The sequence below is a fragment of the Oncorhynchus kisutch genome, linkage group LG14 (assembly GCF_002021735.2).
Source record: "Oncorhynchus kisutch isolate 150728-3 linkage group LG14, Okis_V2, whole genome shotgun sequence".
In the NCBI taxonomy this organism is placed as follows: domain Eukaryota; kingdom Metazoa; phylum Chordata; class Actinopteri; order Salmoniformes; family Salmonidae; genus Oncorhynchus; species Oncorhynchus kisutch.
In genome coordinates, this window is record NC_034187.2 from 20,210,578 (window position 1) to 20,282,666 (window position 72,089).

A 72,089-nucleotide genomic window follows, 5' to 3' on the forward strand; every position below is an offset into this window, starting at 1 on the left:
AAGTGGGAGAGTAGGTGTTAGAGAAAGGAAAATATAAAAATATTGTGTCCTTGACGTCTGTACAGCTTGGCAGCACTGACAAACTGCGAGCTATTCTGACTAAATGTAATTCCATCCTTCTCGGTTGTGTCTTACTGGTTTACATTAGTAAGAGACAATACAAATGATAAAGACATAGCCACATTAGACTCACAGAGCTGTTGGCTGAAGTGCAGCCAGAAATCCTTTCCTAGACGCATCATTATTTTTGTAAACGTAACAATTATTAAACCGCACCCCTCCCTCATATACACACATACCGTACCTGCCCCCATTAATCCACATGGACACAGAACACTTCAATCCCACTGGAGATGAAATGCCAGCTTTACATTCGTCAATCAAACCAAACACAAGAGCTTTACAGACCATGGGTGCTCACTAACAATCGTTTTTTCCTTGAGCGACAGGAAAATATTTTCTGGATGTTTCACAGAGCCCTTGCTCATGTCAAGGGTATCAAACAGATAGTCCACACACAGTGGGGTATTTCTCTGGCTGCATGCCTGAAGGGATACTGGAGTTCCTAATAGCAAACTGGCTGGGGATAAGAGACTAAAGCCTCCATCTACATGGGGAAAAGAAGGCTAGGATGCAAGGGATTGGGATGGGATGGGGAAGCACAGCCTCAAGTGTTGTTGGGTCTTTAATGCTGCTGGCTACAAAAACATGCAATATCTAGCAGTTACAGAGGTATTTTAACATTTGTAAAAATTGTTTTAAATGTAATCTTTATTTAACTAAGCAAGTCAGTTGAGAACAAATGTTTATTTACAATGACGGCCTGCTCTGGCCAAACCCGGACGATGCTGGGCCAATTGTGCTCCGCCCAATGGGACTCCCAATTATGGCCAGATGGGAAACAGCCGGGATTCAAATCAGGGACTGTAGTGACGCCTCTTGTACTGAGATGCAGTGCCTTAGACCGCTGGACCACTCGGGAGCCCATATTTTATATCGTTACCTACTTATGTTGATCTTGACAACGCAGAGTTTAGCGGCAAACATCACACTGTGTTGACTGGCTGGCAGGGCAGAGAGTTAGAGCTAAGGAAGGAAATGAGTTAGCTTCTAGTGGTGTCACTGCCTTGAGTCTGAGTAATCCTTCAAACAAATAGAGGCCTACGGCACACACTGTGAGGAGTGTGAGAGATTTAACTGACAAGCCTGACACAGTGGCAAAGTCTTTTACTGCTGCTTTATTTGCATGTGGAGTAGAGAGATTACTGTCGCCATGCAGACAGAACCCCTTCCACCCACCTCTCAACACTACATATTTGCATATTTCTCATTCTTCTTTCCAACCTTCCAAAAAAACTCAATCCATTTCTGACCTGCAGGTTTAGCCAGCCAATCCCAGCATGCATTGCACCACAACGAGTTTAGTTTAGCCACCTGGGAGGTGCCTAAAAAAGTTCTGATGAATTATTTGAATGCTTTAAACTTTCTTCTTTTTCTTGCCTTCCATTTTAACCTCTTGTGCTCATGCTACCTACTTAGAGGAGGAGGAGCTGTAGTTCTTCAGAGTCAGTGTGTCCTCTGTGGTAGATGGACAGACAGACTGCCTTCTGGGGGAGACTAGAACTGTATTATACTGACTGGCTCTTCTTTTCGTCATCCCTTCATCATGCCAGAAGAAACAAGTGCTTTATTCAGTTCATTGTTTCCCTTCATACGATTTTTGGCTCTCAATTGATTGAGCGATTGCTTTAAACACATATAATGTGGTCAAGTGCAACATTCTTCTCCTGATAAAGAAAAGAAGACAGCTTAATTAATTACAGAGCCATGGCGAGGAGACTTCTGATTGGAGATAATACCGCACTGAATTATGGATAGACAAGACAGAATGTATTCTAGTAGTTCTGGAGCTATATAATGTAAGCTTGCGTGAGTACAGATGTAGGATCTTAATTTGAGCCAGTTTGCTACAGCAGGAAAAGAATCCTGCAGCAACAGGAAATGTGAATTATTATGTGGATTAAAATTAATGGACATTTTTGTCGTTTTTCAAGTCTGAAATGTCAAAGTGTAAATTACAATCTTCAGAAGCCTTTTTAAATCTCAAATGCACTACAAGTTTAAAATGTCCTGAATAGCAGGAAAGTGCTCTTGCCACGGGGTGATCAAATTAAGATCCTACATGTATAGGTGACAGAATACATTTATATTTCGCAGGTCATTATTGTGATGTATCTGTTGAATAAATAGCAAGTGAATGTTCATGCGTGTCAGTACAGAATAACAAAAATGTGTGTGTGTGCGCACAGGTGTGTGTGCATACATGCGTATCCCTTGCGCATACACACACGCACACGCACACACTTATTTATATTTCTTGTTTTTGTTCTACTGATATTGATTACAGCATTGTTGGGAAAGAGCTTGTAAGAAAGGCATTTCACTGTGCACATGACAATAAAACTTGAAACACACACACACACACACACGAGATCCAAGGGGAATGATGGGAGAAACATACAAAGGAACCAGACGTCCGGTACAATCATCCAATCAGATCATCTACTTTCCCCTCTTCTCCCTGAAGACATATATTTCACATCAGTGAAAAAACATCAGGAGCGTTGTTCCTCTTACTAATGAGCTACTGGGAGACACCAAACCACTGATCAGCCATACCCAGCACGCGCACACAGACATGGGCGCCTGACTTTGTCTGAAAGTAGGGGTGCAAAAGCTTGGCGCCGTTGTTTGAAGTGCTGTCACCATGATTTTTTTCTAAATGAACTTGTCTCATTATTGATGCAAAGAGAGTAGAAATGGCTTATTTGGTCGATATTACTTACTAAGCCAAGCAGCCAGACTCGACGCCAGGATAAAGTGACTAAGGCGGCAGTTGAAATCTGTGAGGGGCCACAATTTTGGGGTCGCTTGCATTGGAATTATATTGAATTCTGCTTACATTACGCTATACCACAATAAACATAAAGTTCAAATGCTGAGACTCTGAGACCATTAAGTGCTTTTGAAGTGACAGGTTGGTGTGAAATCTGTAGTCCATCTCCGCTGGACCGTATCAGCACAATGGACAGCACCCTACACACTAAAGCAAGGCCTATTTAGTTGAAAGATGGTGTCGAAGAATGGCTCACATTTTACATTCTCCCAACGACTTGTGCTATTTTGTTAGTTTTTTTGTGTTTTGTGTATAACTCATTTTTAAAAACGTATTATGTACATAATGTTGCTGCTACCGTCTCTTATGTTCGAAAATAATATAGTGCTAAGCGGGATTTTCCATACACCGGCAGAACAGAGACACTACCTCTGGTAAGACGAGGGGTGGGGGTTGAAAGGAGTTCACCTAGGGGTTATGATATGGGCTGTACCAAATGTTTGATGTATTATAATAATTGATTATGCTTATGTTGTATTAATAGAGGGGAGGGGTTATAAGACCCTGCCCTCCTTACATTTATAGGGTCCTAGACTGCAGATTCACAATATATATTCATTATAAAGGTTTAGTATTGTTCCACGGTTGTTTTCTGGTCTCTTTGCTCTTATAAAAGAGACCCCACTGAGAAATATGTGACTGTGAAGACAGAACTCTGCAGGTGACTGTAAGAGATAAGAGATTAGTCAGACATTCCACTATAAATCAACTTGGACATTTACTGCTAAGATTTTAGATAGCTATATAAACAAGAGTTTTAGTGTAGAGTAGGCATGGTTTTGGTCTCATGAGTAAAAGATAATGGCGTAGGCAGTGACATCACCAGGGCTGAACTTCGGTTGAATAAATAACCTCAGACTTTTTCTTTGAAGCAGAGCTTACTCGGAAACATGCGTTATGTTCCTGTTGTCAACATCTGTCTGCAATTGCATTAATAAAGGTTTTTGAAATATATTGAAATATTTAATTAAAGATAATTAAAGATATTATCATATTGCTAATTTCACCAATGAGCCAATGATTGACAAGGAACAAGGAAACAAACCCCAACAGGGTGTGTGTCTATTTGTCGATAACCGCTGGTGCGCGATATATAATATTAAAGAAGTCTCGAGGTATTGCTCGCTTGAGGTAGACTACCTTCTGATAAAATGTAGACCACACTGTCTACCAAGAGAGTGCTCATCTATATTATTTGTAGATGTCTATTTCCCACCACAGAAGGAAGCTGGCACGGAGACCGCTCTCAACCAACTCCAAGGCCATAAGCAAAGAGGAAAATGCTCACCCAGAAGCGGCACTCCTAGTGGCCGTGGGCTTTAACGCAGGCAAACAAATCATTTTTACCAATGTCACATGTGCAACCAGAGAAAAAAAAATCCTTGACCACCTTTACTCCACACACAGAGATGCACACAAAGCTCTCCCACGTCCCCCATTTGGTAAATCTGACCATAATTCTACCCTCCTGATTCCTGCTTACAAGCAAATACCAAAGCAGGAAGTACCAGTGACTCGCTCAATACAGAGGTGTTCAGATGATGCGGATGCTACACTACAGGACTGTTTTGCTAGCACAGACTGGAATATGTTCCGGGATTCATCCAATGATGAAGGTGGAGTAAACCACCTCAGTCATCGGCTTTATCAAATAGTGCATTGACGATGTCATCCCCACAGTGACTGTACGTACATATCCCAACCAGAAGTCATGGATTACAGGCAACATGCGCATTGAGCTAAAGGCTGGAGCTGCCACTTTCAAGGAGCAGGAGACTAATCAGGACGATTATAAGAAATCCAGCTCTGCCCTAAGACGAACTATCAAACAAGTAAACAAGCAAAGCGTCAAGACAGGGTCCAGGATAGACTGTTTTCTCTGCTACCGCACGGCAAGCGGTACAGCAGCGCCAAGTCTAGGACCAAAAGGCTCATTTTTTATTTTTTATTTATTTTACCTTTATTTAACCAGGTAGGCAAGTTGAGAACAAGTTCTCATTTACAATTGCGACCTGGCCAAGATAAAGCAAAGCAGTTCGACAGATAAAACGACACAGAGTTACACATGGAGTAAAAACAAACATACAGTCAATAATGCAGTATAAACAAGTCTATATACAATGTGAGCAAATGAGGTGAGAAGGGAGGTAAAGGCAAAAAAAGGCCATGATGGCAAAGTAAATACAATATAGCAAGTAAAATACTGGAATGGTAGTTTTGCAATGGAAGAATGTGCAAAGTAGAAATAAAAAAATAATGGGGTGCAAAGGAGCAAAATAAATAAATAAATAAAAATTAAATACAGTTGGGAAAGAGGTAGTTGTTTGGGCTAAATTTTAGGTGGGCTATGTACAGGTGCAGTAATCTGTGAGCTGCTCTGACAGTTGGTGCTTAAAGCTAGTGAGGGAGATAAGTGTTTCCAGTTTCAGAGATTTTTGTAGTTCGTTCCAGTCATTGGCAGCAGAGAACTGGAAGGAGAGGCGGCCAAAGAAAGAATTGGTCTTGGGGGTGACTAGAGAGATATACCTGCTGGAGCGTGTGCTACAGGTGGGAGATGCTATGGTGACCAGCGAGCTGAGATAAGGGGGGACTTTACCTAGCAGGGTCTTGTAGATGACATGGAGCCAGTGGGTTTGGCGACGAGTATGAAGCGAGGGCCAGCCAACGAGAGCGTACAGGTCGCAATGGTGGGTAGTATATGGGGCTTTGGTGATAAAACGGATTGCACTGTGATAGACTGCATCCAATTTGTTGAGTAGGGTATTGGAGGCTATTTTGTAAATGACATCGCCAAAGTCGAGGATTGGTAGGATGGTCAGTTTTACAAGGGTATGTTTGGCAGCATGAGTGAAGGATGCTTTGTTGCGAAATAGGAAGCCAATTCTAGATTTAACTTTGGATTGGAGATGTTTGATATGGGTCTGGAAGGAGAGTTTACAGTCTAACCAGACACCTAAGTATTTGTAGTTGTCCACGTATTCTAAGTCAGAGCCGTCCAGAGTAGTGATGTTGGACAGGCGGGTAGGTGCAGGTAGCGATCGGTTGAAGAGCATGCATTTAGTTTTACTTGTATTTAAGAGCAATTGGAGGCCACGGAAGGAGAGTTGTATGGCATTGAAGCTTGCCTGGAGGGTTGTTAACACAGTGTCCAAAGAAGGGCCGGAAGTATACAGAATGGTGTCGTCTGCGTAGAGGTGGATCAGGGACTCACCAGCAGCAAGAGCGACCTCATTGATGTATACAGAGAAGAGAGTCGGTCCAAGAATTGAACCCTGTGGCACCCCCATAGAGACTGCCAGAGGTCCGGACAGCAGACCCTCCGACTTGACACACTGAACTCTATCAGAGAAGTAGTTGGTGAACCAGGCGAGGCAATCATTTGAGAAACCAAGGCTGTCGAGTCTGCCGATGAGGATATGGTGATTGACAGAGTCGAAAGCCTTGGCCAGATCAATGAATACGGCTGCACAGTAATGTTTCTTATCGATGGCGGTTAAGATATCGTTTAGGACCTTGAGCGTGGCTGAGGTGCACCCATGACCAGCTCTGAAACCAGATTGCATAGCAGAGAAGGTATGGTGAGATTCGAAATGGTCGGTAATCTGTTTGTTGACTTGGCTTTCGAAGACCTTAGAAAGGCACGGTAGGATAGATATAGGTCTGTAGCAGTTTGGGTCAAGAGTGTCCCCCCCTTTGAAGAGGGGGATGACCGCAGCTGCTTTCCAATCTTTGGGAATCTCAGACGACACGAAAGAGAGGTTGAACAGGCTAGTAATAGGGGTGGCAACAATTTCGGCAGATAATTTTAGAAAGAAAGGGTCCAGATTGTCTAGCCCGGCTGATTTGTAGGGGTCCAGATTTTGCAGCTCTTTCAGAACATCAGCTGAATGGATTTGGGAGAAGGAGAAATGGGGAAGGCTTGGGCGAGTTGCTGTTGGGGGTGCAGTGCTGTTGTCCGGGGTAGGAGTAGCCAGGTGGAAAGCATGGCCAGCCGTAGAAAAATGCTTATTGAAATTCTCAATTATGGTGGATTTATCAGTGGTGACAGTGTTTCCTATCTTCAGTGCAGTGGGCAGCTGGGAGGAGGTGTTCTTATTCTCCATGGACTTTACAGTGTCCCAGAACTTTTTTGAGTTAGTGTTGCAGGAAGCAAATTTCTGCTTGAAAAAGCTAGCCTTGGCTTTTCTAACTGCCTGTGTATAATGATTTCTAGCTTCCCTGAACAGCTGCATATCACGGGGGCTGTTCGATGCTAATGCAGAACGCCATAGGATGTTTTTGTGTTGGTTAAGGGCAGTCAGGTCTGGGGAGAACCAAGGGCTATATCTGTTCCTGGTTCTAAATTTCTTGAATGGGGCATGTTTATTTAAGATGGTTAGGAAGGCATTTTTAAAAAATATCCAGGCATCCTCTACTGACGGGATGAGATCAATATCCTTCCAGGATACCCCGGCCAGGTCGATTAGAAAGGCCTGCTCGCAGAAGTGTTTCAGGGAGCGTTTTACAGTGATGAGTGGAGGTCGTTTGACCGCTGACCCATTACGGATGCAGGCAATGAGGCAGTGATCGCTGAGATCTTGGTTGAAGACAGCAGAGGTGTATTTAGAGGGGAAGTTGGTTAGGATGATATCTATGAGGGTGCCCGTGACAGCTTCTACCCCCAATCTATAAGACTGCTGAACAATATATAAAATCGCCACCGGACAATTTACATTGACACTTCCCCTTTGTACACTGCTGCTACTTGCTGTTTATTATCTATGCAAAGTCCCTTCACCCCCACCTACATGTACAAATTACCTCAACTAGCCTGTACCCCTGCACACGGACTTGGTACCGGTGTGCCCTGTATATAGCCTCGTTATTGTTATTCTTATTGTGCTACTTTTTATCATTACTTTTTATTTTAGTTTACTTGGGAAATATTTTCTTAACTCCTCTTGAACTGCACTGTTGGTTAAGGGTTTGTAAGTAAGCATTTCACTGTAAAGTCTACACTTGTTGTATTTGGATTTGATTTGATTTTATGTATTTGGCAATGAATATAGGCTACAAGATAGATAGGGTAATTCACCTATTACAAACAGCCTATGAATACAGACGTACACACATCTGTCTCACCAAAATAATGCATACAAAATGCTGAAAGTAGTAGCCTAGTTATTAAAAAATACTGAATAGCAGTTTGGCTTAGAACTGCGAATGTGAACTAATGCATTTGATTTAACTAGTTAGTTAAGAACAAATTCTTTACAATGACGGCCTACCCCGGCTAAACCTTTCTCTAACTTGGACGATGCTGGGTCAGTTGTGCGCCGCCCTATGGGACTCCCGATCATGGCCGGTTGTGATACAGCCCGGGATCAAACCTGGGTCTGTGGTGACGCTTCTAGCACTGCGATGCAATGCCTTAGACCGCTGCGCCACTCAGGATCCCACTATACTACTATAGGCCTATAAACAAAATATCAGATTGATAAAGGCATGACACAAACTATATTTAGGCTAGTTACATTAACAGCAAAAATAATGCAGTAAACAAAATGCGAATGAAAATAACCAAAACATGTCCCACAGCCTACTATAATCAGATGCAGCCAAGCACAGGTGTCTTGCCAAATAAATAGGCCTATAATCCTGCCTCAAACATGGAAAATCATGCAGCTCATGAGTTCAGCAACACATTGCGATATGGCACAATACACTTCTGTTGATCAAATTCAACCCACCCACTTAATCAATTAAGCAATGCCGGCCTACCATAAACACGTTTCCAATACTACAGTTCCATTTACAACGAGGAAAAGTAATAGGTTACCAAGACAACCATGGAAATAGAATGTAGGCTATCTATTTCTATGATGAAACATACCTACGTTTATGTAGCTATACCTAGGCATCATTTGGGTTCTAGCATTAGAATTATATTGAATTCTGCTTATAGCTCACTATACCACAATAAACATAAAAGATAAAATGCAGAGTTCATTGAAGGCTTTTGCCATTCCATACCCTAGGTTTTTTTCAGAAAAATTGCGTCACTGGCTATACCACCAAGGTTTTGATCAAAATCACCCAGCTAGATTGTTTTTGACCATTTCAGAAGAGCCTCCTTGATGCTTTGTTGAACTTCCTGAGTAATCGATCATTCCATTCCCTCCAAAATCTTCTTGTAAGATTCCCCTCAAATGTCAGTTGGATTAGTTGAGCTTTCCTTGGGTGTAATATTCTTAATCTGTGCTGACTGAACACACTTGTCAAAGTGTAAAATTAGTTCTTGCCAGCTGCCTATTATTAACATGCGTTGACACCTCAGTTCCCGTAGCACTTTGAACTTTTTCTTCTTTCCACAGAGCAGTGCATTTCCTCCTTGTCTTTGGTTCTATCAATTGACTGTGTACCTGATGTGAAATGGCTAGCTAGTTAGCGGTGGTGCGCGCTAATAGCGTTTCAATCGGTGACGTCACTCGCTTTGAGACCTTGAAGTAGTGGTTCCCCATGGCTATTGTGGAGCGATGGGTAACGATGCTTCGAGGGTGACTGTTGTCTGTGTGCAGAGGGTCCCTGGTTCGCGTGAGGGGACGGACTAAAGTAATACTGTTACACCTGCTTCCATTTAGAATACCCGCTTTGGGTGAAGGCTTTGTCTGCATTCGCATTGGACCCAATACTGAACATAGGAACAAAATCTGCAGTAACTGAGTATTCCAGCCACACTCTTCCTATTCCAGCCACACTTTTCCAATTCCAGTCATACTTTTCCTTGGGTACAATGCTAACACAGTATCATGACGTGGCCCTCTTTGGGTACAGCAGGCACCATCCCCCTCTCTCTCTCACCACCTCTCGCTCTTCCCCCTACACACAGGCCCTGTTAGACAGGTCATAAATTCCTAGAGGAGTTTCTCTCCTCATGGCCAGACAGTATAGGGAGAGTGAGTTTCACAGGAGAACAAAGGAACCTCTTCCACATCACAGAACTTGAGAACTGAACAATGTCCATGTTTTGGAGAATGTGTACACAGTCAGGGAAGAATCCAGCTACGACAGGTCCATTTCGTTTAATGTTTGTGAAACTCATGAGAGACAATACAGCCACATTGCCATAACTCTGTTTATACAAGAGTCTCAGTTGTGAGGCTTGCATCTAATTGTTGTATAAAACTAATGAGTAAAGATGAAACCATTTGTGAAATTATGTATGTGATTTTAAACTGTTTAATGAAGGAAACTCCAATTCCCTTTGGAGTTTAACTAAGTCATAGGCCCGCCCTATGAGCACAGACATTGATCTGGCATCATGGGACAGCCTTTCCTATGGTTCTGGATATAACCCCCACCTTGGGAATTTCCCTTGAGACCAGCTTACCTCGATTACCACGAGTGGGCTATGGGTTGAGTAGAGACCAGTACCTCATCACAGAGGGAGCTAAGGTTTGAGTAGATTGCTGAATCTTTTAACCATACCACGTGGTTAACCTCTGAGACTATCGATCCGACAGAATAAGAGCTACTCTTCGATACTAATTACTAGTCTGCAGCTAGAAATTATGTACCCGTGAATACAAGGACCGACAACCACCAAAACATCTATTCTATAAAAATATTTCTGAATGTTACTCTGAATGAACCATTCTAACCACAGACTCCAGAGAGAGGGGCGGATTAACTTCCAATAGAGATCACGACAACACACTGAGCGTAAAAATATCTATTGATTGCAATTATTCCCAAATAATTGAGCGTTCATGTGCAAAGGATTAGCATTTCAATGGTTACAATGATCAACTTTGTAGTGTCTAAAATCTTTCGCGCCCTTCTCAGTCCCTTTGTCTACCAAGCCGCGATCCCGGTTTAGCCCACAAAGGCACATCCCCTATCATTTCCCTGTAACCATTATAACTTTGTTTGTTTATGCATTTCTGTGATTATTTAGTTGGTTAATTAACTTCTTATGGGCAGGTGGGACGGTAGTGTCCCGCCTGGCCAACATCTGGTGAAATTGCAGAGCGCGAAATTCAAACTACAGAATTATTAATATTTAACTTTCATGAAATCACAAGTGTAATACATCAAAATAAAGCTTAACTTCTCGTTAATCGTGAGGTGAGGTAAAGAATAATTCATTAATTAGAAAACGAATTGTCTTAAAATATCTGAGAATTTATATTAGGAAAATTACAACTTTGTAATCTGAATATTTTCCTTGGTGCCCCGACTTCCTAGTTAATTACATTTACCTAATAATTACAGAGAATTGATTTGATAAACTAACAGTCTTTAGTTTAATGATGCCAAAGACACGACAGCAGGCAAGGCCTTCACCCAAGGCAGATATTCTAACTGGAAGCATGTAACTGATCAAATCAACGGCACTCAGCAAGCAAGGAGCACACTCTTCCTATGAACCAGTTGCTATTAAATGAACATTTTTGGACAGAAAACCTAACGTTATGGTAAGAATCTATGCTAATCTAGCTGGCTCCTCTGTTCCAAGATCATCAGGAACAGGACGGGGCTGTGGAGCCATTATCCTGGCGACACTTGTGGAAGGGGAGGTGAGCTCTTCACGTGTAGCCAGCTGGAGTTCGGCAGCATCATTGCTGCCTCTGTGATTTGATTTCTGATATCCATCATGGCAGTGGCATATTAGCTGGTTAGAGCTAAATAGGCTAACAACACTAATGCCTTTTACAGCTAGCTAAGAAGCTAACTAAACTCTGTAGTGGTGGGTCGTGAGACGGAGTTGAGTGAAGCAGTTTCATCCTTGCACATCAAAATAAAACATTACAGTCGGAGGCGTACCGTGTTATTCACATAGCCTATGTCACAGATGTGCTGCGTTTTTTCACGTTTTTTAATGGAAACTCAAAAGGAACTATACCTAACCGCCCAGTGGCTTTCCATAGCCCCCCTACACACTCCGCGGTGTGCTCTATCTATGGTGCTGATACAGCTCAGCGGAGATACAAATTTCACGCCAACCTGTCACTCAATCATTTGAACTTTTTGGCACAAGTTTCAACTGAGGTGGCTAAGCCCCCTTTTGCCCCCTCGTGGAACCGGGCCCAGTGTTTTATCTAGACACAAATAACCAAAACAGTGGGTGCAGGAGCAAAGCAACGCTTGAGAGTGGTCAAATTAATCATTAATCAAATTAACCATTAATCTTGAGGCAACAGGGAAGGGGGTGAATGCAATCTGTTAATTATAATATCATCTATAAAATGGACATATCCATTTTAATACAGACTAGCTCAAAACATTACTAATCATTAAAAATGACAAATTACCAAGTGGATCATAATTTTCTTGTAAAAAAGTTGGCGTGCATAAACATATGTTTGCAGGGTGAAGCTGCTTAGTTATCTCCATTTATTAGGCGCCTATTCACACAGACAAGCATGTGAATGTAAGCGTGTGTGTGAGCGTGTGAGTTACATGAGCAAACGTGTGTGTGTAGCATGATTGAGGATAATTTCTCACCTTGGCATAATGTACAGGGCACGCAGGGAGATTTTAATTTCATTTTCAGCCAGTGCTATTCCTCTCCTGATCCCGACTGACCAGTGGAGAATCCCCATAGGAGGAAGGGGTGTTTGTTTGGGTTATATTTACAATGGTGTCTGTTACTCTCTCTCGATCGGTCTCTCCATCTGCTCTCCTTCGCGTTCCCTGCTCTCTCCACTACTCTCTGCCTCTATTTCTTTTTCATGTCTTCTCTAAGCATCGTGATTCATGTCTCTATATTCACATGCTGTATAAGGTTATGAAGAAACTCAGTGTACCACCATAGAGCTCCATGCAGTTGCCAGAGTCTACTTAAGCTTCTTATTGGCTGATTAATCAAGTCTACGCTTGTCACGCCAGTGTGTGAGGATTTGCAGTGTTGTCATTTGTTGACTTTTAAATCTATTTAAATCGTACTGCATATAGACATGGTTTGCTTTCCAACTTGGATGTGGTTTTGTATCCTTTCGAGATGCTAAATACAGACAGAATTGAGAGACGCCATTTTGTTAGATGACTGTCTGAGTAATCTCAGTCCACATCACTGCGGGTGTTCATCTTCCTTCTCTAATAAGGGACTGACTTCAAACTGAAACTAGGTGAGTCAACTTTAAGTAACAGGGAGAATAAAAAATGTTTACCAGCAGTGCAGCAACAGTATAATATCAACTGACACTGTAAAGTCCATGTACAGAGCAGCAACAGTATAATATCAACTGACACTGTAAAGTTTGTGGCGAAATCTGCTCGGAGCCTTCACCGTGCGCTGCCACTTTAAGAGCGCATGAGCAGTAAGGAAGGAGGAGATAAAGAGAGCTCGTTCAGCTCTTTGGGGAGGGGCTCTTGGGTGGCGTGACAGTTTGATTGTGTGTGCTGTGCTGCAGAAGTTTTGTTTGTTTTCAGCGTGTGTAGTTTATAGAGTATATAACTCAATCATCGGTGTAATCGCTCTAGGTCGTGGTTGTTTTCGTTTGGGACCGCGCCCGTTATGGATCGAATGGATTAGTAGCAACATTGTTGCGAAGCTTTAACATACAAACCAACAAACCATCGGACAGTCAGACAGTACACCTGCACGCCTGAAGACCACAGCTAAGATCTCTCTTATCTTTTTCTCTTTCTCTTCCCTCTCATTCCAGTGCTTTACCCTGCAACAGACTCTCTATTTTTCAAATGCACTTCCCATTGAAGTTCATTAGAGCTGGACTATTATTTCCCTGCCAGAAGTGTTTGGAGGGACATTTTAGTAGGTTGCTTGCAAGTTGTATATTATGTGAACTGTATTGAGGTGGGGTGTACTAATGACATGTGGCCGTGAAGACTGTGGACATTTTTAAGGCCTTTGTTGTGTCGATGAACACCCCCCACATTCATACTCTCTGCACTCATCCACTAGAAAATAATACAGATTATTGCAAATCCTATGTTGATGACTGGGTTCGTTCTTGTATGAAGTTGCTGTTGAATTGCTCTGCCATTATTAGTATTAGTATTATTGTATGAGGTATTCTTGTTTGGGTTACCTCTGTGTTGTGATGTGGGTTTTATATGGTGTGTATTCTCTTTTCTCTCCACTGGCTATCTGGTAAACAGGCTACACTCTAGGCAGTCTCTTCTGCTGATGTGTGTGTGTCTGGTAGTGGTACTCTCTCTATTCTACTCTTTTCCTTTCGGCATGGTTAATACCTGCCTGGCGCCCGAACAAAATCTTTCTTTACCCTCTCTAATAAATACAGCTACAGAATTGGCGCCCGAACAGGGACTTGAAGAGAAACACCTATGACACCATCCACACAAGGTTGAATCATGTCTTTTGTTGGAACCCCATACTGTGTCAATGTGGACACACCTGATGGTAATCATATTCGGGATTCTTTCATTGTGCAAGGACTCGATGAACTAATGAAGTTGGATAGCACTGCCCCTAATCCCCAGGCTTCTGGCTCACCTATAACATCTCCACCATTAACCTCGCTTCAAACCCTTCCGGTTACCCTGTCCAGAGAGACTGGGAGAGGTGTCTCTGTGATCACTGGACAACTGGAACATCAATGGACACACACCAATCATAGTTTGACAATGCAGGAGAATGCAATTCGCAAACTCAGTGAATGTGTGGAGGCTCATCAGACAGATGTGCAGAGGAGGTTGGATTACCTTCCTTGTCAAATGGAGGAAAACCAACTACAAATGGTTCAGAGGCAAATATTTACAAGATTCTCTGAAGCAGGATATTCAAGGAAAACTGCACCGGTTCAAAACACAAATGGAAACTAACCATCATCAAGTCATAATCTTTCTTGAGGAGGAACAAAAACAGAGAGCAGAGGAGTCAGCCTCTGTTGTGAAGGGAGTGTGTTCTTATCTGAAGGAAGTTATGGAGGACATGAAGAACTCTCTCACAGGGGAACTACGATTTTTGATTGAACAGACTCAAAAGGACACCGTTATTGAGATGGAAAAAGCACAGAAGGCCACAGACCTTCAACTGGAAGGGCTGCACCAGGAGGTAATGCAGTGCTTTTCCCTTCTGGACAAATCTTCTGCACCTCCCTCAGGTTTTACCTCTGCCACTGGCTTGGCCAGTAATGGAATAGGAACAGGTAACACTACAAAAAACCCTCTGAAGATACTGTTAAACAACAGAACTCCCGCTGCCACTGTCATGTCTCCTCTAGAGCGCTCCCTCCCTATCAAACTACTTTTCCCCACTTTTGGCAGCCCAGAAGATGATGTTGATCCACTGTTTTTCTTATCTAAGTGTAATGATTTTCTTTCTATCCGGCCCCTTACTGACTTGGAGGTTCTTGCCACCCTCCGCAGTGTTCTCCATGGTACAGCAAGAGACTGGTGGGAGATAGCCCGTGAACATGTGTCAACCTGGGAGGAGTTAAAAAAAATATTCCTCTTAGCTTTCCTCTCAGAGGACTATGGGGATGAACTGGCGGAACGTGTTCGTAACAGAGTCCAGGGTGAAGCAGAGCCAATACGGGACTTTGCCTTCTCCTATCGAGTTCTATGTAGGAGATGGAAGGCTGACATTACTGAGCAGGAGATGGTTAAACTCCTTCTTAAGAACATGGTTCCCCGCCTTGCTAGTCAACTTCGAGAACGTGTGGAAAATGTGGATGATCTGGTGCGTCTTGGGACTCAGTTTGAGAAGGACTGGAAGCACCACCTCCAAACTAAAAACCCCGTTCCCTCATCCCAGTATACCCATAACTCTCTTAGGGCTAAACCGTCTCAGATATTTGTACCCAAGATCCAGGACAAATGTCCAGTTGTGTGTTGGAGGTGTAAAGTCCAACATCCTCCAGATTCTTGCCCGCTCTATGTCCAGCGTCAGGATTCAGGAAAAGGTCAGAAAGGACCGAAGACTGAAAGTCTAGACAGGCGTGGTGGCTTGCATACAATTGGGTCAGCCTTAATGCCCACCATGAAGCCTTTAGACCATGGGTGTCAAACTCTGGCCTGTGGGCCAAATTTGGCCCGCGGGGTAATTATATTTGGCCCGCGAGACAATACCAAATTACTACTAGAGCCTGCCCGCCGGTATTATACAGCGCATTCACCACTAATACTACGAATCCCATAATGCTCTGCTGTTTTCAAGTGCCAATCAGGACAGGACCCAGAAACGCTCTCTCCTCTGTGACAGTAGTCATAGCAACATAGACGCTACAACTGTCAGCGAGCTAACCCTTCCCAAAAATGGCGAAAAGAAAGGCAGAAAACAGGAGCTTTCTGGACAAGTGGGAGGCAGAATATCTGTTTACATATGTAAAAGACAAACCTGTTTGTCTTGTTTGTGGAGTCAACGTGGCTGTAAGTAAGGAGTACAACATTAGACGACACTATGAAACGAAACACCATGACAAATACAAGGACCTGGACATGACTCAAAGGAGCCAGAAAGTAGAGGAGATGAAAAGAAGTTTGGTTTCACAACAGAATATGTTTAAAAAAGCCACATCACAAAGCGAGGCTGCTGTAAAGGCTAGTTATATAGTGGCAGCAGAGATCGCAAAATCAGCCCGGCCCTTTAATGAGGGAGAGTTCATGAAAAAGTGCATGATGAAGGTTTGTGACCTCGTATGCCCAGAGAAAAAACAAGCATTTTCAAACGTGAGCCTGAGCAGGAACACAGTAGCTGATCGCACATGTGATCTTGCCACCAATCTGTATGACCAGCTGATGGAAAAGGGAAAAGATTTTGTTGCGTTCTCCCTCGCTGTGGATGAGAGCTGCGACGCATCTGATACTGCTCAGCTGTCAGTCTTCATCCGTGGAGTGGACTCAAATCTGTGTGTTACGGAGGAGCTATTAGGATTCAAATCAATGCATGGCACAACCACAGGAAAGGAAATCTTTGAGGAGGTTTCCAAATGTGTAACTGAAATAAAGCTGCCGTGGGATAAACTCGTTGGATTAACGACAGATGGTGCGCCAGCGATGTGCGGTAAAAAGAGTGGACTGGTGGGCATGGTTCGGGAGAAGATGCGGGAAGAGAACTGTGCAGGTGAGCTAACTGTTTACCACTGCATCATACATCAGCAAGCACTGTGTGCCAAAGCCCTAAAGATGGAACATGTTATGACCACAGTAACACAGGTAGTTAACTTTATAAGAGCCAAAGGTCTAAATCACCGCCAGTTTAAATCTTTTCTGGAGGAGTGTGGTTCGGAATACGCAGACGTGCCGTATCACACAGAGGTGAGATGGCTAAGCAGAGGAAAAGTACTGAACAGATGTTTCGAGCTTCATGAGGAAATATGTCAATTCCTGGAAACCAAAGGGAAGGATACAGCAGAGCTCCGGGAGCAAAAGTTCCTGTGTGAGCTGGCCTTTCTCTGTGACATCTCGAGCCATCTCGATGCGCTGAACCTGCAGCTTCAGGGGCGGGGGCGCATCATCACAGACATGTACGCTGCAGTGAGGGCCTTCAAAACTAAACTGTGCCTGTGGGAGAATCAGATGCTGCAAGGAAACCCTTGCCATTTTCCCTGCTGCCAATCCATAAAAGCGCAGATCTCTACCGCCGTGTTCCCATGCGCACAGTTTGCTGAAAAACTCAGTGTTCTCGCCGCTGAGTTTAGCCGGCGATTTGCCGACTTCGATGCCCAGAAATGCAAGTTTTTGAACTGCTTAGTAATCCCTTCGCAGTTGATGTGGAAAATGCACCAACCAACATCCAAATGGAGCTGATTGAACTCCAGTGCAACGACACGCTGAAGTCAAAGTATGATGCTGTGGGCGCCGCACAGTTTCCACGGTTCATCCCTGACACAATGCCTCAGCTCCACACCCAAGCTGCTCAGATGCTCTCCATGTTCGGCAGCACTTATCTATGCGAGCAACTTTTCTCCTCGATGAAGATGACCAAAACAACTCACAGGAGACGTCTGACTGAACATCTTCGCTCGATACTGAGGATTTCTTCAGCTCAGAGCTTGAGCCCAGACATTGATGAACTAGCATCCAAGAAGAGATGCCAGGTATCTGGCTTGGGCACATCAGATTAGACCAGTGTGCAATAATTAACGTTTTCTTTATGCACTTTTTCTTGCTACAAGGCATGGGCTTGAATGGTTGATTGATTTATTATCATTTACTTTGTAAAATTATTAGCCAGTGGAAAAAGTTTATTTTGGTATTTAAATCAGAAGGCTGCAAATAGAAAAGAGGCATACAATTTTTATTTAAATTTTATTTATTTAATAAATGAATGCCATTGATGTGTTTTTTCATTTGAAATTCGATTTTGCATGTCTCCACTATTAAATTATATATTGTATGGTAATAAGCGATGGTTGTTCCATATTCAATGTTAAAGCAAAACTTGTTTGGGTCCATATTAAAAGGTTAATTTGTTCAATGTTGGCCCGTGACTTTGTTCAGGTTTTACATTTTGGCCCACTGGGTATTTGAGTTTGACACCCCTGCTTTAGACAGTACAGCTAGCGGTCTTATTCCTATTCCGCAACAACTATTGGTTCCTCTGACTGTTAGAAACTGGAGAGGGAAGGCCATAATCGACACAGGGGCATCTTACACCCTGATGCAAGAGGCCCTGTGGCAGAACATGGTATTACCTCATGAGGAGCTACGAACATGGGAGGAAGGACCATTGTACTTGGCCAATGGAGAACCTACCACTCCCTTGGGCTGGATTAGTATAATAATAAAACTGCATGGTGAGACTATTAACCTTCCTGTGGCAATACTTGCAGACTCAAGCCTTGCATTTGCTGTAGTCCTTGGCCTAGACTTCCTGTTCTTCAGTGGACTGACCATCTCTATGTCCGAACCCTCCTATCGGCTACACTCTGACTATTCCCAGCCTCATCCATTTCAACCTGGTAATGCACTGATTTCAGGTTGGAGCCTGCTACATTATGCAGAGTCCGGACAAGGTCAAGTCAGAGACAGAGAAAATATAAAGAGACAAAGACAAAAACATGTTCCACCAGTGAAGTCTGAGAACCAAACTATCACCCTGATTACCGCCGTACCTCCCCTTCTATCCGAGAGCAAAAACAAACCTGATGCGGATTTCTACATCAAGCAAGCAGTGGAACAGGCATGTCTGTCGGATGATGAAAGGTGGCAGCTCTCCCAGATGTTGGACATGAACAGTGAGGTTTGTACTCTTACACTCGGCCGTACAACCGTCTTCAAACACAAAATCTATACCCGGCATGAGGTCCCCATTAAGCAGCGTCCCTACAGGCTGTCCCCCGCCAAACTGGCAATTCTCAATGAACAGCTCAAAAGCATGTTGGAGAATGGAATTGTGGAACCTTCTTTTTCTGGATGGGCTTCTCCGGTTGTCCTGATTCCTAAGAAAGATGGTGGATATCGATTCTGTGTGGACTACAGGAAGCCGAATGCCATAACAGAAAGCGATGCCTACCCTCTACCAAACATAAATGACATACTGGAATCTCTGGCAGGAGCATCCATCTTTAGTAATCTGGATCTGAACAGTGGCTATTGGCAGGTGTCAATGAATCCCGCTAGTCAGGACAAGACTGCTTTTGTCACCCCTGCTGGTTTGTACTCCTTCAAAGTCATGCCTTTTGGTTTGAAGAATGCTCCAGCAACCTTCCAACGGTTGATGGAGACTGTCCTGGGAGATCTGAGGGGTAGAAATTGTCTCGTGTATCTGGATGACATCATAATCTACTCCTCCTCTGTTGCGGATCATCTGCAAGACATTCAGTCCGTCTTCGACAGACTAAAGGCTGCAGGTTTGACCTTGAATTTGAAGAAGTGTCGTTTCTGTCTGCCAGAACTCAAGTTCCTTGGTCATGTGGTTAATGCTGAAGGTATCCATGCAGATCCAGCCAAAGTTGAAGCTGTGCAGAAATTCCCAATTCCCACATCCCTCAAGGCTGTTCAGCGGTTTCTGGGTATGGCTGGATGGTACCACAGGTTTGTGCCTGACTTTTCAAAGGTAGCCGAACCCCTCAACCACCTTAAGAAGAAAGGTGTGAAATTCCAATGGACCCCTGCATGCCAAGGTGCATTTGACACACTCAAAAACAGTCTAATTACTCCTCCAGTGCTTGGACAACCTAACCTGAATGCTCATTTCATTGTGTACACGGATGCCAGTCAAACAGGACTTGGAGCCGTCTTGGCTCAACAAACAGGAGTTCTTGCCTATGCAAGTCGCACCCTTAATTCAGCAGAGAGGAATTATTCAACGACTGAAAGGGAGTGCCTCGCTGTGGTCTGGGCTTTGGAGAAATGGAGCTACTACTTGGAGGCAAAGATCTTCACCGTTGTCACAGACCATGCTGCTCTGCAGTGGGTTCTGGCATCAGGCAAGACCAACAGCCGTCTTATTCGCTGGTCTATCAGACTGCAGAAGTTTGACTTCATCATTGAGTATCGCAAAGGAAAACTGAACGTTGTACCAGATGCCCTTTCTCGGATTACAGAGACTGCCAATGTTTGTCCTCCCTTGTGCAGTACTTATACTACCGCTAAATGTCTGGATGATTCCTTTCCTCTGGATGATGAGAGTGTATGGAGAGCACAGCAGAAGGATGCTGCCATCATGGCGATCCACAAGAGTCTGTCGGAAGAAGACTCCAAGAGTCGCTTCAATGATAAGTATAGCATAATTCAGGATAAATTGTATTGAAAAACTCCAAGAGGAGATGGAATACACAGCACCCATTATCGCGTCTTCATTCCCTCTACATTGTGTGACCAGATAATCCAAGCTTATCATGCCAATCCCATGAGTGGCCATCTTGGAGTTTTTAAAACTTATCGAAGACTACAAGAGGTGGTTTACTGGCCAGGCATGTGGGTTGATACCCGGCAGTTTGTACAGCAGTGTGAAGTCTGCCAGAAATACAAACCAGACATTGGCAGACCTGCTGGGAAAATGCAGCAGACCGTGGTGAACCATCCAAATGAAATGTTGGGAATTGACCTCATGGGACCTTTTCCTCCCAGCCGGGGGACACGGAATGAATTTTTATTGGTGGTAGTGGACTACTACACACACTGGGTGGAGTTGTTTCCCCTCCGCAAAGCTACTGCATCAGCCATTGCTCTAATTCTGCGAAGGGAGGTGTTTACCAGATTTGGAATTCCCGACCAAATCCTCTCTGACCGAGGTCCGCAGTTCATATCAGGAATATACAAAGAGCTCTGTACCTACTGGGGTGTAATTGCCAAGCTGACCACAGCCTACCATCCTCAGACCAACCTGACCGAGAGGGTAAACCGAACCCTGAAGGGGATGATTGCTTCATTCGTGGGGGATCAGCACACAAGGTGGGATCAGCATCTTCCAGAATTTCGCTTTGCACTGAACTCTGCCGTGCAGGAGACTTCTGGGGTCACTCCCGCCGAACTTCACCTGGGAAGACCACTAAAAGGTCCAATGGACAGGGTCTTGCAAAGTTTGAATGTTTCACCTGACTGCCCAGCGTTTGATGCCGTACAACACCACCACACCTTGCTAGCCAGAGTGGAGGCCAGCAAAACCAAAGCCAAACAACGACAGCTGAGAAACTATGACAAACATAGACGAGACGTGTGTTTTCTACCCCAGTCTCGTGTCTGGGTACGTTCACATCATCTGTCAAAGGCATCTAAGAAGTTCACTGCCAAGCTAGCTTCGAGATGGAAAGGTCCATACCGTGTAGTGCAGCAGTTTGGACCAGTGAACTACTTGGTCTGTTTGGAGGACACTGGGGAAGATGTCAGGACAGTGCATGTTGTTGACCTAAAGCCCTGCTACCCTATGGCAGAAGAGCTGGATCGCAGGCAAAAGCAACACCTGCAGGACCTCTTCGTGGAGGACTCTGATGAGGAGGACTTCCCTGGTTTTGTGTAGCAGGAACATGAACCTGTCAAAGCCTGTATCCTCTCTGTTTCTACAGGCATTGTTTTTTCATGGGGGGAGGAGTGTGGCAAAATCTGCTCGGAGCCTTCACCGTGCGCTGCCACTTTAAGAGCGCATGAGCAGTAAGGAAGGAGGAGATAAAGAGAGCTCGTTCAGCTCTTTGGGGAGGGGCTCTTGGGTGGCGTGACAGTTTGATTGTGTGTGCTGTGCTGCAGAAGTTTTGTTTGTTTTCAGCGTGTGTAGTTTATAGAGTATATAACTCAATCATCGGTGTAATCGCTCTAGGTCGTGGTTGTTTTCGTTTGGGACCGCGCCCGTTATGGATCGAATGGATTAGTAGCAACATTGTTGCGAAGCTTTAACATACAAACCAACAAACCATCGGACAGTCAGACAGTACACCTGCACGCCTGAAGACCACAGCTAAGATCTCTCTTATCTTTTTCTCTTTCTCTTCCCTCTCATTCCAGTGCTTTACCCTGCAACAGACTCTCTATTTTTCAAATGCACTTCCCATTGAAGTTCATTAGAGCTGGACTATTATTTCCCTGCCAGAAGTGTTTGGAGGGACATTTTAGTAGGTTGCTTGCAAGTTGTATATTATGTGAACTGTATTGAGGTGGGGTGTACTAATGACATGTGGCCGTGAAGACTGTGGACATTTTTAAGGCCTTTGTTGTGTCGATGAACACCCCCCACATTCATACTCTCTGCACTCATCCACTAGAAAATAATACAGATTATTGCAAATCCTATGTTGATGACTGGGTTCGTTCTTGTATGAAGTTGCTGTTGAATTGCTCTGCCATTATTAGTATTAGTATTATTGTATGAGGTATTCTTGTTTGGGTTACCTCTGTGTTGTGATGTGGGTTTTATATGGTGTGTATTCTCTTTTCTCTCCACTGGCTATCTGGTAAACAGGCTACACTCTAGGCAGTCTCTTCTGCTGATGTGTGTGTGTCTGGTAGTGGTACTCTCTCTATTCTACTCTTTTCCTTTCGGCATGGTTAATACCTGCCTGGCGCCCGAACAAAATCTTTCTTTACCCTCTCTAATAAATACAGCTACAGAATTGGCGCCCGAACAGGGACTTGAAGAGAAACACCTATGACACCATCCACACAAGGTTGAATCATGTCTTTTGTTGGAACCCCATACTGTGTCAATGTGGACACACCTGATGGTAATCATATTCGGGATTCTTTCATTGTGCAAGGACTCGATGAACTAATGAAGTTGGATAGCACTGCCCCTAATCCCCAGGCTTCTGGCTCACCTATAACATCTCCACCATTAACCTCGCTTCAAACCCTTCCGGTTACCCTGTCCAGAGAGACTGGGAGAGGTGTCTCTGTGATCACTGGACAACTGGAACATCAATGGACACACACCAATCATAGTTTGACAATGCAGGAGAATGCAATTCGCAAACTCAGTGAATGTGTGGAGGCTCATCAGACAGATGTGCAGAGGAGGTTGGATTACCTTCCTTGTCAAATGGAGGAAAACCAACAACAAATGGTTCAGAGGCAAATATTTACAAGATTCTCTGAAGCAGGATATTCAAGGAAAACTGCACCGGTTTAAAACACAAATGGAAACTAACCATCATCAAGTCATAATCTTTCTTGAGGAGGAACAAAAACAGAGAGCAGAGGAGTCAGCCTCTGTTGTGAAGGGAGTGTGTTCTTATCTGAAGGAAGTTATGGAGGACATGAAGAACTCTCTCACAGGGGAACTACGATTTTTGATTGAACAGACTCAAAAGGACACCGTTATTGAGATGGAAAAAGCACAGAAGGCCACAGACCTTCAACTGGAAGGGCTGCACCAGGAGGTAATGCAGTGCTTTTCCCTTCTGGACAAATCTTCTGCACCTCCCTCAGGTTTTACCTCTGCCACTGGCTTGGCCAGTAATGGAATAGGAACAGGTAACACTACAAAAAACCCTCTGAAGATACTGTTAAACAACAGAACTCCCGCTGCCACTGTCATGTCTCCTCTAGAGCGCTCCCTCCCTATCAAACTACTTTTCCCCACTTTTGGCAGCCCAGAAGATGATGTTGATCCACTGTTTTTCTTATCTAAGTGTAATGATTTTCTTTCTATCCGGCCCCTTACTGACTTGGAGGTTCTTGCCACCCTCCGCAGTGTTCTCCATGGTACAGCAAGAGACTGGTGGGAGATAGCCCGTGAACATGTGTCAACCTGGGAGGAGTTAAAAAAAATATTCCTCTTAGCTTTCCTCTCAGAGGACTATGGGGATGAACTGGCGGAACGTGTTCGTAACAGAGTCCAGGGTGAAGCAGAGCCAATACGGGACTTTGCCTTCTCCTATCGAGTTCTATGTAGGAGATGGAAGGCTGACATTACTGAGCAGGAGATGGTTAAACTCCTTCTTAAGAACATGGTTCCCCGCCTTGCTAGTCAACTTCGAGAACGTGTGGAAAATGTGGATGATCTGGTGCGTCTTGGGACTCAGTTTGAGAAGGACTGGAAGCACCACCTCCAAACTAAAAACCCCGTTCCCTCATCCCAGTATACCCATAACTCTCTTAGGGCTAAACCGTCTCAGATATTTGTACCCAAGATCCAGGACAAATGTCCAGTTGTGTGTTGGAGGTGTAAAGTCCAACATCCTCCAGATTCTTGCCCGCTCTATGTCCAGCGTCAGGATTCAGGAAAAGGTCAGAAAGGACCGAAGACTGAAAGTCTAGACAGGCGTGGTGGCTTGCATACAATTGGGTCAGCCTTAATGCCCACCATGAAGCCTTTAGACCATGGGTGTCAAACTCTGGCCTGTGGGCCAAATTTGGCCCGCGGGGTAATTATATTTGGCCCGCGAGACAATACCAAATTACTACTAGAGCTGGCCCGCCGGTATTATACAGCGCATTCACCACTAATACTACGAATCCCATAATGCTCTGCTGTTTTCAAGTGCCAATCAGGACAGGACCCAGAAACGCTCTCTCCTCTGTGACAGTAGTCATAGCAACATAGACGCTACAACTGTCAGCGAGCTAACCCTTCCCAAAAATGGCGAAAAGAAAGGCAGAAAACAGGAGCTTTCTGGACAAGTGGGAGGCAGAATATCTGTTTACATATGTAAAAGACAAACCTGTTTGTCTTGTTTGTGGAGTCAACGTGGCTGTAAGTAAGGAGTACAACATTAGACGACACTATGAAACGAAACACCATGACAAATACAAGGACCTGGACATGACTCAAAGGAGCCAGAAAGTAGAGGAGATGAAAAGAAGTTTGGTTTCACAACAGAATATGTTTAAAAAAGCCACATCACAAAGCGAGGCTGCTGTAAAGGCTAGTTATATAGTGGCAGCAGAGATCGCAAAATCAGCCCGGCCCTTTAATGAGGGAGAGTTCATGAAAAAGTGCATGATGAAGGTTTGTGACCTCGTATGCCCAGAGAAAAAACAAGCATTTTCAAACGTGAGCCTGAGCAGGAACACAGTAGCTGATCGCACATGTGATCTTGCCACCAATCTGTATGACCAGCTGATGGAAAAGGGAAAAGATTTTGTTGCGTTCTCCCTCGCTGTGGATGAGAGCTGCGACGCATCTGATACTGCTCAGCTGTCAGTCTTCATCCGTGGAGTGGACTCAAATCTGTGTGTTACGGAGGAGCTATTAGGATTCAAATCAATGCATGGCACAACCACAGGAAAGGAAATCTTTGAGGAGGTTTCCAAATGTGTAACTGAAATAAAGCTGCCGTGGGATAAACTCGTTGGATTAACGACAGATGGTGCGCCAGCGATGTGCGGTAAAAAGAGTGGACTGGTGGGCATGGTTCGGGAGAAGATGCGGGAAGAGAACTGTGCAGGTGAGCTAACTGTTTACCACTGCATCATACATCAGCAAGCACTGTGTGCCAAAGCCCTAAAGATGGAACATGTTATGACCACAGTAACACAGGTAGTTAACTTTATAAGAGCCAAAGGTCTAAATCACCGCCAGTTTAAATCTTTTCTGGAGGAGTGTGGTTCGGAATACGCAGACGTGCCGTATCACACAGAGGTGAGATGGCTAAGCAGAGGAAAAGTACTGAACAGATGTTTCGAGCTTCATGAGGAAATATGTCAATTCCTGGAAACCAAAGGGAAGGATACAGCAGAGCTCCGGGAGCAAAAGTTCCTGTGTGAGCTGGCCTTTCTCTGTGACATCTCGAGCCATCTCGATGCGCTGAACCTGCAGCTTCAGGGGCGGGGGCGCATCATCACAGACATGTACGCTGCAGTGAGGGCCTTCAAAACTAAACTGTGCCTGTGGGAGAATCAGATGCTGCAAGGAAACCCTTGCCATTTTCCCTGCTGCCAATCCATAAAAGCGCAGATCTCTACCGCCGTGTTCCCATGCGCACAGTTTGCTGAAAAACTCAGTGTTCTCGCCGCTGAGTTTAGCCGGCGATTTGCCGACTTCGATGCCCAGAAATGCAAGTTTTTGAACTGCTTAGTAATCCCTTCGCAGTTGATGTGGAAAATGCACCAACCAACATCCAAATGGAGCTGATTGAACTCCAGTGCAACGACACGCTGAAGTCAAAGTATGATGCTGTGGGCGCCGCACAGTTTCCACGGTTCATCCCTGACACAATGCCTCAGCTCCACACCCAAGCTGCTCAGATGCTCTCCATGTTCGGCAGCACTTATCTATGCGAGCAACTTTTCTCCTCGATGAAGATGACCAAAACAACTCACAGGAGACGTCTGACTGAACATCTTCGCTCGATACTGAGGATTTCTTCAGCTCAGAGCTTGAGCCCAGACATTGATGAACTAGCATCCAAGAAGAGATGCCAGGTATCTGGCTTGGGCACATCAGATTAGACCAGTGTGCAATAATTAACGTTTTCTTTATGCACTTTTTCTTGCTACAAGGCATGGGCTTGAATGGTTGATTGATTTATTATCATTTACTTTGTAAAATTATTAGCCAGTGGAAAAAGTTTATTTTGGTATTTAAATCAGAAGGCTGCAAATAGAAAAGAGGCATACAATTTTTATTTAAATTTTATTTATTTAATAAATGAATGCCATTGATGTGTTTTTTCATTTGAAATTCGATTTTGCATGTCTCCACTATTAAATTATATATTGTATGGTAATAAGCGATGGTTGTTCCATATTCAATGTTAAAGCAAAACTTGTTTGGGTCCATATTAAAAGGTTAATTTGTTCAATGTTGGCCCGTGACTTTGTTCAGGTTTTACATTTTGGCCCACTGGGTATTTGAGTTTGACACCCCTGCTTTAGACAGTACAGCTAGCGGTCTTATTCCTATTCCGCAACAACTATTGGTTCCTCTGACTGTTAGAAACTGGAGAGGGAAGGCCATAATCGACACAGGGGCATCTTACACCCTGATGCAAGAGGCCCTGTGGCAGAACATGGTATTACCTCATGAGGAGCTACGAACATGGGAGGAAGGACCATTGTACTTGGCCAATGGAGAACCTACCACTCCCTTGGGCTGGATTAGTATAATAATAAAACTGCATGGTGAGACTATTAACCTTCCTGTGGCAATACTTGCAGACTCAAGCCTTGCATTTGCTGTAGTCCTTGGCCTAGACTTCCTGTTCTTCAGTGGACTGACCATCTCTATGTCCGAACCCTCCTATCGGCTACACTCTGACTATTCCCAGCCTCATCCATTTCAACCTGGTAATGCACTGATTTCAGGTTGGAGCCTGCTACATTATGCAGAGTCCGGACAAGGTCAAGTCAGAGACAGAGAAAATATAAAGAGACAAAGACAAAAACATGTTCCACCAGTGAAGTCTGAGAACCAAACTATCACCCTGATTACCGCCGTACCTCCCCTTCTATCCGAGAGCAAAAACAAACCTGATGCGGATTTCTACATCAAGCAAGTGGTGGAACAGGCATGTCTGTCGGATGATGAAAGGTGGCAGCTCTCCCAGATGTTGGACATGAACAGTGAGGTTTGTACTCTTACACTCGGCCGTACAACCGTCTTCAAACACAAAATCTATACCCGGCATGAGGTCCCCATTAAGCAGCGTCCCTACAGGCTGTCCCCCGCCAAACTGGCAATTCTCAATGAACAGCTCAAAAGCATGTTGGAGAATGGAATTGTGGAACCTTCTTTTTCTGGATGGGCTTCTCCGGTTGTCCTGATTCCTAAGAAAGATGGTGGATATCGATTCTGTGTGGACTACAGGAAGCCGAATGCCATAACAGAAAGCGATGCCTACCCTCTACCAAACATAAATGACATACTGGAATCTCTGGCAGGAGCATCCATCTTTAGTAATCTGGATCTGAACAGTGGCTATTGGCAGGTGTCAATGAATCCCGCTAGTCAGGACAAGACTGCTTTTGTCACCCCTGCTGGTTTGTACTCCTTCAAAGTCATGCCTTTTGGTTTGAAGAATGCTCCAGCAACCTTCCAACGGTTGATGGAGACTGTCCTGGGAGATCTGAGGGGTAGAAATTGTCTCGTGTATCTGGATGACATCATAATCTACTCCTCCTCTGTTGCGGATCATCTGCAAGACATTCAGTCCGTCTTCGACAGACTAAAGGCTGCAGGTTTGACCTTGAATTTGAAGAAGTGTCGTTTCTGTCTGCCAGAACTCAAGTTCCTTGGTCATGTGGTTAATGCTGAAGGTATCCATGCAGATCCAGCCAAAGTTGAAGCTGTGCAGAAATTCCCAATTCCCACATCCCTCAAGGCTGTTCAGCGGTTTCTGGGTATGGCTGGATGGTACCACAGGTTTGTGCCTGACTTTTCAAAGGTAGCCGAACCCCTCAACCACCTTAAGAAGAAAGGTGTGAAATTCCAATGGACCCCTGCATGCCAAGGTGCATTTGACACACTCAAAAACAGTCTAATTACTCCTCCAGTGCTTGGACATCCTAACCTGAATGCTCATTTCATTGTGTACACGGATGCCAGTCAAACAGGACTTGGAGCCGTCTTGGCTCAACAAACAGGACTTGGAACAGAAGAAGTTCTTGCCTATGCAAGTCGCACCCTTAATTCAGCAGAGAGGAATTATTCAACGACTGAAAGGGAGTGCCTCGCTGTGGTCTGGGCTTTGGAGAAATGGAGCTACTACTTGGAGGCAAAGATCTTCACCGTTGTCACAGACCATGCTGCTCTGCAGTGGGTTCTGGCATCAGGCAAGACCAACAGCCGTCTTATTCGCTGGTCTATCAGACTGCAGAAGTTTGACTTCATCATTGAGTATCGCAAAGGAAAACTGAACGTTGTACCAGATGCCCTTTCTCGGATTACAGAGACTGCCAATGTTTGTCCTCCCTTGTGCAGTACTTATACTACCGCTAAATGTCTGGATGATTCCTTTCCTCTGGATGATGAGAGTGTATGGAGAGCACAGCAGAAGGATGCTGCCATCATGGCGATCCACAAGAGTCTGTCGGAAGAAGACTCCAAGAGTCGCTTCAATGATAAGTATAGCATAATTCAGGATAAATTGTATTGAAAAACTCCAAGAGGAGATGGAATACACAGCACCCATTATCGCGTCTTCATTCCCTCTACATTGTGTGACCAGATAATCCAAGCTTATCATGCCAATCCCATGAGTGGCCATCTTGGAGTTTTTAAAACTTATCGAAGACTACAAGAGGTGGTTTACTGGCCAGGCATGTGGGTTGATACCCGGAAGTTTGTACAGCAGTGTGAAGTCTGCCAGAAATACAAACCAGACATTGGCAGACCTGCTGGGAAAATGCAGCAGACCGTGGTGAACCATCCAAATGAAATGTTGGGAATTGACCTCATGGGACCTTTTCCTCCCAGCCGGGGGACACGGAATGAATTTTTATTGGTGGTAGTGGACTACTACACACACTGGGTGGAGTTGTTTCCCCTCCGCAAAGCTACTGCATCAGCCATTGCTCTAATTCTGCGAAGGGAGGTGTTTACCAGATTTGGAATTCCCGACCAAATCCTCTCTGACCGAGGTCCGCAGTTCATATCAGGAATATACAAAGAGCTCTGTACCTACTGGGGTGTAATTGCCAAGCTGACCACAGCCTACCATCCTCAGACCAACCTGACCGAGAGGGTAAACCGAACCCTGAAGGGGATGATTGCTTCATTCGTGGGGGATCAGCACACAAGGTGGGATCAGCATCTTCCAGAATTTCGCTTTGCACTGAACTCTGCCGTGCAGGAGACTTCTGGGGTCACTCCCGCCGAACTTCACCTGGGAAGACCACTAAAAGGTCCAATGGACAGGGTCTTGCAAAGTTCGAATGTTTCACCTGACTGCCCAGCGTTTGATGCCGTACAACACCACCACACCTTGCTAGCCAGAGTGGAGGCCAGCAAAACCAAAGCCAAACAACGACAGCTGAGAAACTATGACAAACATAGACGAGACGTGTGTTTTCTACCCCAGTCTCGTGTCTGGGTACGTTCACATCATCTGTCAAAGGCATCTAAGAAGTTCACTGCCAAGCTAGCTTCGAGATGGAAAGGTCCATACCGTGTAGTGCAGCAGTTTGGACCAGTGAACTACTTGGTCTGTTTGGAGGACACTGGGGAAGATGTCAGGACAGTGCATGTTGTTGACCTAAAGCCCTGCTACCCTATGGCAGAAGAGCTGGATCGCAGGCAAAAGCAACACCTGCAGGACCTCTTCGTGGAGGACTCTGATGAGGAGGACTTCCCTGGTTTTGTGTAGCAGGAACATGAACCTGTCAAAGCCTGTATCCTCTCTGTTTCTACAGGCATTGTTTTTTCATGGGGGGAGGAGTGTGGCAAAATCTGCTCGGAGCCTTCACCGTGCGCTGCCACTTTAAGAGCGCATGAGCAGTAAGGAAGGAGGAGATAAAGAGAGCTCGTTCAGCTCTTTGGGGAGGGGCTCTTGGGTGGCGCGACAGTTTGATTGTGTGTGCTGTGCTGCAGAAGTTTTGTTTGTTTTCAGCGTGTGTAGTTTATAGAGTGTATATAACTCAATAATCGGTGTAATCGCTCTAGGTCGTGGTTGTTTTCGTTTGGGACCGCGCCCGTTATGGATCGAATGGATTAGTAGCAACATTGTTGCGAAGCTTTAACATACAAACCAACAAACCATCGGACAGTCAGACCGTACACCTGCACGCCTGAAGACCACAGCTAAGATCTCTCTTTTTCTCTTTCTCTTCCCTCTCATTCCAGTGCTTTACCCTGCAACAGACTCTCTATTTTTCAAATGCACTTCCCATTGAAGTTCATTAGAGCTGGACTATTATTTCCCTGCCAGAAGTGTTTGGAGGGACATTTTAGTAGGTTGCTTGCAAGTTGTATATTATGTGAACTGTATTGAGGTGGGGTGTACTAATGACATGTGGCCGTGAAGACTGTGGACATTTTTAAGGCCTTTGTTGTGTCGATGAACACCCCCCACATTCATACTCTCTGCACTCATCCACTAGAAAATAATACAGATTATTGCAAATCCTATGTTGATGACTGGGTTCGTTCTTGTATGAAGTTGCTGTTGAATTGCTCTGCCATTATTAGTATTAGTATTATTGTATGAGGTATTCTAGTTTGGGTTACCTCGGTGTTGTGATGTGGGTTTTATATGGTGTGTATTCTCTTTTCTCTCCACTGGCTATCTGGTAAACAGGCTACACTCTAGGCAGTCTCTTCTGCTGATGTGTGTGTGTCTGGTAGTGGTACTCTCTCTATTCTACTCTTTTCCTTTCGGCATGGTTAATACCTGCCTGGCGCCCGAACAAAATCTTTCTTTACCCTCTCTAATAAATACCGCTACAATATCTACAATATGTACAGAGCAGCAACAGTATAATATCAACTGACACTGACTGTGAAAGGTCATGTACAGAGCAGTAACAGTATAATATCAACTGACACTGTAAAGTTCATGTACAGAGCAGCAACAATATAATATCAACTGACACTGTAAAGTTCATGTACAGAGGCAGCAACAGTATAATATCAGCTGACACTGTAAAGTTCATGTACAGAGCAGTAACAGTATAATATCAACTGACACTGTAAAGTTCATGTACAGAGTAGCAACAGTATAATACAACTGACACTGTAAAGTTCATGTACAGTGCAGCACAGTATAATATCAACTGACACTGTAAAGTTCATGTACAGTGCAGCAACAGTATAATATCAACTGACACTGTAAAGTTCCTGTACAGTGCAGCAACAGTATAATATCAACTGACACTGTAAATTCATGTACAGAGCAGCAACAGTATAATATCAACTGACACTGTAAAGTTTATGTACAGAGCAGCAACAGTATAATATCAACTGACACTGTAAAGTTCATGTAGAGTGCATTCAGAGAATATTCAGACCCCTTGACCTTTTTCACATTTTGTTACGTACACACACTTATTATAAAATTTATTAAATTGTTGCTATTCCCGCATCACACNTCGTTTCTCTCTCTCGTTCCTCTCTCTCGTTTCCTCTCTCTCGTTTCTCTCTCTCTCTCTCGTTCCTCTCTCTCTCGTTCCTCTCTCTCCTCTCTCTCTCGTTTCTCTCTCTCGTTTCTCTCTCTCGTTCCTCTCTCTCGTTCCTCTCTCTCGTTTCTCTCTCTCTCTCGTTTCTCTCTCTCTCTCTCTTCCTCTCTCTCTCGTTTCCTCTCTCTCTCGTTCCTCTCTCTCTCGTTCCTCTCTCTCTCGTTCCTCTCTCTTCTCGTTCCTCTCTCTCGTTCCTCTCTCTCTCGTTCCTCTCTCTCGTTCCTCTCCTTCTCTCGTTCCTCTCTCTCTCGTTCCTCTCTCTCTCGTTCCTCTCTCTCTCGTTCCTCTCTCTCGTTCCTCTCTCTCTCTCGTTCCTCTCTCTCTCTCGTTCCTCTCTCTCTCGTCCTCTCTCTCTCGTTCCTCTCTCTCCTTCTCTCTCTCTCTCTCTCGTTTCCTCTCTCTCTCTCGTTCTCCTTCTCTCTCTCTCGTTCCTCTCTCTCTCTCTCCTCTCTCTCTCTCGTTCCTCTCTCTCTCGTCCTCTCTCTCTCTCTCTTCTCGTTCTCTCTCTCGTTCCTCTCTCTCTCGTTCTCGTTCCTCTCTCTTCTCTCTCGTTCCCTTCTCTCTCTCTCTCGTTCCTCTCTCTCTCTCTCGTTCTCCTCTCTCCTCTCTCTCGTTCCTCTCTCTCTCTCCGTTCCTCTCTCTCGTTCCTCTCTCTCGTTTCCTCTCTCTCTCGTTCCTCTCTCTCGTTCCTCTCTCTCTCTCCCTCTCTCTCTCGTTTCCTCTCTCTCTCGTTCCTCTCTCTCTCGTTCCTCTCTCTCTCGTTCCTCTCTCTCTCGTTCCTCTCTCTCGTTCCTCTCTCTCGTTCCTCTCGTGCCTCTCTCTCGTCCTCTCTCTCTCTCTCTCGTTTTCCTCTCTCTCGTTTTCCTCTCTCTCTCTCTCTCTCTCGTTCCTCTCTCTCTCTCTCTCTCTCGTTCCTCTCTCTCTCTCGTTCTCTCTTCTCTCTCTCGTTCCTTCTCTCTCTCTCTCGTTCCTCTCTCTCTCTCTCGTTCCTCTCTCTCTCTCTCGTTCCTCTCTCTCTCTCTCGTTCCTCTCTCTCGTTCCTCTCTCTCTCTCTCGTTTCCTCTCTCTCTCTCTCTCGTTCCTCTCTCTCGTTCCTCTCTCTCTCTCTCGTTCCTCTCTCTCTCTCTCGTTCCTCTCTCTCGTTCCTCTCTCTCTCGTTCCTCTCTCTCTCTCTCTCTCTCTCTCTCGTTTTCTCTCTCTCTCGTTTCTCTCTCTCTCTCGTTCCTCTCTCTCTCTCTCTCTCGTCTCCTCTCTCGTTCCTTCTCTCTCTCTCGTTCCTCTCTCTCTCTCTCTCTCGTTCCTCTCTCTCTCTCTCTCTCTCGTTCCTCTCTCTCGTTCCTCTCTCTCGTTCCTCTCTCTCGTTCCTCTCTCTCGTTCTCTCTCTCTCTCGTTTCTCTCTCCTCTCTCTCTCGTTCCTCTCTCTCTCTCTCGTTCCTCTCTCTCTCTCTCGTTCCTCTCTCTCTCTCTCGTTCCTCTCTCTCTCTTCTCGTCCTCCTCTCTCTCTCGTTCCTCTCTCCTCCTTTTCTTCTCTCTCGTTCCTCTCTCTCGTTCCTCTCTCTCGTTCCTCTCTCGTTCCTCTCTCACGTCCTCTCTCTCTCGTTCCTCTCTCTCTCGTTCCTCTCTCTCTCGTTCCTCTCTCTCTCGTTCCTCTCTCTCTCGTTTCCTCTCTTCTCGTTCCTCTCTCTCGTCCTCTCTCTCGTTCCTCTCGTTCCTCTCTCTCGTTCCTCTCTTCCTCTCTTCTCGTTCCTCTCTCTCGTTCCTCTCTCTCTCTCTCTCTCGTTCCTCTCTTCTCTCGTTCTCTCTCTCTCTCTCTCTCTCTCGTTCCTCCTCTCTCTCTCTCGTTCCTCTCTCTCTCTCTCGTTCCTCTCTCTCTCTCTCGTTCCTCTCTCTCTCTCTCGTTTCTCTCTCTCTCTCTCGTCCTCGCTCTCTTCTCTCTTCTCTCTCGTTCCTCTCTCTCTCTCTCGTTCCTCTCTCTCTCTCTCGTTCCTCTCTCTCTCGTTCCCTCTCTCTCTCTCTCTCTCTCTCTCTCTCTCGTTTCTCTCTCTCTCTCGTTTCTCTTCTCTCTCTCGTTCCTCTCTCTCTCTCTCTCTCGTTCCTCTCTCGTCCTCTCTCTCTTCTCGTTCCTCTCTCTCTCTCTCTCTCGTTCCTCTCTCTCTCTCTCTCTCTCGTTCCTCTCTCTCGTTCCTCTCTCTCGTTCCTCTCTCTCGTTCCTCTCTCTCGTTCTCTCTCTCTCTCGTTCTCTCTTCTCTCTCGTTTCTCTCTCTCTCTCTCGTTTCTCTCTCTCTCTCTCGTTTCTCTCTCTCTCTCGTTCTCTCTCTCTCTCTCGTTTCTCTCTCTCTCTCTCCTCTCTCGTTTCTCTCTCTCGTTTCTCTCTCGTTTCTCTCTCTCTCTCGTTCCTCTCTCTCTCGTTCTCTCTTTTGATTTTCTCTCTCGTTTCTCTCTCTCTCTCGTTCCTCTCTCTCTCGTTCTCTCTTTTGATTTTCTCTCTCTGTTTGTGAACACAGTCTCTGTCTCTCTCTCCTGATATCCCCCAAGTGCAAAACGAGACACCACAGACTGCTTAATCTTATATGCTCTCTTTCAAGTCAGGACTTTCTGAGCTTGGAGACACAGCATCGGCATGACAAGTCGGACAGTCGCCGCTTGAGAGTGCCAGCTCTCCCTTCAGAAAAAGAAGGGAGAGAAAGAGGGAAGGGGAGAGAGAAAAAGAGAGAATAGGGGAGTGAGAGAGGGGAAGAGCGTGTGTGTGTGTGAGCAAGAGAGAGGTAAAAGCAGCCCTGACTGAGGGTTCTATGACTGACACTGAGTTCCTGTGTGCTCCTCTCCTCCCCCTGCTGTGGAAAGTCAGGGGTGAACAAGAGCCCTTCTACTCCTCCATCACCATATGGAGGAAGATAGGGGATATAACATATATAGGTGTGTACTGTTGGTGTGTGTACCAGTGGAGGCTCCTCAGAGGAGGAAGGAGGAGGAAGGTGAGTGAAATTTAATAAATGTAAAATAGTGAAACATTAAAAAAGTTATCCTTTTTAGATAAAACAATATTAAATATATTTATATGTCACCAAATAATTGATTAAAATACACTGTTTTGCAATGAAGGTCTACAGTAACTTCAAGAGCATTGTCTAGGGTAGCACCGTGGTGTAGCCGGAGGACAGCTCACTTCTGTCCTCCTCAGGCTGCATTGACTACAATACAAAACCTTGGAGGCTCGTAGGCCTCACCTCCTTGCATAGACATACATGGTAAATATGACCACTTTCAGAGGACATCCTCCAACTAACCAAAGCTTTTGCTGTATGAACTGACATGTTGACCATCCAATCATAGAATCCAGATCAGAGAATGAACCTAGTGAGTTGTATTGGGATTGTACCACAGAACATCATCGGGGTTCTATGTGTTGTGAAGCTTGGTGACATTGTTGGATAGAGATTATGTTGGATAGAGATTGAGTCAAAAGGGATAGTTGAGCATTTTTAGAATACTATTCAATTCAAATTACTTTTTCCAAGTTACAGAAGACTGAGGAGGTATATTATGAATTGTTTTCTTGGTTTCATAACTTTATTTTTGTGTCCATTTTGTGCAATTTATTTAAATTTGCCTTGCTAACTATAGTAGCTAGCTAGCTACTAGCACGAGTGTGCAGTTTTCTCTGCCAGAATGGTAGAATGGCTAACGCTGCAGAAAATGTTGTGGACTTTTTGTCGAAGAACCCCTTTCATTCTCTGGAGTACATGGAAATAGTGCTAATTAAAAGCGAGAGTCGTGCTCTGCCTGAGATCAGTTCCATAAAGAAGGACGAAAAGGTGAGGGCGTTCAATACCAACTGGTATCAAAATTATGGCTGGTTAACAGGGAGCCTTTCATCAATATGCCTGTATTGCTGGCCTTGCCTGCTTTTTGGAAAGTTTGACCCTTGGTCGAAAGGTGGGTACAGAGACCCGAAGAACATCGATCGTTCAGCTAAACAGCTAATCAAAAGCAGGGAGCATATAAATACCCACATCAGAGTCAAGCTTCTGCAAAAAAGCTGCATTGATTAGGACGAAGGTCTACGTATTCAAACTGCGGAACATAATGAGAAAGTGTCACGCCTGCTCATGCTCTTCCTCTCTGGCACTTGAGGGTGCCAGACTGCCTTCATTACACACACCTGTCACCATCATTACACGCACCTGCATTTCATCACCAGTCACCATTTATTTTATTACTAGGCAAGTCAGTTAAGAACAAATTCTTATTTTCAATGACGGCCTAGGAACAGTGGGTTAACTGCCTATTCAGGGGCAGAATTGTACCTTGTCAGCTCAGGGATTTGACCTTGCAACCTTCCGGTTACTAGTCCAACACTCTAACCACTAGGCTACCCTGCCGCCCCATCACGTGCAGCAGCGCATCATTGGACTCACCTGGACTCCTTTAATTTGTTGATTGCCTTCCCTATTTCTGGCTGCTTTTAAAAATTATTTTTTTACCTTTTATTTAACTAGGCAAGTCAGTTAAGAACAAATTCTTATTTTCAATGACGGCCTAGGAACAGTGGGTTAACTGCCTGTTCAGGGGCAGAACGACAGATTTGTACCTTGTAAGCTCGAGGATTTGAACTTGCAACCTATTAGTGAAATAAAGGTAAAAGCCACAGCTCCAAAACCGCCATAAAAAAAACAGAGTACGGTTTGCAACTGCACGTGGGGACAAAGATCGTACTTTTGGAGAAATGTCCTCTGGTCTGATGAAACAAAAAATATAACTGTTTGGCCATAATGACCCTCTTTATGTTTGGAGGAAAAAGAGAGAGGCTTACAAGCCGAAGAATACCATCCCAACCGTAAAGCACGGAGGTGGCAGCATCATGTTGTGGGGGTGCTTTGCTGCAGGAGGGACTGGTGCACTTCACAAACTAGATGGCATCACGAGGAAGGAAGATTGTGGATATATAGAAGCAACATCTCAAGACACCAGTCAGGAAGGTAAAGCTTGGTTGCAAATGGGTCTTCCAAATGGACAATGACCCCAAGTATACTTCCAAAGTTGTGGAAAAATGGCAACAAAGTCAAGGTATTGGGGTGGCCATCACAAAGCCCTGACCTCAAGCCTACAGAAAATTTGTTGGCAGAACTGAAAAAGCGTGTGCGACTAAGGAGGCCTAAAAACCTGACTCAGTTACACCAGCTCTGTCAGGGGGAATGGGCCAAAATTCACCCAACGTATTGTGGGAAGCCCAAAATGTTTGACCCAAGTTAAACAATTTAAAGGCAATGCTACCAAATACTAATTGAGTGTATGTAATCTTCTGACCCATTGGGAATGTGATGAAAGAAATTAAAGCTGAAATAAATCATTCTTGCTAGTATTATTCTGACATTTCACATTCTTAAAATATAGTGGTGTCATGACGTTGCCTTCTTTGAGCACATCCCCCTCTCGCTGCACCAATCCTCTCTCTCTCTCTCTCTCTCTCTCTCTCTCTCTCTCTCTCTCTCTCTCTCTTACACCCAGGCTGCTGTTAGGCAGGTCATAAATTCCTGGAGGAGATTCTTCCTCATGGCCAGACAGTATATAGAGAGAGTGAGTTTTCATAGAGAGAACAAAGGCATTTCTTCCACCTTACAGAACTTGAGAACTGAACAATATTCATGTTCTGGAGAATGTATAACAGGTCGGTGAAGTAGCCAACTACGAACTGGTCCATTTGGTACAATTTTCTGAAACTCATGAGACAATACATCCACATTACCATAACCCTGTTTATAGAACAGAGTCTCAGTTGTGAGGCTTGCATCTAATTGTAGTATAAAATGAATGAGTAAAGATGAAACTATTTGTGAAATGACGTGATGCTATATAATGATGTTAATGTGAGAGAATTGTATTTCTGTTTAAAGTTTCACTAAGTCATTGGCCTGCCCCCAGAGCACAGACATGACCTGGCGTCATGGAACAGCCCTTTTCTATGTTCCCCCTCAAAAAACACCTGGGTTTTCCCACTTCAGACTAAGCTTACCCCGATAACCGAGAGGGCTAAGGTTTGAGCCCATTGCTGAATTCTTAACCATACCACATGGTTAAACTCTGAGACTATCTAACCAACAGAATAAGAACAAATCTTTGATACCGAATTCCTAGCTGCAGACTAGTAATTAGTATCATTGAACGCGGAGACCGACAACCGCCGAAACATCTGTTCTATAACAACATTGCTGAATGTTACTCTGAACTATCCATTCTAACCACGGCAGAGAGAGAGGGCGGACAATCTCTCCAACAGAAACAAACTTTCCAACAGATATCAAGACAACCCACTGAGCCTAAATATGTATAATGTTTGCAATTATTCCCCTTTTTTCACCTTTATTTAACCAGGTAGGCAAGTTGAGAACAAGTTCTCATTTACAATTGCGATCTGGCCAAGATAAAGCAAAGCAGTTCGACACATACAACACCACCGAGTTACACATGGAGTAAAACAAACATTCAGTCAATAATACAGTAGAAAAATAAGTCTATATACAATGTGAGCAAATGAGGTGAGATAAGGGAGGTAAAGGCAAAAAAAAAGGCCATGGTGGCGAAGTAAATACAATATAGCAAGTAAAACACCGGAATGGTAGATTTGCAGTGGAAGAATGTGCAAAGTAGAGATATAAATAATGGGGTGCAAAGGAGCTAAATAAATACAGTAGGGGGAGAGGTAGTTGTTTGGGCTAAATTATAGGTGGGCTATGTACAGGTGCAGTAATCTGTGAGCTGCTCTGACAGCTGGTGCTTAAAGCTAGTGAGGGAGATACGTGTTTCCAGTTTCAGAGATTTTTGTAGTTCGTTCCAATCATTGGCAGCAGAGAACTGGAAGGAGAGGCGGCCAAAGGAAGAAATGGTTTTGGGGGTGACCAGAGAGATATATCTGCTAGAGCGCGTGCTACAGGTGGGTTGGACAGGTGGAGAGCATGCATTTAGTTTTACTTGTATTTAAGAGCAATTGGAGGCCACAGAAGGAGAGTTGTATGGCATTGAAGCTCGTCTGAAGGGTTGTTAACAAAGTGTCCAAAGAAGGGCCAGAAGGATACAGAATGGTGTCGTCTGCATAGAGGTGGATCAGAGACTCACCAGCAGCAAGAGCGACATCATTGATGTATACAGAGAAGAGAGTCGGTCCAAGAATTTAACTCTGTGGCACCCCCATAGAGACTACCAGAGGCCCGGACAACAGGCCCTCCGATTTGACACACTGAACACTATCAGAAGTAGTTGGTAAACTAGCCGAGGCAATCATTTGAGAAACCAAGGCTATGAAATCTGCCGATGAGGATGTGGTGATTGACAGAGTCGAAAGCCTTGGCCAGGTGAATGAATACGGCTGCACAGTATTGATTCTTATCGATGGCGGTTAAGATATCGTTTAGGACCTTGAGCGTGGCTGAGGTGCACCCATGACCAGCTCTGAAACCAGATTGCATAGCGGAGAAGGTATGGTGGGATCCGAAATGGTCGGTAATCTGTTTGTTGACTTGGCTTTCGAAGACCTTAGAAAGGCAGGGTAGGATAGATATAGGTCTGTAGCAGTTTGGGTCAAGAGAGTCCCCCCCTTTGAAGAGGGGGATGACCGCAGCTGCTTTCCAATCTTTGGGAATCTCAGACGATACGAAAGAGAGGTTGAACAGGCTAGTAATAGGGGTTGCAACAATTTCGGCAGATCATTTTAGAAAGAAAGGGTCCAGATTGTCAAGCCCGGCTGATTTGTAAGGGGTCCAGATATGGCAGCTCTTTCAGAACATCAGCGGACTGGATTTGGGAGAAGGAGAAATGGGGAAGGCTTGGGCGAGTTGCTGTGGGGCGTGCAGTGCTGTTTACCGGGATAGGGGTAGCCAGGTGGAAGGCATGGCCAGCCGTAGAAAAATGCTTATTGAAATTCTCAATTATAGTGGATTTATCAGTGGTGACAGTGTTTCCTATCCTCAGTGCAGTGGGCAGCTGGGAGGAGGTGTTCTTATTCTCCATGGACTTTACAGTGTCCCAGAACTTTTTGAGTTTGTGTTGCAGGAAGCAAATTTCTGCTTGAAAAAGCTAGCCTTGGCTTTTCTAACTGCCTGTGTTTCTTGGTTTCTAGCTTCCCTGAAAAGCTGTATATCATGTTTTTGTGTTGGTTAAGGGCAGTCAGGTCTGGAGAGAACCAAGGGCTATATCTGTTCCTGGTTCTGCATTTCTTGAATGGGGCATGCTTATTTAAGATGGTTAGGAAGGCATTTAAAACAAATAACCAGGCATCCTCTACTGACGGGATGAGATCAATATCCTTCCAGGATACCCCGGCCAGGTTGATTAGAAAGGCCTGCTCGCTGAATTGTTTCAGGGAGCGTTTGACAGTGATGAGTGGAGGTCGTTTGACCGCTGACCCATTACGGATGCAGGCAATGAGGCAGTGATCGCTGCGATCTTGGTTGAAAACAGCAGAGGTGAATTTAGAGGGCAGGTTGGTTAGGATGATATCTATGAAGAATGTCCCCGTTTTTACGGCTTTGGGGTGGTACCTGGCAATCAGTTCACATATGGTGTCCAGAGCACAGCTGAGGGCAGAGGGTGGTCTATAGCAGGCATCAACGGTGAGAGACTTGTTTTTAGAGAGGTGGATTTTTAAGAGTAGAAGTTCAAATTGTTTGGGTACAGACCTGGATAGTAGGACAGAACTCTGCAGGCTATCTTTGCAGTAGAATGCAACACCGCCTCCTTTGGCCGTTATATCTTCTCTGAAAATGTTGTTGTAAGGGATGGAGATTTCAGAATTTATTTGGTGATCTTCCTAGGCCTGGATTCAGACATGGCCAGAACATCCGGGTTGGCAGAGTGTGCTAAAGCAGTGAATAAACAGACTTAGGGAGGAGGCTTCTAATGTTATCATGCATGAAACCAAGGCTATTACGGTTACAGAAGTCATCAAAAGAGAGCGCCTGGGGAATAGGAGTGGAGCTAGGCACTGCAGGGCCTGGATTCCCCTCTACCTCACCAGAGGAACAGAAGAGGAGTAGGATAAGCGTACGGCTAAAAGCTATGAGAATTGGTCGTCTAGAACATCTGGAACAGAGAGTAAAAGGAGGTTTCTGGGGGCGATAAAATAGCTTCAAGATATAATGTACAGACAAAGGTATGGTGGGATGTGAATACAGTGGAGGTAAACCTAGGTATTGAGTGATGATGAGAGAGAATGAATGAATGAGTGAGCGTTCATGTGCAAAGGATTAGCATTTCAGTTGTTATAATGATCAACTTTGTAGTGTCTTTTCTCTCAGTCGACTCCCACTTCCCTTATGTCCACCAAGCCGCGATCCCGGTTTAGCCCACTAGGGCACATTCCCCTCTCATTTCCTTGTAACCATATCTACTTGTTTGTTTGTGCATTTCTGTGATTATTTAGTTAGTTAATAAATAAATTATTTAAGAGAATTGATGTCTGGATGACCCATAGTGACGACTGGGTTCGTGCAGATAAGCGACAATTTACGATGTTTGGAATGAGACTAACGTGAGGTAAAGAATAATTAATAATTAATTAGAAGACTAATTGATCAGATATTAAAATATCTGAAAGTTATATTCAGAAAATTATATTATATATCTGAATATTTATATCTGAATAATTATATCTGAATATTTTCCTTGGTGCCCCAACTTCCTAGTTAATTATATCTACCTGATTTATTTAATCACGTAATAATAATTACAGAGAATTGATTTGATAAACTACAAATAAGTCTTCAGTTTAGTGATGCCAAAGACAGGACAGTGTTGATCCTAACTGATCTAAGACTGGACATTTTTACAAGGATTAAATGTCAGGAATTGTGAAAAACTGAGTTTAAAGTATTTGGCTAAGGTGTATGTAATCTTCCAACTTCAATTGCATCTATATAGCACATCATTTAGCTATTTGCACCTTACGGATTGTGGTTGTTGTGGATGGCTGTTCACAAATCTAAATGTTTTTATTTGAACCCAATAATGGCTAAATTGAAGAAGTCTAAGCTGCCGATCAATCAATGTTTTTGAAACCAGTGGACAGCCAGTGAAAAATGTGCTCTGCATGGTGCGGATTCCAGCCTATTAAATAAAAGTGGGGCTTTTATTGCTCAATTTAATTCATGCTGATAAATAAATGCATAGGCCTAATGGACACATGCTCAAACTCGCACACTTTTGATAGACGTAAAGGAGCAATCTAGTTGCTACATCCATTTTGGACATACAGTGTATATGTGTATATATATACACATATACACTGTATACACATATACACATATACATAATAATATAATATATATATATATATATAATATAAACGCAGCAAAAAAAGAAACGTCCCTTTTTCAGGGACGTTCGTAAAAATTCGTAAAAATCCAAATATCTTCACAGATCTTCATTGTAAAGGGTTTAAACACTGTTTCCCATGCTTGTTCAAAGAACCATAAACATGCACCTGTGGAACGGTCATTAAGACACTAACAGCTTACAGACGGCAGGAAATTAAGGTCATAGTTATGAAAACGTAAGGCACTAAAGAGGCCTTTCTACTGACTCTGGAAAAACACAAAAAGAAAGATGCCCAGGGTCCCTGCTCATCTGCGTGAACGTGCCTTAGGCATGCTGCAAGGAGGCATCAGGACTGCAGATGTGGCCAGGGTAATAAATTGCAATGTCCGTACTGTGAGACGCCTAAGACAGCGCTACAGGAAGACAAGACGGCCAGCTGATCGTCCTTACAGTGGCAGACCATGTGTAACAACACCTGCACAGGACTGGACCATCCCAACATCACACCTGCGGGACAGGTACAGGATGGCAACAACAACTGCCCAAGTTACACCAGGAACGCACAATCCCTCCATCAGTGCTCAGACTGCCTGTAATAGGCTGAAAGAGGGTGGACTGACGGCTTGTAGGCCTGTTGTAAGTCAGGTCCTCACCAGACATCACCGGCAACAATGTTGCCTATGGCCACAAACCCACCATTCCTGGACCAGACAGGACTGGCAAAAAGTGCTCTTCACCGACGAGTTGCGGTTTTGTCTCACCAGGGGTGATGGTCGGATTCACATTTATCGTCGAAGTAATGAGCATTACACCGAGGCCTGTACTCTGGAGCGGGATTGATTTGGAGGTGGAGGGTCCGTCATGGTCTGGGGCTGTGTGTCACAGCATCATCGGACTGAGCTTGTTGTCATTGCAGGCAATCTCAACGGTGTACATTACAGGGGAGACATCTTCCTCCCTCATATGATACCCTTCCTGCAGTCTCATCCTGACATGACCCTTCAGCATGACAATGCCACTAGCAATACTGCTCGTTCTGTGCATGATTTCCTGAAAGACAGGAATGTCAGTGTTCTGCCATGGACAGCGAAGAGCCCGGATCTCAATCCCATTGAGCACGTCTGGGACCTGTTGGTCAGGGGGTGAGGGCTAGGGCCATTCCCCCCCAGAAATGTCCGGGAATTTGCAGGTGCCATGGTGGAGGAGTGGGGTAACATCTCACAGCAAGAACTGGCAAATCCGGTGCAGTCCATGAGGAGGAGATGCACTGCAGTACTTAATACAGCTGGTGGCCACACCAGATACTGACTGTTACTTTAGATTTTGACCCCCCCTTTGTTCAGGAACACGTTATTCCATTTCTGTTAGTCACATGTCTGTGGATCTTGTTCAGTTTATGTCTCAGTTGTTGAATCTTGTTATGTTCATACAAATATTTACACATGTTAAGTTTGCTGAAAATAAACGCAGTTGACAGTGAGAGGACGTTTCTTTTTTTGCTGAGTTTATATATACACACACTACTGGTCAAAAGTTTCAGAACACCTACTCATTCAAGGGTTTTGCCTTATTTTTACTATTTTCTACATTGTAGAATAATAGTGAAGACATCACAACTATGAAATAACACATATGGAATCATGTAGTAACTAGAAAATAGTTAAACAAATGTAAATATATTTTTTCTTCAAATAGCCACCCTTTGCTTTGATGACAGCTTTGTACACTCTTGGCATTCTCTCAACCAGCTACACCTGGGATGCTTTTCCAACAGTCTTGAAGAAGTTCCCACATATGCTGAGCAGTTGTTGGCTGCTTTTCCTTCACTCTGCAATCATCTCCATTGTTATGCTGATGGTGAGTGTGAGGTTATTATCCTGACACCACACTCCGAGTGCCCTCACCTCCTCCCTGTAGGCCATCTCGTCGTTGTTGGTAATCAAGCCTACCACTGTAGTGTCGTCCGCAAACGTGATGATTGAGTTGGAGGCGTGCATGGCCATGCAGTCGTGGGTGAACAGGGAGTACAGGAGAGGGCTCAGAACGCACCCTTGTGGGGCCCCAGTGTTGAGGATCAGCGGGGTGGAGATGTTGTTACCTACCCTCTCCACCTGGGGGCGGCCCGTCAGGAAGTCCAGTACCCAGTTGCACAGGGTGGGGTCGAGACCCAGGGTCTCGATCTTGATGATGAGTTTGGAGGGTACTATGGTGTTAAATGCTGAGCTGTAGTCAATGAACAGCATTCTCACATAGGTATTCCTCTTGTCCAGATGGGTTAGGGCAGTGTGCAGTGTGGTTGCGATTGCGTCATCTGTGGACCTATTTGGGCGGTAAGCAAATTGGAGTGGGTCTAGGGTGTCAGGTATGGTAGAGGTGACATGGTCCTTGACTAGTCTCTCAAAGCACTTCATGATGATGGAAGTGAGTGCTACGGGGTGGTAGTCATTTAGCTCAGTTACCTTAGCTTTCTTGGAAACAGGGACAATGGTGGCCCTCTTGAAGCATGTGGGAACAGCAGACTGGGATAAGGATTGATTGAATATGTCCGTAAACACAGCAGCCAACTGGTCTGCGCATGCTCTGAGGATGCGGCTGGGGATGCCGTCCGGGCCTGCAGCCCTGCGAGGGTTAACACGTATAAATGTTTTACTCACGTCGGCTGCAGTGAAGGAGAGTCCGCAGGTTTTGGTTGCGGGCCGTGTCAGTGGCACTGTATTGTCCTCAAAGCGTGCAAAAAATATATTTCGTCTGTCTGGGAGCAAGACATACTGGTCCGCGACAGGGCTCGTTTTCTTTTTGTAATCTGTGATTGACTGTAGACCCACATACCTCTTATGTCTGAGCCGTTTAATTGCGACTCTACTTTGTCTCTATACGCTTAGCTTGTTTGATTGCCTTGCAGAGGGAATAGCTACACTGTTTGTATTCGGGCATGTTTCTGGTCACCTTGCCCTGGTTAAAAGCAGTGGTTCGAGCTTTCAGTTTCACGCGAATGATGCCATCAATCTACGGTTTCTGGTTTGGGAATGTTTTAATCGTTGCTCTAGGTACGTCATCGTCAATGCACTTTCTAATGAACCCGCTTACTGATTCAGAGTATTCATCAATGTTGTTGTTTGTCGCAATGCAAAACATATCCCAATCCACGTGATCAAAGCAGTCTTGAAGTGTGGTATCAGATTGGTTGGACCAGCGTTGAACAGACCTGAGTGCGGGAGCTTCTTGTTTTAGTTTCTGTCTGTAGGCTGGAAGCAACAAAATGGAGTCGTGGTCAGCTTTTCCGAAAGGAGGGCGGGGGAGGGCCTTATATGCGTCGCGGAAGTGAGAATAGCAATGATCCAGGGTTTTACCAGCCCTGGTTGCGCAATCGATATGCTAATACAGTTTAGGGCGTCTTGTTTTCTCGATTAGCCTTGTTAAAATCCCCAGCTACAATGAATGCAGCCTCAGGATATGTGGTTTCCAGTTTGCATAGAGTCAAATAAAGTTAGTTCAGGGCCATCAATGTGTCTGCTTGGGGGGGAATATATACGGCTGTGATTATAATCGAAGCGAATTCCCTTGGTAGATAATGCGGTCGACATTTGATTGTGAGGAATTCTAAGTCAGGTGAACAGAAGGACTTGAGTTCCTGTATGCTGGACATTGGCGAGTAGTATGCTAGGGAGACATCATTATTCTTGTTCTGAGAAAATAAGGGAGTAGTACAAAGCGCCGTACGAGATCTTCAGTTTCTTGGCAATTGATCGCATGGAATAGCCTTCATTTTCTCAGAACAAGAATTGTTTCAGAAGAAAGGTCTTTGTTTCTGGCCATTTTGAGTCTGTAATCAAACCCACAAAATGCTGATGCTCCAGATACTCAACTAGTCTAAAGAAGGCCAGTTGTATTGCTTCTCTAATCATCACAACAGTTTTTAGCTGTGCTAGAGTAATTGCAGAAGGGTTTTCTAATGATCAATTAGCCTTTTAAAATGATAAACTTGGATTTGCTAACACAACGTGCTATTGGAACACAGGAGTTATGGTTGCTGATAATGGACCTCTGTACACCTATGTAGATATTCCATAAAAAATCTGCCATTTCCAGCTACAATAGTAATTTACAACATTAACAATGTTTACGCTGTATTTCTGATCAATTTGATGTTACTTTAAATGGTCAAAAAGTAGACTTTCTTTCAAAAACAAGGACATTTCTAAGTGACACCAAACTTTTGAACGGTCGTGTACGTTTAAAAACGGCACGCACAGCCTACATATCAATACCAGGGGAGGCTGCTTAGGGAAGGACGGCTCATAATAATGGCTGAAATGGAGCAAATGGAATGGCATCAAACACATGGAAACCATACGTTTGATGTATTTGATACCATTCCACTGATTTCACTCCAGCCCTTTACCACGAGCCCGTCCTCCCCAATTAAGGTCCAACCAACCTCCTGTGATACATCCACACAAAATATCTAGGTCAAATAGGGGAGAGGCATTGTGCCATGAGGTGTTGCTTTATCTGATTTTTGAAAACAGGTTGACTGTTCATTTGAGCAATATGAGATGGTAGGGAGTTCCATGCAATAATGGCCCTATATAATACTATACATTTTCTTGAATTTGTTCTGGATTTGACTATGAATTTTATTATGAATAGACCCCTGTTTACATGTCAGGTGGGGTAAGTGTGTGTGTCAGAGCTGTGCGTAATTTGACTATGCAAACAATTTGGAATTTTCAACACATTAATTTCTCTCTTTTTTTGTTGCTTGAAAGGGTTTCCAAATGACATGGTTAAAGAGCAAGAAAAACATAATCAACAACAGTACCAGAGTTTCACATTTATTTTTCTGTCTTTCTTTTAAACCTTAATTGCTTTCAAAAGCATTTTGAATTATAGATGAGTTAGATGAGTAATGGCCAATAAAGAACAGAGGCCTGAGTGAGAAACAGCGGAACACTGTCCCTTCTCCCTCTGCTCCCAACCACCCCCCAACAAACACATGTAGACACTACTCGCCTCTACCCTCCACCACCTCTCCCCTCCACTGCCTTACTTCACAGCTCCCTGTATTCTCCTTCTTCCCTCTCCTTCATGAGGATGCTCTCCTCTAGTGGAATTCTAGCCACAGTTGAGGGGTGGGGTGCGGGGGATCTGTCGGTCTCTCTCACTTTCTTTTTTTTCTCTTCAAACGACGACGATGGGTAGAGAAAGAAAAACATAATCAACAACAACAGTAACTCAGCCTCAGAAAAATAAAATGTGAAACTCTCCCTGTCTTTCCTTTAAACCGTAATTGCTTTCAGAAGCATTTCGAATTTTAGATGAGTAATGGCCAATAAAGAACAGAGGCTTGAGTGAGAAACAGCAGGACACTGTCCCCCCTCCCCATCCCCCTGCTCCCAACCACCCCCCAACACAGAAGCGCACACACTCTCTTCCTCAGAAGAGTTAATGACGTTTGACTGCACAGGAAATTGCCATTCATCTTTCCCATGCTTAATTTCAACGCATAAAAGCCACCTAACAAATGTCATTTTTGGTCCTCACACTACAAAAAATAGCTCCACCCTTCATTTGTAGCCTTTTATCAAACCTTAATTACTGTCTCTCTGCCGAACAAACACACTTTATGCCCAATCTTCTGCCTCTGCTGCTGCTTGGTTTATCTGGGCCAGATAGCCCATAAAGGAAGTTAATTTCTCAGTGAATATGCACCCCACTGTTGTTGGTTATGTATCTTTATTTCAGTTTGGTTGTTGCTTGTTTTTGTATCCTCATAATGAAGCCTTTGATAGTTCTGATGCCGTTGTTTTGATTTTGGCGGATTAATTGACCCTGTGTAATGCTTAGCTAGATATCCCCCTATTGGATTTGTTTGTTTATAAACTCTAAAGTTTTCTGTGAGAATGTTTATCTTTTCATTGTTTAAACAATAGTGTACTAACTATTCATTTTTGTTCTTATCAATATGAGAACTGACATATCCCCGAGCAATAAACTGATCTTATTAATGAGCTAAATAATAGATTAAACTTTATTCTTCTGAATGTTGGCCTGCCTAGCATCTCAACTGAGGAGCAACATATCAAATAAGAAATGCAATTTTTGGCCTCATCAGGCTGCTCTCTATTCACTACTCAGCTCCACTTTGGGAGACATCATCCATTCAATTCAGATCATTTGAGGCAACCAAATAACTGTCAGTCATCTCACTAAAGGATTTATATTGGTATGATGGAAAGTTAATTAATAAACTCATACAATTCTCATTCAGGCACACCACGGCTCTAAAAAACAGCCTCCAATGCACAATGAGTGGAACAAATGACTTCAGAGAACATGATAATTGCTGACTTGTATTAGTTCTGATTAACACTACTGTCTGCTGCTTTCTGATATGAATGCTCTATTAAAGCTCATAAATTAACTTTTGTTTGTGTGTCTGCGCGTGTGCGCCTGCCCGTGCATGAGTGTGAGTGTGGCCACAACACAAGTTTTCCCCCATGCTAACCAGATGAAACCATAACCGAGGAAGTTGTCGTGCCAAAGGAGAAATTATTCACATTTACTATGCTAAGTTCTGTTTTCTATGTCATCCAATTATCAGGGATGAATAAATGTCTCTGATATAAAGAAATAAAGAATGCCTTCATTTATAAGACAACAGGGTTTCTTTCGGTTAGCGTCATGCTCCACCTCAACTCTATACACTATGCAATTATACTGTGATAGAGGGAGGGAGTCAACATTGATTACAAACCTGCATTGATCTGTCTCAGCTGGCATTTAATCCCCAGCACATACTGTACACACACACACACACACACACACACACACACACTCTACAGATATCTGTTGATGAGTAACTGACTATCTGTTGATGAGCAACTGACTACGCCCCCCCCCCCCCCCCCACACACAATGGCTACAACCTCTCCACAGCACTACCATCTATGACAATGTTTTTGTTTAGAATTCAGGGCTTTAATGACCTCTTTCCTGTTCAGTGTCTTCTTTGACCAACTCTCAGAGGACCTAATTTATCAAACCAAACATGCAAACGTATGCACTCACTGCTCAGGAGCATAAAAATGTCAAGATCATCCAAAGCAATCTGCTTCTCGTGCATCATCCAAATAAACTGTAGGTTCAGAATCTATTATTTTTTATTTAGCTGTTATCTGTTTTTGTTTGTTTATCAATTAGTCAGTCAACGTGAGAGAGCCTTTACTTTATGCCCAATAACCATAGAAACCGCCATTTTCCTTTCCTTTCACCGCCGGCCAGCCAGCCAGCCCATTGTTGTCATACAAATAAATTGACCCAGTTCGCTTGTCGGCTCCATGGAGATTTACTGTGCACCTTCAGATAAGTGAGATAATGAATACATCTATCCTACAAGAAACAGTGTTTTTGGCCTCTGCGCCACTGGGCATGTGGCGAGGCTGAGCCCTGACACACACAGTCTTCAGGCATCAGCTTCTCTTCCTGGAGTCCAAACACACCAAAGCACCCACATTACATATAAAACAGTGAACTATGTTTGTACTGAATGAGCTAAAGATAAAACAGTACATCATATAACATCCCTACACCACCACATGTCCACAACACAAAATGTTCAGTACACCAATATCACAGTGTGTGTTTATGTATGTGTCTGTACCTTTGTGTCTTTCTTCACAGTCCCCGTTGTGTTTTTTTTTTACCTGCTTTTAAATCTGATTATACTGCTTGCATCAGTTATCTGATGTGGAATAGAGTTCTATGTCGTCATGGCTCTATGTACTGTAGTACTGTGCGCCTCCCATGGTTTGTCCTGGACTTGCGGACTGTGAAGAGACCTCTGGTGCATGTCTTGTAGGGTATGCATGAGTGTCCAAGCTGTTTGCTGGTATTTTAAAACAGACAGCTTGGTACCTTCAGCTTGTCGACACCTCTTACGAAAAGAAGTAATGATGATATCAATCTCTTCCACTTTGAGCCAGGAGAGATTGAGATGCATGTCATTAATGTTAGCTCTCCGTGTACTTTTAAGGGACAGCCGTGCTGCCCTGTTCTGAGCCAACTGCAATTTTCCAAAGTCCGTCTTTGTGGCTCCTGAACACACGACTGAACAGTAGTCCAGGTGCGACAAATCTAGGGCCTGTAGGACCTGCCTTGTTGATAGTGTTGTTAAGAAGGCAGAGCATCGCTTTATTATAGATAGACTTCTCCCCATCTTAACTACTGTTGTATCAATAGGTTTGGACCATGACAGTTTTCAATCCAGGCTTACTCCAAGCAGTTTAGTCACCTCAACTTGCTCAATATCCACATGATTCATTACGAGACGTAGTTGAGGTTTAGGGTTTAGTGAATGATTTGTCCCAAATACAATGCTTACAATGGAAATATTTAGGACTAACTGCAGCTCTTGGTTAAGTGTTGCAGTAATTTCAGTCGCTGTAGTAGCTGACGTGTATCTGCATACATAGACACACTGGCCTTACTCAAAGCCAGTGGCATGTCGTTAGTAAAGATTAAAAATGTAAGGGGCCTAAACAGCTACCCTGGTGAATTCCTGATTCTACCTGGATTATGTTTGAGAGGCTTCCATTAATGAACACCCTCTGTGTTCTGTTAGACAAGTAACAATTTATCCAGATTATAGCAGGGGGTGTAAAGCCATAACACAAGTTTTTACAGCAGCAAAATATGATCGATAATGTCAAAAGCTGCACTGAAGTCTAACAAGTCAGCCCCCACAATCATTTTATCATCAATTTCCCTCAGCCAATCATCAGTCATTTGTGTAAGTGCTGTGCTCGTTGAGTGTCCTTCCTCATAAGCGTGCTGAAAGTCTGTCAATATGTTTACTGTGAAATAGCATTGTATCTGGTCAAACACAATTTTTTCCAGAAGTTTACTAAAGGTTGGTAACAGGCTGATTGGTCGGCTATTTGAGCCAGTAAAGGGGGCTTTACCATTCTTGGGTAGCGGAATGTCTTTAGCTTCACTCCAGGCCTGAGGTCACACACTTTCTAGTTGGCTTAAATTGAAGAAGTTGCAAATAGGGGTGGCAATATTGTCCGCTATTATCCTCAGTAATTTTCCATCCAGATCGTCAGACCCCGGTGGCTTGTCATTGTTGATAGACAACAATCATTTTTTCACCTCTTCCACACTGACAGAATTCAAAAGTACAATTATTGTGTGAGTAACATGCTTGGAGTAGAGATAAGTGGATTGGATAGGAGAGCTTTGACTCAGAACCCCCCCCCCCCCCCCCCCCCCAACCACTCCACAACCACAAGTGATCGGATAGAGATCTTTGCATGTGTACCCACCTCCAACATCTCTCCAACCAAACCCGGAATGATTGACACATCAGGAGAGGATCAACTGTAAGCTATGAGATGTCAGCATCCAGTTTCAAATCCCATAAGAGAATGTATTTACTACATATACCTACAGAAAAATTAAATCAATTCGACATTGAATCTTCAGAGTAAAAAATGTTTCACACATTAAGTTATAGGAAAGTTAACCACTCGTTCATTTTTGGGTTGCTGAATGGCTCTGTATTACGTTGACCTCCCAATCTATATGTAGAGTAGCCCATTTAAGACCGGCACTGACCATGGCTCTGACTCCACTCTGAGAGGAGAAGGGTTACTCTTCAAAGGTCCACCACACACCTCAGCCTCTGTCAGGATGATTTCACAAGCCACAGATTTTAATTTTTAATTTTTACACCTTTATTTAACCAGGTAGGCCTGTTTAGAACAAGTTCTCATTTACAACTGCAACCTGGCCAAGATAAAGCAAAGCAGTGCGACACAAACAACAACAGAGTTACCCATGGGATAAACAAATGTACAGTCAGTAACACGATAGAAAAAAAATCTATATACAACACACTCCCCTTTAACGGCTAACAACTATTATAACCCTGCTGATGTGCTATTTTCAAGATGGCTCCGTACTGTAAGGTTGGCGTCTTGCGAGCTCCAACCCAACTTTGCTATTTTGTGATTTATTTTGGTGTTTATCTTAGTTTTTTTTACAGAACGTGTCCGCTATAATCTCCTATGACGAACAAGCACTTTTGGACATCAGATCATCAGTTATTAACCTTACTTTTGACATGAACTTTGACTCCTCAGCCCTGGACTATTTGTTTACCTCTAACCAGGTCCCCATCTTTGGGCTACCAAAGAAGCACCAGCAAAAAAGGGGCAGGAGAAAGGGAATCCTGGTGAGACTAAGGCAAAGGGGGGGGGGGGGGCTGATATTTGTAGGGGCTGATATATTTTTTGTTGGGGCAAGTCTGACATTTTAAAGTGGAAATTACAAACGTAAGAATCCCTTTTAAACCTTGAATACACTATAGTTTGCATTTCCTGCTGTGAAGGAAAATTCTCAGGAACAAAAGTGATCAAATTAAGACCCTATATCTGTAGAGATAGCAATGTACTCTGCCTCAAGGAAACATGGCTCTCGATACCCCCATGGCAGTCCATCTAGATCGATTCTCCATTCAGTGAGGGGACCAAGCAAAGAATTTGGGTATGTTTCTTCATCAATAATGGTGTGCAGACTCAAGTGCAGAGACAGTCGTGTCATATTGTTCAACCGACCTGGAATACCTGATGGTTAAATGCAGACCCTTTTATCTCCCGAGAGAGTTCTTATCTGGTATCATCACTGGTGTCTACATCTCACCTCAGGCAAACGCCATGCCTCAAGGAACTGTGCAAGGCTCTGATCAAAGAGGAAACCACACACCCAGAGGCTGCGTTTTTTGTGACCGGCAACTTTAACTATGCGTCACCAAAACATGTGATGCCTAACTTTTACCTGCATGTCTCCTGTGCCACTATGGGCGCTAAAACTTTTTATGCACATCAATGAAAACAAGAATGACCCTTGCATTAGGGCTCCCGCTGTTCTGATGGACTGGGTGATCACGTTCTCCGAGGCCGATGTGAGTAAGACTATTAAATCGGTCAACACTCGCAAGGCCGCAGTGCCAGATGGAATACCAGGGCATTTCCTCAGAGCATGCGGAGACCACCTGGCAGGCATCTTTATGGACATTTTCAACCTCTCCTTGTCCCAATATGTAATCCCCACATGCTGACCACAATCTTTACTGTTCCCAAAAACTCCTTCCACAATAACTACCGCCTAGTAGCACTCAAATGTGTAATCATGAAGTGCTTTAAAAGGCTGGACATGGCACACATCAACTCTGTCATCCCAGACACCCTGCACACACTCTAATTTGCATACCACCCCAAAAGATCCACAGATGAGGCAATCTCAATTGCACTCATCACTGCCCTCTAACACCTAGACAAAAGGAATACCCATGAGAATGCTGGTCATTGACTGTTCATCAACACCATAGTGCCCTCCAAGCTCGTCACCATGCTTGGGACCCTGGGCCTTAACACCTCTCTCTGCAACTGGATTCTGGACTCTTCCTGACTGGCCGACCTCAGGTGGTGAGGGTAGGCAACAACACCTCCGCCATGCTGCCCCTTAACACTGCTCCCCCTTCCCCCCCAGGGATGTCTGCTTATCCCCCTCCTACACTCCCTGTTTAGCCACAACTGCGTGGCCACACATGACTCCAACTATTATAGACTACAGGAAACAGGGACACACACACCCCCATCCACATCAACGAGCCACAGTGGAGAGGGTCAAGAGCTTCAAGTTCCTTGATGTCCATATAACTGATGACTTAACATGGTCCTCTCACACCAGCACAGTTGTGAAGAAGGCTGAAGAGATTTGGCAAGGCCCATCAGATCCTCAATAACTGGTTGCATCACCACCTGTTATGGCAACTGCACCGCCCTCGATGCAAGGCCCTACAGAGGGTGTTGCGGATGTCCCCGTGTTTTACTGGAGGTGAGCTCCCAACCAATCAGGATATTCATACCAGGCAGGAAGGCCCCAAAAATTGCCAAAGACTCCAGTCACCCCAGCCATGGACTGTTCTCTCTGCTACCGTCCGGCAGGCATCGGGTCAGACCAACAGGCTCCGAGACAGATTCTTTTCCCAAGCTATAAGACTGCTGAACAGCTAAACCACAGTTGCCCACCCTCTCCCACTGACTATCTGCACATCTGCACTGACTCTATCCTCACCCACAGGTCTCTACCCACACATTCTCACACACACTGACACACCTGCACCCACACGCATACACACATACTCACATACACACTCACTACTGACACCACACAAATACAGTCACAGACACACGCACGCACGCACGCACCAACACACGCACGCACCAACACACGCACGCATACACACACACACACACACACACACCACCATGCACATACCCCACTCACCACTTACACTGCTGCTATATTAATTATTATTACCATTAGTATTTATCCTCCTACTAGTCACATTTTACCCCTGTTTACATGTACATCCACTATGTATACAAAAGTATGTGGACACCCCTTCAAATGATTGGATTTGGCTATAGTGCCAACTGTAAAGTTTGGTGGAGGAAAACTAATGGTCTGAGGCTGTTTTTCATGGTTCAGGCTCGGCCCCTTAGTTCCAGTGAAGAGAAATCTACAGCATACAATGATATTCTGGCAATTCTGTGCTTCCAACTTTGTGACAACAGTTTGGGGAAGGTCCTTTCAAAGTTTCAGCATGACAATGCCCCCATGTGCAAAGCGAGGTCCATACAGAAAAGTTTTGATGAGATCAGTGTGGAAGAACTTGACTGGCCTACACAGAGCCCTGACCTCAAGCCTATAGAACACCTTTGGGATGAATTGGAACGGCGACTGCGAGCCAGGCCCAATCGCCCAACATCAGTGCTCGACCTCACTAATGTTTCACCATCTAGTGGAAATCTTTCCCTGAAGAGTGGATGCTGTTATACCAGCAAAAGGGCGACCAACTCTATTAATGCCCATGATTTTGGAATATTTGTTTTTGCGAAAATCGACCAATTTTTCATTATGAGAAAATGGCAAGAAATTACCATTTAAGCCGCAAGGGCTATTTAAAAGCATATAATACAGCAAATAAAAATCATACAAGATTATACCACTGTAAATGGAGAAATATACACACAAATCTAACAGTTTATTGTTGAATTTGTTGCTATTAAATCAAGTTAAACTTGTCTTATGCACCACACTATTTCGCTGATGTAGCCTAGTTGATGAAGCACTGTTGGCTGACTTAAAATATGATGGGGCTATTACAGTCAAATTACATTCATTTTAGCCTACCTTCGACTGACAGATGTCAGACCGCTTGATCCTTTTCTCTCCCCTTGCACCTGGCTATCGTGGGAAATGTGGAAGTGTGTTATTTCATTTGTGGTGACTTTGTCACAGGGAACACATTCGATTCTCTGCTATTCAAACACATAATAAGGTAGTAGCAGAGATGAAGCACCATGGATAGCACTATGGGGATTAATTGCCCTCAAATCTAAAGACGCAGTGCTCTCACATTTGTTAACGTTACATCATGAAACAATTTAGCCTATAAGTTGTTTTGTGAGGAGACAGTTTATATTTTGAGCTGATGCTAGTGCCACACATAGTTAGGTGACTTGAATGTGAGATGGAGATTGAGATTAGAGTTTGTCTACCGTATCTGCGTCGAGAGGTCACGTGTAGCCTGCACACGATAGTTAGCAATTCAATTGATAGAAGACATCCAAGTAAATTATGCTTTGCTGCTGATGCTCCCTCTGCACTTAACTCACTATATTGGGGGTGGAGGCCTGCATGTCAGATCAATCCACTTGTCAAACCGCCTGCACATTTTATTGTGTGTATGCAGATTTTGCATTCTGTCTCGGTGGTATTTATTTTAGTGAAGCTTTGCCACACAGAAGTGTAAGCCAACATTTTTGAATGAGTAAAAGCAGGTAGGTCTACCTACTGGTAGCTCAACAGCTCATTTTATCACTGTATTAGCTGCATTTCAAGGTCATGTGTACAGTTTCAGCATAAGCAATGCGTGTGCTTTGAATTTATGGCAACTTTGTGTAAATATGGTAGGCTACAACAGCGGGATGTCTAATGTTCTCCAAACGCTGACAAAGGCTGCAGCATAAAAAGTGTTTGTTTTGACCTCTGCTGTTAAAAAATAAGACGTTAAAACGTAAAAAATATTTTAGTGACTTCAGGGTCATCCTTTTTTCCAGTATATGCCTTTTGTACCCTTTTGTAGCACGCCAATTTCTCTTTATAGACTACAAAAGCTCACTCACTCACTCACACACATATTTGGCGTTGATGACTAGCAGAGCTGAGAGGGCTGTAGAGAAGCCAGGTTTGAGCAGGAAATCTCGGTAACCCTGTTCCCACTATTAAATCCTACTTACAAGTGAGCATTGCACTGTACTGTTTTACACCACGTGACAAATAAACTTTGAAACTTGCTTTCACATGTCACACGGTTAGTCCTGCCAGAAAGACAGACAGCCAGAGAGGCTTGATCACCCTGCCATACCCTTCCACTTCACTGGAGCTGGCTAGCGATCACACTGGAGACAAGTGCTCCCTCAAGCCTGTCTTTCACACTCTCTCTCACTCTTTTTCTCGCTCCCTTTATGGTTTTTATCTCCTTGTACTCAGACCCTGACCTGACTCCTCCTCCCATTCAGTGTTAAGAAAGAAAGGCTGTCAATGTATCCTATCATTTATTCAGTGAGCTTTGTTCTGTGGAATGTCACTGGGTCCTGCAGACACACACACGCACAATGTCACCGGGCCACAGCAGCAGGTCAAGCTGCCTCATTTAGTCCACAGGCAGCCAGGCCACTCAGCACCACAGGCAGCCAGGCCTCTCAGCACCACAGGCAGCCAGGCTTCTCAGCACCACAGGCAGCTAGGCCTCTCAGCACCACAGGCAGCCAGGCCTCTCAGCACCACAGGCAGCCAGGCAGCATCCTGGGAACATTATATGAACATTACGGTGTCTAAAGACATGCAGGGAGAGTAAATACAGGAATCACTATATGTGTTGCTAAATCATTTACACCCTCCAGGCTGACAGTCAGGTTCTAGAAAATATGAACTGACATTGATAATGGAACACTTTAATGTAATGCCACCACCAGAATGGATCTGGATTCCAAAATGACACTGTTTTATTTAGTTCTGTCGGCCCTCCCTTTTTGGTTTATTCTGTTTCACACATTTTAGAGCAAAATGCAATTAATTTTCATCAGCAGCTAAATACAGCATTACTGACTATTCGTTCTTGTAGTAATATAACATGGAAGTGTATCTCTCTCTACAAACCTGTACACTTTATATATTCATGCCCATTCTCTGTGAACTGCAAATAACTTGCAGCCATCACCAATCAGAATCAATATTAACAGGCTCTTTGTCTAAGTAGCACTGAATAATTCAAGCAGGTTATTTAAAACCAAAACAATTACAGTGCATCTCAGAGCAGAGCTGGGAGTCAGAACAGAAAGCCATTCTGGTTCTATCCTGCTGATGAAGAAAAAAAGATAACAGAAGCTGTTTTAGGACTGTCTCATTGTATTACTCCAGTATGTTCTCCAGTATTTTCCTATTCCACTCAAGTCCTTAAGAAGAATAGCTAAATAAGACATGACATACTTAGATGAACAACCTATACTCCCTCCTGCCCAGGCCTACCACCTCCACACTGCTGTCTCTCTCATCTGTCTCTCACACTCACTGTGTTTCCCTTTCTCTCCCCATCGCTCTAGTCTCTCTGTTATCTGTCTCTCACACTCACTGTTCTCCCCTTTCCCTCTCTCCCCCTCCCTCTAGTCTCTCTGTTATCTGTCTCTCACACTCACTGTTCTCCCCTTTCCCTCTCTCCCCCTCCCTCTAGTCTCTCTGTTATCTGTCTCTCACACTCACTGTGTTTCCCTTTCTCTCCCCATCCCTCTAGTCTCTCTGTTATCTGTCTCTCACATGCACTATTCTCCCCTTTCCCTCTCTCAGCCTCCCTCTAGTCTCTCTGTTATCTGTCTCTCACACTCACTGTTCTCCCCTTTCCCTCTCTCAGCCTCCCTCTAGTCTCTGTTATCTGTCTCTCACACTCCCTGTTCTCCCCTTTCCCTATCTCACCCTCCCTCTAGTCTCTCTCTCTCTCTTATTTGTCTCTCACAATCACTGTTCTCCCTTTTCTCTCTCTCATCTCTCACACTCACTGTTCTCCCCTTTCTCTCTCCCTCCCTCTCTCTTATCTCTCTCACTCACTGTTCTTCCCTTTCTCTCTCCCTCCCTCTCTCTTATCTCTCTCACTCACTGTTCTTCCCTTTCTCTCTCCCTCCCTCTCTCTTATCTGTCTCTCACACTCACTGCTCTCTCTCTCTCTCTCTCTGACTTGTTCAGTGTTTCAGTTTTAACAAGTTATCTAACCATTCAGAGTAAGGTCCCAAAGGACCATGAGAGGTTCAGAGAGAGAGAGTGATTGAGGCAAAAAGACAGAGGGTGGTATGTGCAACAGGGGGAGAGAGTACTCACGTGGTATTTTACTTTTAGCAGATTGAGTTTTCCCTTATTCTTGCACCTGTGCCATCCTGCCAGCCTTCATGCCTTTGCAATAACATGTCTGCATTGGAATGATTCCATTAGGCATTACCACAGTAAAGCCACCGTGTGGTTTACAGGCCTCTGAATATGGCTGCTCCATTCCCACTAACAGTCCAATGAGGCTGTAATCACTGGTTCCCCCCCACCCCCCACCCTACACAATGTTCTGATGCACGTTTATGACACTACACCGACCGCCTGCCACCACCACCACTTTCTAGTGTCTGCCGCACCGCAATCCTCCCACCGCTTAATTGGTCACCCCATAAAACACACAGGCTATTGCAGCCTGCCAAAGCAATCTAACACCATCACACTACTGACACACCGGGAGCAGGAGACGACAGGAGAATATTACAGTAACCAGTCAGGATTTACATAGACTCAACAGGGTTAAACCTAATATTGCGGTGATAATTAATGGCTGGGATCATTTTGATTTGTTTTTGCTGTTCTCCAAATAGCATTTTAGTTTTTAAATAGTTTAGAAATGCAGTAAATGAGCTTCAACTTCCCAAACATTCCTGGGAACATTATATGAACATTACTGTGTCTAAAGACATGCAGGGAGAGTAAATACAGGAATCACTATATGTGTTGCTAAATCATTTACACCCTCCAGGCTGACAGTCAGGTTCCAGAAAATATGAACTGACATTGATAATGGAACACTTTAATGTAATGCCACCACCAGAATGGATCTGGATTCCAAAATGACACTGTTTTATTTAGTTCTGTCAGCCCTCCATTTTTGGTTTATTCTGTTTCACACATTTTCATCATTCCAGGTTAATACTACATTACTACATTCTATCCATTCTTCTTGACATATAAAATGGAAGTCTCTCTCTACAAACCTGTACACTTTATATATTCGTTTATCATTCTCTCTGAACTGCAAATAACTTGCAATCATTACCAATATTAGCAGGCTCTTTGCAGCTAGTGAGGACTGCTTCGGGCAGCCTGGCCGTGTGGAGAAGGTGCTTTCTGTATCCAGATATCCGTGTCCTTTGAGATGTTTGAATCCTTCTTGACTGTAATATGATTTGTGTATTTAAAAAAACACATTTAGAATGTGTGAGTGTGCGCACATGTGCTGTGTTTGTGAATTATGTTAGAGTGTGTGTGTGTGTGTGTGTGTGTGTGTGTGTGACTGTGTGTGTGTGTGTGTGTGTGTGTGTGACATCTGCTATAATGTGTGTTTCAGGAATAATACAGGGCAGGAAGGCTCCACTTGAACCATGTTGCATGAGGAGAGAAGTGTGCTATTTTTCTGTGCCAACCTCCACCAGCACCACTCTCCTGATTATTCATAGTCATTTGTACAAAAAACAAAAAGGAAGTTAAAAGCACTCAATTAATCCTACGACTGTATAACACTTTTTTTCACCACTTGTGTATGATTTCACCATGGTTGCAGTCTCTAGTTATCACCATATTGTGGTTGTGAGAATCTTATGAAGATGACTTTAAGAGCCCAAGAGTGTTTCATAGAATATTTCTAACTAGATAATTCCTGGATTCTCTCTGATGAAGAAGATGAAATTGCTCCTCTAAATGGCTATTGCACTATACCTCATAGTTTGTTGGTCGCACACAGAATTATTTCAGATATTGTGTGTGTGTGTGTGTGTGTGTGTGTGTGTGTGTGTGTGTGTGTGTGTGTGTGTGAGTGGAGCTGTGGGCTCTGACTTTCATCTCTGAGAATAGACTCATTAATCACCCACGGCACTGGCCACATACAGCCAAGCTGCACACTGTCAGTCTGCCTGGTGTTTGCTGCCTACATACACAGACCCCTGTACCGCCGTGCCAGACATAGGAACCATATTATACTTTTATTTCACAGACTGAGACCAAGGTCTCTATTACAGCTGGGCCCTGCATATACATGTTTACGCATACAGTTTAGGTACAATGATTAAGAAACTACACAAGACAAACAAAAAGATCACAGATAACACACACAAATACAGCAGCATATTGATACATTTACACCCAGGTGATTCCCCTAACAGCACAAGAACTTGCATTACCCAAAACAGTTACAAGCAATACAAAAATAAACGTCCTCCAATAAATGTTTAAAATGGGCAAGGGGGACAAGAGTCTCAAGTTTAAGTTTAGTCTGCAGGCTATTCCATAAACAAGGAGCGTAACAGGAAAAGGCAGCCATACCCAACTCTGTGGAAATCGCATGGGCCTCAAGTGTAATCTATGCTTGAGACCTGGTTTAAGGAATTATAATTTTAATGTTGATGAGTGATGATAAATAAGAAGGTTGTTTATTCAGAAGTGCTTTATAGACAAACACGAGAGCATGTTCTCGTCTCATGGACAGCGAAGTCCAACCCACATTTTGATATAAAACACAGTGGTGAGTTCTGTAGCTATCACCCGTAATAAACCTAAGTGCGCAATGATAAGTCCAGCGATTAAAGTGGGGATGCCGTAGCATGCATGTAGATAATATCTCCATAATCTATAACAGACATAAAAGTAGCTTGCACAATTTGTCTTCTATTTGTAGAGTGACAAACATGTCCTGTTTCTATACAGGCAGCCTAGCTTGATTTTTAGCCGTTTACAAAGTTCGTCAACATCCATTTTAAAATACATTTTATCATCCAACCATATCCCTAATTATTTATATGCAGAGACCTGATTTATTTGAGAGCCATCTAAGCTCGTAAGTGCAAGTGTATTTTCAACCAACTTTTTGAACCTCATAAAATGTGGTTTCTTTGCATGTTTCAGCTGTATAAAAGGCCTTTGTAATATCTTAAAATCTGTCTCCAATTGTGATAATGCTTGGTCAGCTGTTGAAAGAATAGATTACATGACAGTGTCATCAGCATATAAATGAATTTGACACTTTCTTATCTCATCACCGATATTGTTTATGTAGAGAGTGAACAGTAATGGACCAAGTATAGAACCTTGTGGGACCCCTATAACCAACTCCAATGGCTCCGACTGGATGCCGATGACTCTAACAGCCTGACTTCTATCCTTTAGATAGTCATGAAACCAACGACAGGCATCCGGTCCTATTCCAATTGACGACAGCTTACCCAAAAGTATCGCATGGTGTACAGTGTCAAAAGCTTTCGATAAATCTATGAACAAAGCGGCACAGTACTTTCTATTATCTAGGGCATTAGTAATATCATTTACAACATGTACAGTGGCCGTAGTGGTACTGTGTTTAGATCTGAAGCCAGATTGATTGCTAGAAAGAGTATTGTTAACAGTTAAAAATTATTGTAGTTGCCTATTCACCAATGACTCTAGAATTTTAGCCAAACAGGAGAGCTTATATGGTTTAACACCTTCATACATTCAAATACTCTGTAGTTACAGCTATAGAGGTAGAACTCAAAAGGCAAAAAACTTGAGATATTGCATACAGTATATGAAATCTGAAATATGGCTATATTTTTGGTAGAGGTCTGTGACCTGGGTAGTAATCAATGACTTTGGCAAAATAAATGATGAGAATCATCTAGGGAAATGTAAAATCTTCAATATTGGAAAATGTAACAGCTTGGAGGATCAAACGTAATGCATTCTTCCAACATCTGAAGCATTTTGTTCCATGTTCCAGAGAGTGCTGTGAAAAAGAGAAAAAAACACTTCAGATCACCATATCTGGCAGGTGTGCTGCCTGAGTCTGAGAGCTGTGCGTGTGTGTGTGTGTGTGAGACTGAGAGTATGTGTGATTGTCCAGCTTGTTTGGTAGGAGAGAAGTGTTGATGAGAGGAGAGGAGAGAACAGGAGAAAGGGATCCTCTCTATAACATGCAGCATTAGATTGTACTTGAAATAGTCCGTTGCCTATGGGGCATATAATGAATACTACTGCTATACATTCATCATATTCTCTCCTCTGGCAGCTCCAGGCTATTTCTGTTACATAATATTTTTTTATGATCTGTCACATATATTTTAATTATAAATTACTCGCTGCCTTTTCCCAGTGCCAGAGTTTTTAGGAAATAGTGTATTTCAACATATGACAATATCAAACAGGATTAAAATATAAGCCAAATCAAAAACCAAGCACATTTTGTATGGTGCCAGATACAGTATGTTTGCTCTTTTCCATATGAATGTCATAATGCACCAACTGTATCAACAACAACACCATTGCTAACTTCCAAATCAGTTACTTACTAAAATAAAATATATAATATAACATGTGCCACATTGCAGACACTTTCATCCCAGCCTGATTTCTCATGTTTATTCAAAGCAACTTAGTACATACTAAATGAGTGCATACATTTTTAGCATGTGTATGGGATTTTTCTCTGCCATGTAATCCATTGAGTATATACGAGAAATGGACATGTCATGGTTAAAAAATGTTAGGTTGCAATATGCTCAATAACATGCTCAATATTCAACGAATGTTGGTTCACGACTCGAACTAGAACACACAATCTCTTCCTTCCAACCAGCAGGCATATAACCAATAATCAGTGGTTGATCAGTGGCTGTTAATCAGTGGCTGACCCCATAACCACTCACAGGGAAATATCATATTTTATTGATTAGCAATGCAGATCACCGGTCAATAGCATACAAGCTCCACCGCATGACACCTAATACTTCTCTCAAGTAATAGAAAGTCTATGAAATCTTCACCAAAAGGCTATTTAAAGGGATAACATTCAGTAGTGATATTCAGTCAAGAAAAATGGCACAAAAATAATACATCGCAAGAGGGTCAAAGATTATACCCCCAAAAACATACTATCCTCTCACCATTACCAATAACAGAGATGGTTAGCATTATTTTTTTGAGGGGGGGGGGGGTTTATGATCTTCACTCCTCTGTAACTTTCTCACTCATCATTCACGATTCAGTAAGGATTATCCATAATCATGGTAGCATCCACATTAATGTAGACGTGTTCAGAAACATATTCTATTCTTATTTACAATAAAAGTGACTGCAAAATGACACGATAGATTATTTACCATTCATTTCTATTGGGGGGCACAACATAATCTGAAACACAACCATTAAGCACAAATATAAGCTCCCACAAACTGCAAACGCATCCAACAAGTTTGTAGAGTATACATTGCGTGCTAGGAATATTGGGCCAAATACTAAACTGTTGACTAAATGTAATATACTATATGTGAATTTGTCCAAATACTTACGATACAGTACACGCCCCTACGTATTTCTTTGGACAGTGAAGCTAACACGTTTCATTTGGCAGAATGTCATCTTTTATTTGAGGGCACTTTTTATTTATCTAGCCCACCCATTTGAAGGTACAGTACGTGCCAACGATGGAATCACACCTAACATCAGAATCCCAATATTACTTCTCTCCCTGGAGACGACACAAGTAAAAAAATCCTATGGGATTAGTAATTTTTCCAATATAATCCTATACGATTTTCTCAGTCCTATAGGATTTTGTAGCGCCTATATCAAAATCCTTTTGGACTACTTTTTTTCAAATTGGAAATAAAAAGTTAACATATTGGACCCTATATGATTCTCGCAATCCTATAAGGTTTTGTAGCCCCTCTTTCAAAATCCTATTGGAAACCTGTTGGATGACTTTTTTTCCTATTGGAACAGTTGTATGTACATTTTTGTGGCAACAGATGGTGATAGTGTTGAATGTTGTGCATCTCTCAGTTTCCCCATTTCAAAACAAACACGACCTTCATTACACGTGACAATGGGAAATGTAGCTAATAATTGGGTAAAATGTGTGTGACAGAGAGGGAGAAACCAAGACTCATGCGAAACAGGTAGTTATTATATCATCGGAGCAAAACGGGTAGTTATTTTATCATCGGAGAGAAACAGGTAGTTATTATATCATCGGAGCGAAACGGGTAGTTATTATATAATCGGAGCAAAACGGGTAGTTATTATATCATCGGAGCAAAACGGGTAGTTATTATATAATCGGAAGAAAACCGGTAGTTATTATATCATTGGTGCAAAACAGGTAGTTATTATATCATTGGAGCAAAACAGGTAGTTATTATATCATTGGTGCAAAACAGGTAGTTATTATATCATTGGTGCAAAACAGGTAGTTATTATATCATCAGAGCAAAACAGGTAGTTATTATATCATCGGAGCAAAACAGGTAGTTATTATATCATCGGAGCAAAACAGGTAGTTATTATATCATCGGAGCAAAACAGGTAGTTATTATATCATCGGAGCAAAACGGGTAGTTATTTTATCGACGTGGCAAAATGGGTAGTTATTATAATGTCGGAGCTAGGTTAGTAATGACACTAACTTTTCTAGGTGACTCAGAGAGAGACATTTTCCCCCTGATATTTTAGGAATATAAATGGAACTATCAACATTAATATCCAATAGTATTCTACTTAATTAGATAGAGACAGATGTTCAGCAGTTTTTATCTCTCTCTGTGCTGTAGAGTAACTAGAGGGTTAGAGAAATCCATGTCATGGGAATGATGAGGAACTTTGTTTCTGCTATCTGGTTGGCACATACAGTATATTGTGGTTAATATGTGGAGGGAATCATTCCAATTGCAATCACTATCATTTTGTGCATATGTGCAGATGTTGGCTGGCTGTTTCTACTGTAGCAGCGGTTGCATTAGCTAGCTGCTTTACCACACATCACTTAGTTTGCAGTTAGTTTGCTGAGTGAGTGAGGTAAGAAGGGATGGGGTGGGTGGGAATGGCGGTGGGTTAGTGGGTGAGTTGGTTATATGCATTGTGTGAGAAAGTTAATTAAATGTAGTTTAAGCAGTGGGGTATAGAAAAACACTCTGTCTGTCAGACAGCAGCAGCTCATCCAGCGATAGAAGCGTATGTACGTTGGCCATGTAATCTCTGACACCCTCTCCTCTCTTCTCCTTGACACGAGAACCAGCCATAAATACACAGGCTGTGGGTTAACAATTCACAACAAGGGGGAAGCATCTACTCCCATGGACATACAGTGTGCAGAATTCATCAGCATAGTGAGGGAACAGCAAACAGGTGTATTTTACCACAGAGCGGTGCGATTAGTTTGAGAGTATTGACAGCTGACATGCGTTTGGCTCCCCACCACCTGGCACTAGGGATGGGTCAGGGGTGTGAGCTGTGTCTAACACAGAGGCCAGGCTCACAGAAAAAGGAACTTCAAAGTGTCATCAGGGACATCTGGCTGATCCATCTCTACTGGCTGGCTGACTGGCTGACCGACTGACTGTGGTTGAATGACTGAATGGTTTGCTGACTGGCTGGCTGGCTGACTGACAGTCTCAAAGCATACCACCTCTTTTCATAGCTCAAGTCTTCCATTGCTGCTTTAATATCAGTGGAATTCCTCTAGCATTCTTTCGCACCAGCGTTCATCTATTTAATGTGGCTCTGCTCTGTGTTAATGTGGAACATTAATTCACATGTCATGTTCACACATTTCCCTATCTTCTGTACAGGGACGATGGGGAGTAGGATCAACCAGGCTCCCCTGAATTCACGATGGCCCCTTACATCTTTCCCAGCCCACACGTATTAGGCTGTTTTTGATGAAAGCCCTATGGTCCCTGGTCAAATAGGGAATAGGGTGCCTTTTGGAATGCAGTCTCAGACTTGCTGAGGTGGCGTCTGGCTCCATATCTCTTCTCTCTCCTCTCTCTCCCCTGGGTTGATTGTTAAGTGCCCCTTCACACGGAGAAATGCTCTGAGAGTAATTACCTGACCTCTGAGAAGACAAAAATTACACCACACCCATGCTGTCTCTCTTTCTCTTTCTCAGGGAGAGAGGGAGAGAGAGACAGAGACAGATGTTCAGCAGTTTTTACCTAATTAAGTAGAATACTATTGGATATTAATGTTGATAAACCATTAATATTCCTAAAATATCAGAAAAATATGATTCTCTCTCTCTCTCTCTCTCTCTCTCACTTAGCCTAAATCATGCAGGGGAAAAAGATAAAGAATCAAGAAATTAACAGCAAACCCTCTCACAACGAGAGAGGTGGTTTTTATTTTATTTTAGTGGTGACATTAGTTAGTGGCTTGGGGGTCGTTTGGTGGGGATGACGTCTCACGTGAAAAAGACGTCCCTGTCTCTCTGTCATGGTTTCAGTTTTTTATTTTCCACCATAATTTGCAAATAAATTCATTAAAAGTTCTACAATGTGATTTTCTGGATTTTTTTCTAATTTTGTCTGTCATAGTTGAAGTGTACCTATGATGAAAATGACAGGCCTCTATCATCTTTTTAAGTGGGAGAACTTGCACAATTGGTGTCTGACTAAATACCTTTTTGCCCCACTGTACCTCACGGCCATCACAAGTTTCATCTCGACTGCAACTATCACAGAATCGTCTATTATTATTTAAACACAGACTATGTTCTGTTTCCTGTTTGTTCTTCTCAGTTAGGGTTTGACCTATGTGTTTTGGTGGTAGCCGACTGAAGAGCAGGGCAGCCGTTTTCTTTTTGCAGCTCTATCAACGCTGAACTTGCTGTCTGTGTTGTCCTCTTTTTCCATATAGTATACAGTTTGCAGTTGCACCTTTTTGTAGTCATTTGTTTGCTTTTCTCCCTATTCCAATGTTTGTCTAAGTGACAGAGACTGTCACTGTCACATTCTGTTGCAGTCTCTCTCGCAGTCTTTGTCTCACATTCATTTTGATTTGCGGAGGCTTTAAAGAACCCTAGTAGTGTTCTTTCTGTTAATTGACTCATCATTTTTTATGTTGGCTAGCCATTACATTAATTTAAGCTTTTTCCTGTGGTTTAAATGTAACCTAGCAATGAAAATGTTACTCCCACCATACACACCATCCCTGCACTGCCGCAGACAGGCAGAGAAAGTGTGTGGTTTGGAGGATGAATGAGACATTTCAGATAATGACAGAAATTAAATATAAACATTTGGAACTTGAAATTGAATGTCATGGACAGTACAAGTGTGTTTTCAGAATGCAAGACACATTTTTGTCTGCCTAAAATAAATTAATAAATAATAATTGCGTAATTAACGTCACCTCTGCTCTAGTTGCACAGGTGACATGCTGGTAGAAATGAGGTAAAACAGATTTCAGTTTTCCTCAGTGGTGGAACAAGTACCCAATTGTCATACTTGAGTAAAAGTAAACAGACCTTAATAGAAAATGACTCAAGTAAAAGTGAAAGTCACCCAGTAAAATAGTACTTCAGTAAAGGTTTTAAATATAAAGTATCAAAAGTAAATGTAATTGCTCAAATATACTTAAGTATCAAAGTAAAAATAAAAGTATAAATAATTTCAAATTCCTTATATTTAGCAAACCAGACGGCACTTTTTTAAAAACATTTACAGATAGCCAGGGACACTCTCCAAAACTCAGACATAATTTACAATCGAAGCATTCGTATTTCGTGAGTCCGCCAGATCAGAGGAAAAGGGATGACCAGGATGTTCTCTTCATAAGTGTGGGAATTGGACCATTTTCCTGTCCTGCTAAGCATTCAACATGTAACAAGTTCTTTTGGGTGTCAGGGAAAGTGTATGGAGTAAAAAGTACATTATTTTCATTAGGAATGTAGTGAAGTAAAAGTAAAAGTTGTCTTTGGGTGAGAATTTTCTTGTTTGCTTATGGCGTTATACAGCTTGTTGAGTGCGGTCTAAGCATTGGTTTGTGGTGGTAAATAAACAGCTAATATCAGCTATATCTTATCTCTTGGTAAATAGTATGGTCTACAGCAGTGGTTCCCAAACTTTTTACAGTCCTGTACCCCTTCAAACATTCAACCTCCAGCTGCGTACTCCCTCTTGCACCAGGGTCAGCGCAATCTCAAACGTTGTTTTTTGCCATCATTGTAAGCCTGCCCCACACACACTGCACGATACATTTATTAAACATATGAATGAGTGTGAGTTTTTGTCACAAACCGTCTCGTGGGAAGTTACAAAGAGCTCTTATAGGACCAGGGCACAAATAATAACATAATAATAATAATCAATAATTTTACTATTTTATTTAACCATCTTACATATAAAACATTATTTGTTCATCGAAAATTGTGAATAACTCACCACAGGTTAATGAGAAGGGTGTGCTTCAAATGTTGGGTTGTATTGGAGAGAGTCTCAGTCTTAAATGATTTTCCACACACAGTCTGTGCCTGTATTTAGTTTTCATGCTAGTGAGGGCAAAGAATCCACTCTCACATGGGTACAGTTGAAGTCGGAAGTTTACATACACCTTAGCCAAATACATTTAAACTCAGTTTTTCACGATTCCTGACATTTAATCTTAATAGAAATTCCCTGTCTTAGGTCAGTTAAGATCCCCACATTATTTTAAGATTGTGAAATGTCAGAATAATAGCAGAGAGAATGATTTATTTCAGCTTTTATTTCTTTCATCACATTCCCAGTGGGTCAGAAGTTTACATACACTCAATAAGTATTTGGTAGCACTGCCTTGGGTCAAACGTTTCGGGTAGCTTCCCACAAGCTTCCCACAAAAAGTTGGGTAAATTTTGTCCCATTCCTCCTGACAGAGCTGGTGTAACTGAGTCAGGTTTGTAGGCCTCCTTGCTCGCACACGCTTTTTCAGTTCTGCCCACACATTTTCTATAGGATTGAAGTCAGGGCATTGTGATGGCCACTCCAATACCTTGACTTTGTTGTCCTTAAGCCATTTTGCCACAACTTTGGAAGTATGCTTGTGGTCATTGTCCATTTGGAAGACCCATTTGCGACGAAGCATTAACTTCCTGACTGATGTCTTGAGATGTTGCTTCAATACAACCATATTATTTTCCTGCCTCACGATGCCATTTATTTTGTGAAGTGCACAACATAACCACAACATGATGCTGCCACCACCGTGCTTCACGGTTGGGATGGTGTTCTTCGGCTTGCAAGCCTCCCCCTTTTTCCTCCAAACATAACAATGGTCATTATGGCCAAACAGTTCTATTTTTGTTTCATCAGACCAGAGGAAATTTCTCTAAAAAGTACGATCTTTGTCCCCACGTGCAGTTGCAAACCGTAGTCTGGATTTTTTATGCCAGTTTTGGAGCAGCTTCTTCCTTGCTAAGTGGCCTTTCAGGTTATGTCGATATAGGTCTCGTTTTACTGTGGATATAGATACTTTTGTACCCGTTTCCTCCAGCATTTTCACAAGGTCCTTTGCTGTTGTTTTGGGATTGATTTGCATTTTTCGCATCAAAGTAAGTTCTTGTCTATGAGACAGAACGCATCTCCTTCCTGAGTGGTATGATGGCTGCGTGGTCCCATGGTGTTTATACTTGCGTACTATTGTTTGTACAGATGAACGTGGTACCTTCAAGCGTTTGGAAATTGCTCCCAAGGATGAACCAGACTTGTGGAGGTTGTTGTGGAAATATTGAGCAAAATATTTGCACAGATACCGGAACTTGTAGATTCATTTAGACTTTATTACAACTTAACAGAGCCGAGCAATTCCATGGAACATCTAAATTCTCATATCACAGAGCCCTGCCTTTATAGCCTTTATACCCTGGGGCGGCAGGGTAGCCTAGTGGTTAGAGCGTTGGACTAGTAACCGGAAGGTTGCGAGTTCAAACCCCCGAGCTGACATCTGTCGTTCTGCCCCTGAACAGGCAGTTAACCCACTGTTCCCAGGCCGTCATTGAAAATAAGAATGTGTTCTTAACTGACTTGCCTGGTTAAATAAAGGTAAAATAAAAATAAAAATAAAAATAGTATTCTGTCTTTGCATAATGTATAGAATCCCCTCCCTCTATATGAAAATAGCTCCCCTTGACCTTTCTCCACCATTATCTTTCCGTCTCAGTTCTTGCTTATTAACGCCAACATCTGACAACTGTATAGGTTATCATGGTAGCGGGGCCCTGGTCCTATATGTTCCATTTCTTATAAAGCCATCCTGTCTCAGCACTTCAGTGGACAGTCCAGCTGCTGCTAATAATGGAAATGTAATCATAGTCATGAGTTTTGCTCCCAGAAGGTCTACAATTGTTTTTCTGAGGTCTTGGCTGATTTCTTTTTATTTCCCCATGATGTCAAGCAAAGAGGCACTCAGTTTGAAGGTAGGCCTTGAAATACATCCATAGATACACCTCCTATTGACTCAAATGATGTCAATTAGCCTATCAGAAGCTTCAAAAGCCATGACATAATTTTCTGGATTTTTCCAAGCTGTTTAAAGGCACAGTCAATTTAGTGTATGTTAACTTCTGACCCACTGGAATTGTGATACAGTGAATTATAAGTGAAAAAATCTGTCTGTAAACAATTGTTGGAAAAATGACTTGTGTCGTGCACAAAGTAGATGTCCTAACCGACTTGCCAAAACTATAGTTTGTTAACAAGAAATTTGTGAAGTGGTTGAAAAATTTGCTTTAATGACTCCAACCTAAGTGTATGTAAACTTCCGACTTCAAATGTACGTGGTTGCAAAGGGCCATCAGTGTCTTAACAGCGCGATTTACCAAGGCAGGATACTCAATCCAGAAATCTGGCAGTGGCTTCTGATTAAATTACATTTTCACAGATCCGCTTGTTGCAATTTCGATAAGGCTTTCTTGTTCAGATATCGATAAGTGGACTGGTGGCAGGGCATGAAAGGGATAACAAATCCAGTTGTTTGTGTCACCCGTTTCGGGAAAGTACCTGCGTAATTGCGCACCTAACTCACTCAGGTGCTTCGCTATATCACATTTGACATTGTCCGTTAAGCTTGAGTTCAATTCCTGTGAGAGAGTAACAATTAATGTGATTGGATGTTAATTATTTGACTCACCCAAATGTATAGCCCTGTTGGAAAATATGAATGGACTGTTTGATTTTTTTTTTTTTACAAAAAAAAATATTAATCCTCAATTTGGGAACAC

General features: G+C 43.4%; 2 pseudogenes; both read left to right on the forward strand.

Annotated features, from left to right (window-relative positions):
- The first annotated feature begins 16,055 nt into the window (after positions 1-16,055).
- On the forward strand, positions 16,056-18,070 carry LOC116353348 (general transcription factor II-I repeat domain-containing protein 2-like; annotated as a pseudogene).
- A 6,783-nt stretch (positions 18,071-24,853) lies between these two features.
- Positions 24,854-26,770, forward strand: LOC116353349 (general transcription factor II-I repeat domain-containing protein 2-like; annotated as a pseudogene).
- The last annotated feature ends 45,319 nt before the right edge of the window (positions 26,771-72,089 follow it).